Here is a 71,040-nt window from a genome sequence, read left to right as displayed (position 1 = left end):
CTGATTATGAATTGCCGAAAGAAGGTACAACAAAGCCCTCTACTTGACCATGAAATGCGAAGACTCGGTGGTCACCCGGGTATTGATTGATAATGGGTCAAGCGCCAACATCTGTACTTTGAGTACTCTGAACAAGCTGAAGGTTGATCATGACCGGATTCACAAGAACAACGTCTGCGTCCGAGGTTTTGATGGGGGTGGTACTGACACTGTGGGTGATATCATACTGGAATTAACCATTGGTCCAGTCGAATTCACCATGGAATTCCAAGTGGTAGATGTGGCAGTATCATACAATCTTCTATTGGGGTGACCCTGGATCCATGCCGCCAAAGCAGTGCCTTCTACATTGCACCAGATGGTGAAATTTGAGTGGGACAGGCAGGAGATAGTGGTGCACATGGATGACGGTACAGGCATTGTGAGTGATGTCGTTATGCCATTCATAGAAACTGATGACGACAAAGGTCTATGGGTGTTCCAATTGTTCGACGCGGTTTCAGTGGATAAAATTTCTGAAGGCGAGGACCTTCCACTTCCCAGGATCGCAGCTACGGCCTTCATGGTAGCCTCGGAAATGCTAAACAGCGAGTTTGTACCAGGAAAAGGTTTGGGGGTTGATCTGCAAGGTATGGTCCAGCCAATTTCTTTGCCCAAGAACCTGGACACTTTCGGGCTAGGATTCAAGCCTACGGCAACAGATGTAAGGCGGGCCTAGAAGTTGAAGAAGAAAGTTTGGGTTCTTCCCAAGCGAGTTCCACGTCTTTCCAGATCCTTTGCCAAAGCAGGTAGCGGAAGGTTGTCAATCCCCAAAATTCTTGGACCTCTGATTGGGCCAGACGGAGATTTGAATGAGGGTTTTGAAAGGTTGTTCGCTGATGTCAACATGATAGAAGCTGGAGAAGGGTCCAGTAAGGCAGATATACAATTTGTGGGACCTAGGGCCAATATCAACAATTGGGCAGTTACTCCTCTTCCTACCCGGAGGAGTCGTGGTAGTGGGCTCTGATTTTTCTTTTTTGTTTTTGGATTATTCTAGGGTTGTAATTCAGTTTTGTTTTGTATTCGGCAAAGTGTGAAACTCTGTTATCCCGTATTTTAATAAAGTGAAAGCTTTTCTTTTATTACTTTGTTCTAATTTTGTTTTCTCCTTTTTTCTTTCTGAACAATTCTCTTTATATTGGTTCTAATGACATGGCATGCACAACGGATCTTCAACCCAGTCTAAAAGATCAATCTAATTCCGAACTAATGGTGCAAGAGGTCGATTATGATAATGAATCGGAATACGATGAGGATGAAGCCTTCGAAGAGATAAACAGAGAGTTAAGCCAGTTTGAAGAGAAATCTAAGCCCAACTTAAATGACACGGAAGCCATCAATTTGGGGGATGCAGATGATATCCAGGAAACTAAAATAAGCATCCACATTGCACTGAATATCAGGGAAGAACTAATCAAAGCACTTATTGAGTTCAAAGATGTTTTTGCATGGTCGTATGATGACATGCCGGGCTTAAGCACCGATCTAGTGGTTCACAAATTGCCCACTGACCCGGCGTGCCCTCCCGTTAAGCAGAAATTGAGGAAGTTCAAGACAGATATGAGTGTGAAGATTAAAGAAGAAGTAACCAAGCAGCTGCAGGCAAAGGTTATTTGGGTTACTCGATATCCTGATTGGTTGGCTAATGTGGTGCTAGTGCTGAAGAAAGATGGGAAGATCAGAGTGTGTGTCGATTATCGCAATTTGAACAAGGAAAGCCCCAAGGACAACTTTCCATTACCCAACATCCATATCTTGATCGATAATTGTTCCGGGCGTGAGATCGGGTCTTTTGTAGATTGTTATGCTGGGTATCATCAGATTTTGATGGATGAAGCAGATGCAGAAAAGACGGCATTCATTACGCCATGAGGGACTTATTGCTACCGGGTAATGCCATTTGGTTTGAAGAACGCTGGGGCAATGTACATGAGAGCAATGACTATGGTGTTTCATGACATGATACACAAAGAGATTGAGGTATACGTGGACGATGTGATCATAAAATCCAAGCATCAGGAAGACCACGTAGCTGACTTAAGGAAGTTTTTCCAAAGACTTCGAAGGTACGATATTAAGCTCAACCCGGCCAAATGTGCATTTGGTGTTCCATCTGGAAAGCTATTGGGATTCATTGTCAGCCGACGAGGCATTGAGTTGAACCCGTCGAAGATCAAATCCATCCAAGATTTGCCACCGCCAAAGAAAACAGAAGTAATGAGTCTGTTAGGAAGGTTGAATTATATCAGCAGGTTTATTGCTCAACTCACAGCAACTTGTGAACCCATTTTTTGGCTACTGAAGAAAGATGTTGCGGTAGAATGGACGGCATAATGTCAGGAGGCATTTGACCAAATCAAAGGATATTTATCAAATCCACCTGTGTTGGTTCCACCTGAGCCGGGGAGACCGTTAATTCTTTATCTAACGGTCCTGGAGAATTCGTTTGGCTGCGTACTGGGGCAACACGACATTATAGGAAGGAAGGAGCAAGCCATCTATTATCTCAGCAAGAAGTTTACAGGCTATGAGGTTAAGTACACTCAACTCGAGAAGACATGTTGTGCCCTAACTTGGGTGGCCCAGAAATTGAAGCATTATCTGTCATTATATACTACTTATCTCATTTCACGCTTGGATCTACTGAAGTATATTTTCTAGAAGCCTATGCCCACACGGAGGTTAGCGAAATGGCAATTATTACTCATGGAGTTCGACATCGTCTATGTGACGAGGACGGCCATGAAAGCCCAAGCATTGGCCAATCGCTTGGCTGAGAATCCTGTTGATGAAGAGTACGAGCCATTGAGGACGTATTTTCCTGATGAAGAAGTGATGCATATAGATGAGTTGAAATTATCTGAGGAACCAGGTTGGAATCTCTTCTTTGATGGAGCCGCAAATGCGAAAGGAGTTGGAATAGGAGCGGTACTTATTTCTGAAACAGGACATCATTATCCTGTTACGGCTCAGCTACATTTCTATTATACCAACAACATGGCTGAGTATGAGACATGCATTCTGGGCTTACGATTAGCTGTAGACATAGATGTCCAGGACATCTTGGTCTTAGGAGACTCGGACCTCCTGGTGCATCAGATTCAGGGTGAATAGGAAACAAGGGATTTGAAGCTCATACCATATCGACAATATTTGCATGATCTGAGCAAGCGATTTTATTCAGTGGAGTTCAGACACAACCCAAGAGTTCATAATGAGGTTGCTGATGCTTTGGCCACTTTGGCATCGATGTTGCATCACCCAAACAAAATTCATGTTGACCCATTACATATTCAGGTTCGTGATCAGCATGCTTATTGCAACATGATAGAGGAAGAAATGGATGGTGAACCATGGTTTTATGATGTCAAGGAATACCTCAGGATGGGGATATACCCGGAATAGGCCACCGGAGATCAAAAGAGAGCCATTCGGCGATTGGCAAATGGATTCTTCCTCAGTAGAGGAGTGTTGTACAAAAAAACCCAGATTTGGGATTACTGAGATGTATAGATGCTAGTCAAGCCACGATAGTTATGACAGAGGTACATGCTGGAGTTTGTGGGCCACATATGAGCGGATATGTGTCGACGAAGAAGATTCTTCGAGCAGGGTACTATTGGCTTACTATGGAGTGTGATTGTATCAATTACGTACGAAAATGCCATCAGTGTCAGATACACGGAGATTTGATTCATTCTCCACCGACAGAATTGCATACAATGTCAGCACCATGGCCATTTGTTGCTTGGGGCATGGATGTCATTAGACCTATTGAGCCGGCAGCTACCAACGATCATAGGTTCATTCTGGTGACCATCGATTATTTCACTAAGTGGGTTGAAGCTAAAGCTTTCAAGTCTGTAACCAAGAAGGCAGTGGTAGATTTTGTTCATTCCCATATCATCTGTAGATTTGGGATCCCAAAAATGATCATCACGGACAATGATGCTAATCTTAACAGCGGTTTGATGAAAGAGGTATGTCAACAGTTTAAGATTACACACCGCAATTCCACATCTTATCGCCCCAAGGCGAATGGAGCGGTCGAGGAGGCCAACAAGAACGTAAAGAAGATACTGAGGAGGATGATAGAAGGATCCAGACAATGGCATGAGAAATTACCATTTTCATTGTTAGGTTATCGCACTACTGTTCGTACTTCAGTAGGGGCAACTCCTTATTTGTTGGTATATGGAACGGAAGCAGTAATACCGACGGAAGTTGAAATTCCATCCCTTCGGATTGTCGCTGAAGATGAGATTGATGATGATGAGTGGGTCAAAACCCGTTTGGAGCAGTTGAACTTGACTGTTGAAAAGAGATTGGCAGTTGTGTGTCATGGCCAATTATACCAAAAGAGAATGGCAAAAGCATACAACAAAAAGGTGCATCCCCGGAAGTTTGAAGTGGTCCAGCAAGTGCTGAAACGCATTCTCCCAAATCAGGCTGAGGCAAAGGGCAAGTTCGCCCCGAATTGGCAAGGGCCATTCATTGTAACCAGAGTGTTGTCCAATGGCGCTTTATGTTTAACAGATATCGAAGGGAAATGCGTCGACATGGCTATCAATTCTGACGCAGTTAAGAGATATTATGTATGATTTCTTTTAAATTGTTGTTTGTTTGTACTTGGCATTTATCGGAGAATGAAATGACGGAGGCAATTCTTTCTTCTATCCAAACACTTTAACCTTTGCTTCCCCTTTTGAGCCTTATTTATTCTTTCATACCCCTCTTTTGGAATCAGTAATGAAAATGAAAGAAAAAGAGAAGAAAAAAATAATGAAAATAAAGACAAAGAAAGTCACAAGAAACATAAAGGAATTGGGAACTACGTTTGACCTGATTCCTCAAAGAAGGATACGTAGGCGCCTCACGGCTCGGTCATAGTGTAACAAAAAAATAAAAATCCCCAAGCAAGAAAAACTGGGGCAGAAGTTGTGTTTGTAATTTTGGAAAGAAAGTTTGATTCCAAGAGTTGTACTGTTTTACCCATCAAAATTATTTTGAACTTTTGATACCCCTTTTCCTTTTGGCCATACACAAACACCCATATTGATGTCCAAAAAAAGACCTCCCGATCAGTATCCGAGAAGTGCCAAGTCATGCATAACAGTCTGATCCCCAGCATAGAAGAGGATCATAAACTGGAAATGAATCCCCAACAGAGAGAGTCATATCGGCAACAATCCAATCCCCAGCTGAAAAATAAAATAAAATGAGAGAGTCTTATCGGTGAAAACCTCCATAGGCACCATAAGGCGACAGAAGTTGAGAAAAATAAAATGAGAGAGTATTATCGGTAAAAACCTTCACAGGCACCATAAGGCGACGGAAGTTGAGAGAAATAAAATGAGAGAGTCTTATCGGTGAAAACCTTCACAGGCACCATAAGGCAACGGAAGATGAGAGAAATAGAACGAGAGAGTCTTATTGGTGAAAACCTTCATAGGCACCATAAGACGACGGGAGTTGAGAGAAACGAGAGAGTCTTATTAGTGAAAACCCCTCGAAGGGCACTATGAGGCGACAAGACAAGATTGGTGGAAAAGATCCGCATTTGGCAAAGAGTTGAGTGCTTGTTTATCCCCGGCAAGTTGAGGCCGTCCGAAAGATTGATTGATACAAATAGACTGGGTTGATTAATCCGGAATGCACGACATGATCGTTGGGATCAGTTATATCATTCAGATAAGTTCTTTTCTTTCCTTTTCCCCAGCATTTGTTCAGAAATATTTCTTCTTTTTTATCTTTTGAAATCATCACTTTTTCATTTCTTGGTTTAAAAACTTTACCCCCCCAGCAGTTTGTTTTTGAAAAAGGATTTTCAGAGCTTACTACCAGTCGCAAAAATGGTGCAAAGCAAAATGCGAATAGGACAAGCCAAAAAATAAGGCGACAAAGCGAAAAGAAGTTTGTCGCAAGACCAAATGATGAATGGGTCTAGATTCCAAGAGGACCAAATTTCCAGGGAATGTTGGAGAAAAACAGAAAAAAACACAACAGTTGAGAAGCTAGGGATCAAATTCCAAGAGGATCCCCAGCAGGTTTGCAAGATGCAGGAATAACTCCGACAGATTATCAACCAAGTTCCGCGATGGTCGGACAACACAGAGCGGGAAAGGAAGAGAAGAAAAACCATCCCTAACAGGAATATCATCCCCAGTAAATAATGTCATCCCCAACAAGTTTTGTAATAAAACGCAAAGCAGGGAAAGGAAAAAGGGAAAAACCATCCCCAACAGAAGTGGCACGACCACTCACCACGTTTTAAACTAACAAATTTTTATTTGATTTGAAGCAGGGAAAGGAAATATTATTGACAGCAGAAAGACATGGCCACAAAGAAGATTATCAAACTGGGGCAGAAAATTTTCTCTCATTGCGAAAATTTTCTCGGAAATCGGATAGCCACTTGGGGAAGAGGGAAGATAACACAAGTTTTGGAGGAAGTGAAATCCCCAGCAGTATACGAGAGAAGGCGATACAAGTTTTAAAGAAAGCAATCTTGGAAGAAGCAAGATAACCCGAGTTTTAAGGGTAGTGGTCCGTGAATCAGTGCCATCCCCACCATTGTTAAAAGGAGGAAAGTAACTAGTCTTAAAGAAGGAAGATAATTCCCCAGTAGTGTTATTTCCGGCAGGTTTCAGAGAAGTGAAAACACCAGTCGGAGGGAAGTAATTCTAGTGGAAGGAAAGCGCCAGCTTTAAAGGAAGTAGTCTTTGAAGTAGGAAAATGACATATTTTTGAATAAAACACTGGTGTTATCCCCAGCAGTTTTTGGAGGAATAAGACACCAGTTTTGAGGGAAACAATTGAAAGAAGATGATTCAAGTTAGAAGGAAAATGGTTCGGGAGGCAGGAAGGAGCAACATCAATAAAATACATTTTTAAGAAATAGTCGAAGTCAGGAGCCCGCCTGGAGAATGAAGGTGTTATATTTTTAAGAAGTTGTCAAAGTCAGGAGCTCGCCTGGAGAATGGAAATGTTATATTTTTAAGAAGTTGTTGAAGTCAGGAGCCCGCTTGGAGAATGGATGTGTTATATTTTTAAGAAGTAGTTGAAGTCAGGAGCCCGCCTGGAGAATGGGGGTGTTATATTTCAAGGTTTGTTGAAGTCAGGAGCCCACCTGGAGAATGGAGATATTGTATTTTTAAGAAGTTGTCGAAGTCAGGAGCCCGCCTGGAGAATGGAGGTATTATATTTTTAAGAAGTTGTTGAAGTCAGGAGCCCGCCTGGAGAATGGAGGTGTTATATTTTTAAGAAGTAGTTGAAGTCAGGATCCCTCCTGGAGAATGGAGGTGTTATATTTTAAGGTTTGTTGAAGTCAGGAGCCCGCCTGGAGAATGGAGGTGTTGTATTTTTAAGAAGTAGTTGAAGTCAGGAGCCCTCCTGGAGAATGGAGGTGTTATATTTTTAAGAAGTAGTTGAAATCAGGAGCCCTCCTGGAGAATGGAGGTGTTATATTTTTAAGAAGTTGTTGAAGTCAGGAGCCCGCCTGGAGAATGGAGGTGTTGTATTTTTTAGAAGTAGTTGAAGTCAGGAGCCCGCCTGGAGAATGGAGGTGTTATATTTTTAAGAAGTAGTTGAAGTTAGGAGCCCGCCTGGAGAATAGAGATGTTATATTTTTAAGAAGTAGTTGAAGTTAGGAGCCCGCCTGGAGAATGGAGGTGTTATGTTTTAAGAAATAGTTGAAGTCAGGAGCCCGCCTGGAGAATGGAGGTGTTATGTTTTAAGAAATTGTTGAAGTTAGGAGCCCGCCCAGAGAGCGAAGGGTTACGACAAAGATCCCCAGCATAAGTTAAAGTTCAAAAGTCGGAAGGAAGGCAACACTAGTTAGAAGAACACTAGTTGTGTTGTTTGTAATTTATTTGTATTTTGTCTGCGCGTGTTTATTTCTACTGTAATTAAGAAAAATACTAAAAATATGTGTTGCATGTGCATTTAGGATTTAATTTTACAATTTAGGAATTAATTAAACAAACAAGTTTGTTTTAAAAAATGAAAAATCACAAAAAAAATAATTTACTTTGCATTTTAGCATTTAATGTCAAATTGTGTGATTTTATTTTTAATTGATATTCAATTGTGTGTGATAATTATTATTAAGGGTTGACTAGTATTTTGTAGGATAATTTTGGTTTTACAATTTATTTTAGAATTTTGGTTTTGGGAATTAAAAAGAAAATAGAAGAAAAAGAAGAAAACAAGAGAAAAATCGGACTGGGCCAATTTTAAAAGAGAGTTCAGGCCCAGTCCAAATACCCTCTTGCCCGGTCCAACCCAGCCAACCTTGAGGGCGGATGGAACGACGCCGTTTGGGCATAAAAAATCTGGGCCTATGATCTCACTCGATCAAACGGTCCAGTCAATCCCCAGATATATCCAAACGACGTCGTATATAGCCGATAGATCCAGGCCACCCATTTCATCTGATCCAATGCCTCAGAACAATCCCCACAACCCAACCCACTTGCCCCCGGATTGACCCCGCCCTAGTACTACCCCAAAATGACATCGTCTCCTTTAAATGAACTAATCCAGGCCATTGATCGTGCCTGATCCAACGGCCAGGATTAGACCACCCCCTCCATATATAAACCCAACCTCTCACCTCACACCCCCCTAAGACATACCCCCGGGCATCGTCTCCTTCAGAGACCAAACCAAACAACCCTCCAAACCCTAGCCTCCTTGAAACCCCTTCGCCTGAAAGCCGGCGGCAACAACGCCGATGGCCATGAAACCAGCACCCCTAGATCACCTAACCACCCTCTTCACGAATCCCTTACCCGTTTTGCTCGAATCAACCTACAGCTTCTCGAATCTTCAATTGAAGATTCGAGCAAAACTTGAAACCCACCCCAACCAGTCCCAAACTCACACCAAGGCACCCCCTGACCACCCTCGTTACGGATCTGTTAACCGCTTGCCTCGAATCAACCTCCAGCTTCTCGAATCTTCAATCGAAGATTCGAGCAGGACGTAGATCTACCCCAACCAGTCCCAAACTCATACCGGACATGTCCCTGACCTCCCTCGTCACCAAACCACCGTTGGTTTGGTTCGAATCAGACCAGAACCACTCGAGCCCCAAATCAAACCCCCAAGAACCCTAGGAAGCCAGAGGTTGAAATATGTCCCAACTGAAGGATGGTTTGGGGTCAAACCGACTTTAGTCGAAGTGTTCTCAGTTGAGAACACTCGATTAAGGTTCGTTCGACCTCAAACAGTTCGAGTTTGAGTTTGAATCAGGGTCGTCCAGGTCCCGAGTTCTTGAGGTATTTTCCCTTTCATGTTTGTTCCAGTTTGTGTTTGTTTATTCTGTTTATTTGTTTAGTTTAGTTTTATTGGTTTTTCAATTTCTTTTGTCGATTGATTCTGCCCATCTTCAATGACCATTTATTTGGTCAAACTTTTTTTGGTCATGGTTAATGAATGTGATAAAACTATATAATCGATTTGAATGAGTATCGTCGATTAGTTAAGTTTTATTATGAATCCCTGTTTCCATCAATACGATTCGAATCACCTGTGTGCATGTTCGATTCTTATTTTCTATTTATTGTATGTGTTGTAATTCGTGTAGTCGATTGAATAAGTGTCGTCGATTAGTTTTACATGCTTTAATTCTGATTAAATAACCTGATAATAATGTGATTCGTATTGCTTCAATTCTGACTGAATCAGGGTTCTTCTGTTGCTGCCATTTGATCTGATTTAAATGCTAGTTTGAATGGTCATTTGAATTTGAATTGAATTGGTTATAGCTGAAAGATGCAGTATAGATTAAAGGGTTTTAAGGTAGAACATTAAGTCACAGGAGTTTTCAGGGGTATTTTGGGGTTTTAAAAGGGTTGAAAGGGTTAGTGTTAGTGGTCTGACCATGAAGGTACTTAATTGACCATTAAACTAATATTTTGTCGAGTAGTAGTGGCTTGGGAAACATAATAGCATGGAGATTAATGGAATATTATAAGCTGCCCATGCCTTTAGACACAAGACACATGATAATGGGCTGTAAGAGAATATCATGGGCAAAAGATGGTGGTGGTATTAGTTTAAGTGCTTTTGAAAGGGGGAAGGGTCTGTTTTTGGGCAGATAAATAGAGCAAGGTTTGGACATAATAAGGGGACTTTTTGTTGAGAATGGGCAGTAAGGGTTGAGAGTCAAAAACAAATAGAAAATTCCAAAGATTGTCACACACTGCCTGACTTTGAAAAAGATTGAGAAAACCTACTGTTGCATTAGTTTCCTGAAGTCAAATTAGAATTCCAGTCGATGAGTTGCATGTTTCTAGCTTGATTTCTGATTGTGAGAGTCTTAGAGGTTTCCTGGTTGGTTTTCTAGTGATTTTGGGTTTATTCAGGCTGGTTTTGAGTCAGTTCTGGTAATTCTGTTGGGTTTTAAACACTTCTGGATTTCTGGTTTATCGCTTGGGTCTGCTGCATATGTCACTAGCTATTGGTACCTGCTGTTTGGTACGCGTAGTGTTTGTTCGCTGTTCTGCTATGTTGTATTGCTACTACTGCTGATCCTCTTCTTCTTCTTGTATTGTCAATCCCAGGTACATATTTCGAGCCCATGTCGAATGTAGCTCCATCTGTTGGAAACATGAAATGAAACTGAAGTTGAATATCTGTCGTAGTTCTATTTTGATAATTTTGTTATGTTAGGTAGTTCTCTATATAGTGATTGAATGCCTATTGTAATAAAAGTAGGGATATTTTGAATGGTGAATCTAGGATTGTTAGCTTAAGGATTGTTAAACTAGTTAGAAAAGTGTGTTGAATCTGGAGTTAGCAGTTTATTTTTGTCTAGCTATTGTTATCAATGTAGTGCAATTTGGATCTGTATGAGGAGAAGTTTTGCAATTGGACATTGAGTTAATAATCAACAGATGCCAGGGCGATAAACGGTTCTAATAGTTTTCAGTAGTCCATTTCTAAATTCATGATTCCTTCAAGCATTGAGTGTTGGTTTAATATTGTTAGTTTGAGTTAGTAATTACTGTTGCTCAAATCCAATCATGCTTCCGGTCGGATTTCCCTTTGTAGTAACAATTAGGAACTCATTAATAGATAAGCAAGTGAGGTAATCTTCATGATCATCGAGTGCATGTTGAATGACTTGTAGCATCTCAGTATACGTGTATTTAACTCGAGTGAAAATTGGGTCTGATTTAACAATTAAAGGCATAACAGTCCTCTAAGCGGACAATTTGGGCTTCAGTGTCCTTCTCAGACAGCCCAAGATTTCATACCCGCAACAATTTGTCAAGGTAGGTTGGCCATTTCATTTCTGGGCAGACCCTGAGGCCCCAAAACCGTTGAGAGTTTGACTTAGTTGGAAGTCATAGGTTCAAAGTAATAGCTCCTAAATGATGCTAATTGATTAGGATTTTTCTTTGTTCTTAGAGACCAATAAATAGAAAATCATAGTCGCTTTAGGATATCCTTGAATAAAAAGGAGATGAGCCTCACCGAATAAAAAATATAAAGTTGCGGGGCCCTCATAAATATTTGTTTTAAAATACTTAGACTTAGGGACGGGCCGTTTGGCGAATTTCACGGCCTTCCCCAAAAGATAATAACACACTAGTTGCTTTAGGCGCATATTTAATAAATGTTACCTTCTTAAACTCGGGTGCACATTTATGTGGCCCAAATCCAAATCTCAACGAAGTCGAAATAGGCCGATAATCACGGGTACATTGATTGTGACGTGGTTCGAGACGCATTTCCATGATGTTGCAATTCTTTTTTTAAATAATGAAGGAGACGAGCCTTGACAAATGAAATACATAAGTTGCGGGGCCCTCTATAAGTGTTTGTAAAATTCCTTAGACTTTGGGAGGGGCCGTTTAACAAAAGTTCACGGCCTTTCCCAAAATGATGATACGCTAGTCGCTTTAGGCGCGCCTTTAATAATTTACTTTCTTAAACTCGGGTGCATATTTATGTGACCCAAATCCAAATCTCAACAGAGTCGAAATATGTCGATAACCACGGATACATTGATGTGACGTGGTTCGAGGTACGTTTTCACAATATTGCAATTCTCTGTTAAAATAATAATGATAATAATAAAAGTGATTAAAAGTTAAAATTGGCACATAGTTTCATAATTGTATAAAAATCAGATAATTCAGCCGAATATGACAGTTGAGTGACCGTGCTAGAACCACGGAACTCGGGAATGCCTAACACCTTCTCCTGGGTTAACTGAATTCCTTACTCGAATTTCTGGTTCGCAGACTGTAATATAGAGTCAATCTTTTCCTTGATTCAGGATTCAACCGGTGACTTGGGACACCATAAATCTCCCGAGTGGCGACTCTGAATCTTTAAATAAAATCCCGTTTTCGATTGTCCTTTAATTGGAAAAACTCCCTTTTACGCCCTTTTGCGGGGTGTAGCTGAAAAAGGAGGTGTGGCACCTAAAATGCCAAATTCCATGTTGTTGAAGGAGATATGAGGTACAACGCCTTGCTCGGAAGGCCATGAATACACTGCATGAGATCAGTACCATCCACCCTCCATCAAATGATGAAATTCTTGACAAAGGATGGGATTAAAATCGTCTACGGGGAACAACATGCGGCAAGAAAAATGTTTGTGGTGCACGATGTGGCACCGACACCGGTACCTTCACCTTCGAAGGAGCTGAAGGATAAGCAAACAATAAAATAGAGATAACAAGCTACATTCTCGGCTACCCCCGACTAAATAAAGCAGAGGACCGTACCGTGTCCTCATTACAAACGACTGAAACATAGCAGGGCCCGAAACACCATCAGCACATTCTACACGAAGGTATGGCCGTCTCTTTTTTCTTTCAATCACATTCTACACTAACCTGAATGCAGGTATCCGATCGAAATGGCCAAAACACTTCCTAATTCGAAGGCCTTAGGTTTCAAAAGCATGTGTTGCACTCTTTTCCTTCGACCAGGTTTTTATCCCAAGAAGGGTTTTACCGACAAGGTTTTTAACGAAGCAACATCCATATGCTACCTAAGGAAGACTCAACAAGTATTCAAGGCTTCTTTTGCAATCAACCTCGAATACTGGGGGCATCCCCCCAGAAGGTCACCTACTCAGAGAAGCCAAGATAAGCCAAATGGGGTCTCGATAGGAAAATAATGTACCGAGCTAAACGGCCGAACAAACCGTGTCCGTATAGAACAACTGAGCCCTTAATAACAAAGGCATGTATACTTGTACCAAGTAATCAAAGAATACTTCCCAAAAGCATTTTGCGTTTCAAGAAAGCTCAATATTTTTTGCAAAAAATGGCCCCGGAGCCAAAAAATGTCCCGAATACTCGGGGACTGGCATCGACAACTCGAAACAATGCGACCCTCGGGTCGGAGATCCTAACTCGTAAGCCCTCTATGAGGCAACATTAAGATCACAAAATGGCCCCAGAGCCAAAAACGTCCCGAACACTCAAGGATTGGCGTAAAAAACTCAAGGCCGCATGATCTTCGGGTCAGGAACTCTAAAATCGTAAGCTCTCAATGAGGCAATACCAAGTTTACAAGTAATGGCTCCCGAGTCGAGAAATCCTTGACGACTCGGGGACTGCCACCAATCGCCATCTCCATCAACTTATCAAAACCGAGGTTGTAAGACCACATGCGGGATACCTCGGTCTCGTAAGACCTATATAAGGCAACAACAATATCTGTAAGACCTTAAGCAATGCATGAACCACACTTGTACCAAGTGACAATATCTGTAAGACCTCAAGCAAGGAAAGAACCACACTTGTACCAAGTAACAATATCTGTAAGTCCTCAGACAAGGCATGAACCATACTTGTACCAAGTATCCAAAACTGTAAGACTCCAAGGGCATGTAAAACTTGTAAGACATTACTAAAGGCATAAACCCGATCTCAAAGTTAAGGCTATAAATCGAACTTGTAAGACCCCTAAAAAGGCATACCCTCGATATAGGCACAGAAACTACTTCACTCATACTGAAAGGCTCCGGCCAAACACAAATGATTACGGCTACAAGGCTGTACCAGCCAAACTAACACAACTCATGGATGCCGACCGTCGCTATAAAATCACAGGCCTTTAATTACTTCGAATACACTTCGAAAAGAATCGGTTAAACAGGCTACCCTCGACATTGGCAAAAGAGCTTCGACTATGTCAGCTCCTAAACACTATCTTCAAGATACTCAGCCTCTGAGCCAAACCTCCCGAGGTGCTCGATCATCGCCATATAACGACTCACAATCGAGGTTTTTTTAAACCGTCGAAGAGTCAGGCAAACACTATTTCAAAAAATCCTTATCAAGGGAAAAATAAAGCCTACATAAAAGGTCGCATCGACCCAAGGCGTAAGAGCCACTGTTGCTAGCCCATATAAAAGGTCGCATCGACCCAAGGCGTAAGAACCATAGTCGCCAGCCCACATAAAAGGTCGCATCGACCCAAATCGTAAGAGCCACTATCGCCAGCCCGCACAAAAGGTCGTACCAACCCAATGCTTAAGAGCCTAAAGGCCAGCTTGAAGTTCAAAAACTTGAGGGTCGAATGAGCTCGAGTCGATACCCGACTCGGAGACTGAACCCAAAACAGTTGACCAAATATGCCTAAGAGCACAAGCATAAGAGCTCGAACGCCGACTTATACTGAAAGGTCGCATCAACCAAGCGCGTAAGAGCCTACGAGCCAGCCTAATGAGCCCCATGTTCATACCACGAATGTAAGGATTCCTTTTAACTCAAAGACCAGTTCATCTGGCTAAAATCCAGACAAAAAGAAATGTAGGAGAAACAAAACCACGAGGTTTCCTCTTTATATATACATGCAAAAAAATACAAGCTCCATTTACAACGTACTCTGAAAGTACTATACACGGAAACAGAAAAGAAAATGTACGTCCCCATTGGGGACTATGGCCCGTCGGCCCCATCCTTGCTACCCTCGGCATCGAATATGAGGAATTTAGCATCGAATTCTTCCGCCTTCGCCTGATTCTTCCGAGAGGTCGAAGCATCTGGCATGAATTTCCTCGAGGGTTTCCCTCCGAGATTTACACATCACGTACTCTTTTATACTGATTGCACAGTCAAGATCCTTTCTCAGCTCGGCTCTAGCATCAACAACACCCTTCAAATAGACCACCACCTTCTGGTCAGCCTTTGCGCGGCTCATTACAGCCTCAGTCCGGGCATCCACAACCTCGCCCTTTGACTTCAAAAGCTCAGACTCAAGCTATATTCACTCGAACAGAATCATTTGCATGAGCGTTCCGGATTTGCACCTCAAGGGCAAAAGTTTTAGCCAAAGCACCCTCCTTGGTCGCAACTTGGGCATCTACTTGAGCCTTCAACATGTTAAACTCACGTTTGAACCGGACAACTTCGCCCCGGAGTCGTTCCAGCTCCTCCGTTTTGCTCTCCAAATGAAATATCAAAATATTAATCTCCGAAAGTGGAAGGGGGAGCATACATCGACATAAAATGTAGGTTACCTATTTTTTGAGACGGCTTTCATAGCTCCGACTTCGATCCGCTTCGCGCCGCAGGTATACCAGCTCGCCTTCCCTTTTTGTACAAAGGATCCTAAGGGATTTCTCCCTAGCCAAAGCTTTCCGTAGCCTAGCCTCACGGTGAAGCAGCTCAGACTTAAGTTTATCAAAGGCCTGCAAAAGAAAACTCAATAAGAAAGGAGGGCTCGAAACCGAAAGAAGCCTATAATGACTTCCAAAGCTTACCATAAAGCTAAGCCGTTGAGCCTCGCCAAAGGTCGAGCCTACGCCCGATGGCCTAGCTTCCCTCGAAGTGCCTTCGATAGGAGAAGAGGAAGATGTTGCATAAACCTTGTCCCTTGAAGTACCTTCGATAGGAAAGGGAAATGTTCTTTCAAAAACAGAGGCCTCCGAAGCCAGAAGATCAGCCGACTCATCTCTTTTGAACCTCAGATAAGGACTCACCCCGCCGCGAGCATACTCACACCTTGGAGGCTCTTTCCGTTTATTGTCGATCCTCGATCCTGAGGTCGGCGATCTCTCCTCCTCCCCCAGGGGGCACGACCTCATCTCGGAAAAACCTCCAACACCTGCGGCGGCAGAGTTAGTGCGCTAAAAAGAAAGTACCTTTATGAGGAAACAAGCCACTAAACACCTACCATGATGTTTTGCCTCCCATCTCCCCTTGGACAGGTCTCGCCATTTACGCTTATCATAGGTTGATCAAGCTGCCAGTTTACGAGACCATTCAGCCAGATTAGGGACCTCGTCCGGCAACTAGGGAATCGCTAAAAAAGAAAAAAGATGCATTTACGGAGCCCGCCTCCACTATGGACAAAGCAATAAAAATACAAGTATACCACTTACGTGTGAAATTCCATTTCTCAAGAAATAGCAGAAACTCTCCAGGGATAATATTGACTGTCTGTGCTCGAACAAACCGGCTCATCCACCTTTGGTCCTTGTCCTCTTTGTGGTTAACGGCAGGGGACCGGGTGGATCAATGCCGTAGAGTAATCAAGCCCCGGTAGTGTAGAGGCTGATATAACATAATGAGATGGCTAAAGGTGAATTCGAGCCTGGCCTTATCTGCAAAGTACCTTATCATCTCCACTATCTTCCAAAGGGATGGGTAATACTGCACCAGGGTAACCTAGTATCTCCTACAGAATTCAAGCATGACCCTGTCGGGGGGACCCAACGTAAAAATATACGTATACCGCTCAAAAATCCCTCGACATGGGTCATGATGCTCTCCCCCGGGGAAGGTACCTGCAGTACCACTCCTTCTCCCCATTCGTAGTCTTTCCTAATCATCTCGAGGTGTTCCTCCCTAATTGAGGGAATGAACCTCGATGCATGCTCCCGATGCCCTTGAACGTTGGGGGGTCTCTCCAATGTAAAGTCTCTCCTCAAGACAAAGCACCTCAAAGCCCGCTCACCGGATACCGATGGTGTACCACCGACCGAACATGGAACAGATGTAGAACTCCCCTCTCCTTGATAGGAAGATGTCGATGTAGCAGTCATGACTGCGGTAAAATAGGAAGAGGAGGATGAAGATTTGGGCGAAGGCTTTGAGTTGAAACGCTGAGATAACTAGCGCAAAGAACGAAAGTTTTATAAGAGGGATGATTACGCAGAATAGCAGAATATCCAGTTGAGAAATGAGCGAATTCATATATAGAGGCAAGCGGCGACTGTTCTCCTATCCAGACGACCAATTTAGTCTAGCCATGACAGCACCATTTTTGGGAAATGTACTGGCAGGACCACCTCGGGGGCCCCACTATCAGGTCGTATAAATGATACTATCGCGCGATGTTTGAGAGGTTTTGAGGCCTCGAGGTTTTTCTGCTATCACAAACATCAACCCCAAAGGAGATATCGACCTAATTTCGAGATAGTACCTGATCTCGAGGGCCCCGATTACTCCAAGTGTGGGCTCCAAAGAGCCAACATCAAAATTCGAAGGCTAACTCCGCATGAACACTGGAATATAAAGAATGGAAAGACTTGAAGCAGAAAAAATTCTCTTGCATTGCCAAAAAATATATTTACAAGGGGCATATTTACAAGACCTGTCTCATCGGAAATACGTACACAGAAAGAAAAATGAGTAGCAAAGGCGACACATGCGTACTCTTCATCGCCACTACCCTCCGAACCATCTACGAGACCTTCGTCCAAAGCGACTAAGAGCGCCAATTCTTTCTCCGACTCTCGGGCCTCCTCGATCTTAGCTGAGGGATCGACACATTTGGCACTGGCTTCCTCTAAGGCTTGCCTCCTTGCCTTTGGACTAGCGTGAGCGATAGTACGAATCCGTTTTTGCTCGGCCTCCACCGATATATTTCTGGCTATTTGATTCACAATGGCGGCGTCCTTCAGATAAGTAGCGACTTTTTCCTCGACCTCGGATTTGGCCGCAGATAGCACAACAATCTCTTTTCGAGCATTTTGGAGAAGACCCTGGGTTGATGCCAATTCCGAGGTCACTACCTCATATCGCTTCTTCAGCTCGAGGATCTCCACATTCTTCTGCCCGATCTGCAGAGGAAAAGATAAGTCAGTAAATATTGAATTATGAGAACGATGAACGAGTTTACGAATAACAAGTTATTGCTCAGCAAGATCAGCCTTTTCTTGGAGCACTCCCTCTAAAGTCGCCCGAAGCTCGTTTAACTCCCTTTCCTTTCAGGCAGAAGAGGCCTCCGACTCCTGCAGACCCGAGGTGAGCTTCTCGAACTCCTTTCCACGGCCTAAAAGCTCATCTTGAAGCCTAGAGAAGGCGTAATCATAGATCTCCTTAGACTGCAACGAAACAGTAGAGTCAGAAAAACAAGGAAAAATGCTTGGGACTAAAAAAGTATACATGAACAACTATCACCTGCCGCTAGAACTTATCCGCTGCCTCGATAGCGATGGGAGCATCAAGATCGATGTCCTCGCTGGCATCGCCAACGTCATCAAGGAAGTTTCCAGGCGCACCTCCCCCCTTGAGAGGACCCCCACATTGGCAACTTTTGGGTCCTGAGCATCCCTTAATTCCCTGGACGAGAACTGAGGGCCCAAATTAAGGCCACCAGGGCATCGATGTCACTAAGGGGCAAATCCTGCCCCCGAAAGGATCCGGGCCCGGACCCTTTGGAACCAGCAGAACCGGTCTCCCCGGTAGGAACTGTGCCATATCCGATCAGCGACTCAGGGACCGCATTCGCACCCTTCTCGAGGGTCTCCATCACACGAGATCGATCTGAATCGACCGTTCCCGATTTAGCGGCCTCTAGTCGGAACATATGTCGGACATCCGCACCCGACCTCATTTTTTGTACCAAACGGTACTCGTCCTCATCATCGTCTTTATCCCTTGTACTAGGACTTGCTCTAGGAGTTTAAGCTGAGGTCCTGGCAGCAGCCCGAGGCCTGCGTGATTTAGCTTTCTTTGTCGTAGGAGAATCAACAACCGCCTTATTCTCTTGCCCTTAACAGGCTCTGAAGCCTCCACCTCGCCGTCGGGAGGCGGTCTCATTTACACTCCATTGCCAAGGCCTGTGCAAACATAGTGGCCAAAACTTATCAGCACAAAGGATACGGGGGAGAAGCGTAAAAATAAGACATAGGGGGCAAGAAGGACTTTACCATGATTCTTGGCCACCCACCGCGTTTTATCCAGATTGGGCCAAGACCACACGAGATACGGGAACGACGTATCCAATCTCCTAACCCATCCTGGCAGATCCTGAACCGCTTCAGGATACCAAACTGTGACTGCATAAACCAAGATGAGATCATATTTTGGGAGAAAAGTAAGAAGGCCATAAAGCATATTCGAAGGAGAGGTACTTACGCTGCGTGTTCCACTCCTCCGGGAAGGGCATCTTTTCGGCAGGGATGATGTCCGAGGTCCTCACTCGGACAAACCTGTTCATCCATCCTCGATCTTTGTCCTCATCGATGCTCAAGAAAAATGAGTTTTTGGACTGGCGGTGAAGCTTAATCAAACTCGATAAAATCGAGGGCTATACAATTTAATCAAATGGTCAAGGGTAAAGGTCTCACCCTCGACCTCGTTGGAGAAATGGCAGAGCATGTAGACTATCCTCCAGAAAGATGGATAGATTTGGCCGAACGTCACTCGGTACTTGTCGTAGAAGTCGAGAATGACAGGATCTATCGTCGGTGAAGAAGGGTTCGAAGAATCAACCCGACCCAAAGTGAATGGGTATGTATATACATAAAGGAAGCTAGCCTTGTGGTCCGTTATGCTCTCGTTAGAATGGGGGATCTCAACCAGCGATGCCTCCCTCCATCGGCAGTCTTCCTTCACTTTCCCTATGTTGGTCACAACGCTAATATACCGGGACACGTGTTCGCATCAGCCCGGTGTAGACGAGGGTCTGTCGACGGAAAAATCCTTCGTCATGTTGAATTTGATGGGGGTACACTGTTCAACGGTGGGTATCACTTTGGAATTTCCTCTGAATGTTCGAGATGAAGAGGTAGCCTCGTCTTTCCGAGGAACTGTCTTGGAAGTTCTAGCCATGATGGTGAAAGGGCCTTTCAGAGAAAGTAGGTAGAGAATCAAGCACAGAAGAAGAAAGAATGTGAAAGGGGATAGATTTGGCTTTGGAAACTTGAAGATGTTGTAAAAGTGTAAATTATCAAATGACTGATGCATTTATAGAAGCCCTATGGGCAGCGGAAAGGATGAACCAATAGCGGTTTGTGGGCTTCTCGATAGTCGTGTTTGACGGCGACCCTTGTGCGGCTTTTGAGTTATGACATTTAATGCTATGATGGGATGACGTCATGATGATGATGCTTGAAGAGTAGGAGTTCAAAATCGTTTCCTATCACTTTGCTCTAGGAAATGCGGGGACTATTTGTATATGGTAAAAATCGACCGTTCGATTTTACGATCATCGAGGCATCTCGAGGATTTTTAGTATTCGACTCCGAGGGTTCTCGGTGGTCGACTTCGAGGTAGCGTAAATAACGACCGACCTCGAGGCAGTGCAAATTAGTTGTCTCGGCGGATCAAGGTGAAGTTCCCAAGGCGCGTACATATAACTGGCCAAGTCTAGTGGACTAGCCAAAAAAGCGAATCAAGGCATTAAATGGATGTACCAGCCTCATATCTTTGTAATTAGTGCTTTTTGTACTATGTTGGAAATACCCCTTATATATAAAGGGGATCCTTGTCATTTTGTAGACACCTGTTGCTCAATACTAAATACACAAGAACATTTTCTTGGTCTCATCACTTTATTTATTACTTATATTTATTGTTCTTCATTTATTGCTTATTATTGGCTATAAAGAGCCATCATTGATTTTATTATAAATGTTTGTCTCCATCGACCGCCCTTGGCGAACATCAGACTCAACCCCGAGGCCCTGAATAAGCAAGCTCAAGGCCTCGATTGACAACGATTCGGTTTGGTTAACATCTTGTCTTAAGCTCATATCTTGATCCCAAATACTTCACTTAGCATCTATTGCCTTAACAACCAGCATAAAAATAGATCACGTATTTTTAGAATCACAAAATCAAATTTAATTGTTATTACCATTTTCACGGTAAACATGTATTTATTGTCAGAATTTGCTATAGTTAATTACTACTCCTATATTTTTTGAAAATGTTGTAAGTCAACGAAAACAGGAATTTGACTTTCGAAATAATCACTAATGGAGTATTAAATATGACAAACTAAATATTTACCAACTATTACAGCATATAGTTTGAATTAGAGGGAGATAATTGGGATTACATAGTAACTTTTTAAAATACTTTTTTGGGTGATCGAAGTAACTATATTTCTTATACAAAGTTCAGATTTGCAGAAAAAAAAAATAAAAAAAATATGTAAGATAAAATCGAGAGAGAAAATTCGGAAGAGGTTTGAAAATGATAGAAGGCTTAACGTAATCGTTGATGCAAACCACACCCTGCTTACCTAATCGCTCTCCTCTGGTGTGGCCTTGCTCAAATCATTTAATAATCAACGTCACATAGATTACTCGACATTCGACGTCGCCCGAATTACAATAAAATATCACACAAGGCTGGGTAGCCCAGCCCCCCCCCCCCCCCCCCAAAAAAAAGAAGAAAACAGTAAAAACAGAGTTTTTTTCTTCTTCAATTAAGCAATGGCGGACGAGGTTGAGATGCCAACAGTAAAACTGGGAAGCCAAGGACTTGAGGTAAAACTTCAGGCCATATGATTCTTTCTTTGGACAATTTATCACATTTGTCAATTCAAGTCTTTGGATGTTTTTCTATTGGAACTTAGATTACTTTGATTTCGGTTGGTTTTCACATTAGTGGTGAGATTTAACTTGTTATATCGTGGAATTCAGAAGGAGATGTCATAGTACTTTATTTCTGTAATGTGAACATTTTTGTTTTGTCATTGTATTGAACCATAGTATGTATATAATTTTTAGGAAGAATGACGCTCTTTTACCTATAATTTGCTTTCTACCTGTTATTTTCCCTTGTGCAAAATTGTTTCTTTCTTCAGGTATTGATTATATGATTCTGGAGTCATGGTCATTGACAGCATGTTAAACCTTTGTTTTCTAGGTCTCCAAATTAGGTTTCGGTTGTATGGGGCTTACTGGAGTCTATAATGCTCCTCTTCCCGAGGAGGAAGGGATTGCAATAATCAAGGAGGCTTTTAGTAAAGGAGTCACATTTTTTGACACGTCCGACATTTATGGCATGGATCATGCGAATGAATTCTTGGTCGGGAAGGTAAATACAGACAATTGGCTACTCATGAATCATGATCATCACAAGATGCATTTTTCTTTAGCAGTTCAATTTCAACTGGATTTTTTGTCCATAGAAGCAATCACTTGTTGAGGCTACTAGTATTACTCTATCTGATGAACACATTAAAGATGTAGTACAATATTACAGATTTCTTTTTTTCTTGAACAGTTCCATATAGTTTGTCTAAGTGGTGATTCTGGTGAACATGTCTCCTCCGTTATTACAGTCTCTACGAGATACATATAATGCTCTCTTTAGTGTAACCTGAAAAAGACTGGTCCAGCTATATGACTCTCGAAAATGATAGGATTACCATTTTTCTCATGCTTCACTCAGATAACTATCCTGTCAGACTACTGATTTTGTTTTCCAGTATGGAAAAGAGAAGTTGCTACCAACTTTTGTCTAGAATCGTTAACTAAGTCATACTATCCCCAGTAGAATATATAGATTTGAAGAGTTCAATTTTCCCTTATACCATATCTTAAGTTGGCGAAAAAAGAAAAATGGAAGGGAAATGTTAATGCAGAATTTATGAATATATTACCGACAATGTTGGACTGAAGAAAATTGAATTATGTTCTTCATGTTTGGATTGTCTTCTATACGAGGTAATAGAATTCAGAAGACCCATTTTTATTCAGTAAAATAGCTGTTTGGTTTTCCTTAAGTAGTCTGTAATCCGTCTAAGAACTTCACTGTTTCAGGCATTAAAGCAATTGCCTCGAGAAAAAATACAGCTTGCCACAAAGTTTGGTATTTATAAGGTTGAACCAACTAAGATTACAGTGAAAGGAACTCCTGAATATGTTCGTGCCTGCTGTGAAGCTAGCTTAAAGCGCCTACAAGTGGATTGCATTGATCTCTACTATGTGCACCGTATAGACGTAACAGTGCCCATTGAAGAAACAGTAAGTGCTTTGCCAATTTATGGTTCAACTTTAGTTACTTAGCCCACACAAAATTCATCTGCTATGAGTAGGGGGTCTCCAACAATGCCGGCATTCTTAATGAAGAATCTTGCTTTTATTTTTTCTATGAAGCATTTCTATGTCTTATTTTGTCTATTTTCCATTATACATGTCACAGTTTACTGATAAGCTAATTTTCTGATTCTGCTTTTCACTTATCTTTAGTTTTCCTTATCGTGGTGAGATTTGTTACAGATGGAAGAACTTAAGAAGTTAGTTGAAGAAGGTAAAATAAAGTATATTGGCCTCTCTGAAGCTCACCCGGAGACAATAAGGAGAGCACATGCAGTTCATCCCGTCACTGCTGTACAACAGGAGTATTCCTTATGGACACGTGACATTGAGGATGACATAGTTCCAGTTTGCAGGTTTCTCTATACTACATTATACATTTTCAAAAAGAAAAGAACCTTGAAATCAAAGACACACGTGCACTGGGAATTTCTACTAGTTATTAGAGTTGGGAGTACTATTTAACTGAAAAGAGGCATGTCCAGGGGAGATATTTATTAGTCATTTTTTCTTTTTTTCTTTTGTATGAAAATATATTATTTCCTCCCTCCCAATCAGAATGATGAAGGAGTAAATAGGAAGCTAATGGAGCGATGCTGAGAAATATTGACTCTACTTTTCTTTCTATCTTGAATCTACTAGGGAGCTTGGAATTGGGATTGTTCCATATGGCCCTGTTGGACGTGGGCTTTTTGCTGGAAAAGCGGTTATTGAAAGCTTGCCAGCTAACAGCTTTTTGGTAAGAAAACAAACAATTTTTTTTTGTTTTACTTTTAAATTCTTTTTTCCATTGTTATTATGATATTTTTGCACGGATCCATTTTTGATGTACGCTTGTGAATTTGGAACACGTTTACCCTCTATCAGGTTACACATCCTAGGTTTACTGGAGAGAACTTTGAAAAGAACAAATCTATATATTTTCGTCTGGAAGGAATAGCGAAGAAGCATGGTTGCTCTCCGGCTCAACTTGCTATTGCATGGGTCCTTCATCAAGGGGATGATATTGCACCTATTCCTGGTAAGCAATTCTTTTCATAGTTGCACTAATGCAAGATGATCACAGAGTACTTGCAAAGAAAGAAGTAAGTATAAGAAAAGCAATGTTCTCTACGAACTGAATTTGTCATCAAAGGCTGAGTTAGTGAGCATTGTTTTCAGGATTTTGGCTAGTGGAAAGACCTTAACATACTGAGAAGAAAGGGATGATGTGATTTACCTCAAAGTAGAAAATTTCCACTCTTACGTCTCTAATATTATACCAATTACCAATGTATATATTCCTTCAGCTTAGTTAAAAACATTACTCAACATGGACTTCATGCAGTGTTTTTAACTATTACACGACTGCACTCTAGGCTGTTTGGAAGAACAAGGAAAGCACCTCTTTCTCATAGAGCAAACGATTTGGATTTTACATTTTAGAGCTTTCACGAAGATGCATTGTAAACACCAGCCATATTGACCATACTAAAATCAAGGGAGATAGACATGACACCAGAACCATCTGGTAATGATGACTTTAGGCACAATAATGAAATTAGACTTTGTATAACATTGGAGAGGGTTTTGGGGGGGGGGGGGAGATGTTTTTCATTGATGCGGACATGATTGTTAATTAGCTGCTATTAAGTTTTGTAATGCAAAGCCCGCTTTATCACATGACAGCTTTGTGCATATGCACTCACTTGACACTTGGTTAACCAGAAGATTTGGAGGCTGTATGCCAGTATAAAAAGGGAAAAAAAGGACGAGAAAGCGGTGCAATATTTCCTGTTTAAAATTTTCTGCCTCAAAGAAACGGAAAGCATCAAGAAATCAGATGCTGACACAAATTGTGCTTTGATGTCTTAAAGACATGGTGTTGTGATTACTGAGTTAGCCTCCTCTCTCTTATTATAGGTACGACGAAGATTAAAAATCTTCATGATAACATAGGTTCTGTGAGGGTGAAGCTCACAGAAGAAGACGTAAAAGAACTTTCTGACGCAGTGCCCATTGGTGAAGTGGCAGGGGAGAGAATTGGTGAGGCTCTTTATAAGACTTCATATAAGTATGGAATTACACCACCCCCAAGAAAATGATTGATGCTATGCCTGTTGCAAAGTGGCTTGAGCATGTTGTTTCCCTGTTTCCTTGTTGAATTCATTGCCATCTGATTACTCTCTTTTTGTACTGCGACAGTTGAATAATTAAAGATCAATCTTTTTGTATTGCTACAGTTGAATAAAGATCTGTCTACTTGTGTTTTATCTCAGGCAATGTGGAAATGATAGCTATTTTTTTTTTCTATTGAAGTTACTTGTGGAGTAATCAAACACTGGCCACTATTGTTAGGCCTAAGCCTTGATTTTTTCCATGAAGTATTTCATTTGTGCCAAGTGTATCATTATTATGGGACATTGGGTCTTAAGACACATGCTCTTTATAACCATATTCTCATGTTCACACAAATTAAAAGGATTAACAACAACATACATTTAAAGCATTCACACAAAGTAACAGAATTAACAATATATTTTACATTTCTTTAACACCTCAAAAGGGCATTTATCTTGATTGTGGTTTATTTGGAAAATATGATCCTATCTACTTCTTATTGCTGATGCTGCAATACGTGGTCACCGCAACTTCTTGAAACTGCATTTTAAGGGATTCATAGAGGACTGATTAAACTATTGTTCCTCGCCTAAGAAGAAAATGGTAGGTTTCTTTGGCTCAATGATCTCCACTGTTCCTTCCAACATCTTGGCCACTTTCCCCATTGATGGCCGGGCATCTGGCTGATCTTGGATGCACCACATTGCTGTCTTCACCATCCGATTCACCATGTCAAAGTGTGCCCTTGAATCATATGATTGTTTGATTCGAGGGTCCAAAATATCATCAATGTTCATTTCCTTAAACACCTTATCAAATGCCCAAGCAGGGAAATAATACTGATCACTATCCACCTTTGAGTCATAATGCTCAAAATTCCGTGAACCAGAAACTATTTCCAACAGCACCAATCCAAAGCTGTACACATCTGCTTTCGGAGTGATTGGATCAGCCTTGGTCCATTCTGGTGCTACGTATCCTGGTGTGCCTCGAAATCTTGATATGGTCATCACCTCCTCTTTTTTCTTTAGCTTCGCTAGCCCAAAATCAGACACCTTAGGGCAGAAATCGTCACCTAAGAGAATATTTTCAGGTTTGATATCACAATGCAATACCCATTCCAAACACTCTTCATGTAGATAGGCAATTGCTCGTGCCACGCCAAGTGCTATCCTATACCTGATATTCCAATCAAGTATCGGTTTTTGAGGTCTATCTGGCGATCCAATCCGAGCAGCCTTTTGGAACAGGAATTCATCCAATGAACCATTAGGTACATACTCATACACAAGTATCCTTTTACCCTTTTCAGCACAGAAACCCCACAACCTTGCCAAATTCAAATGATGCATTCGGGCAATGATCGTGACCTCAGCCCAGAACTCAGCATCACCGCCCGTGACATTCTTCAAGCACTTCACAGCCACAACCCGACCATCGTTCAACTTCCCTTTATAAACATCTCCAAACCCACCTTTCCCAATCTTATCAATGAAATTGTTGGTTGCAGTCTTGATCTCAGAAAAACTAAACCTTTTTGGTCCAATTGCAGGCATGACTTCAAGACCAAAAGTCCTAGCCATATCCCTATACTTAATATACTTTTTGAGGAATGCCCAAAAGAAGAATACCCCACTAATCAACTCAGCTGCAAAAATAGTTGCGATGATCACAATATTTCTAGTGGTTGCCTTAGACTCCTCTGGTGGAAATGGAAGGTTAATGCTCACTGGACATGAAGTCTCCATCAAACTAGTCATACCAGTGAAATTTGAAACATCTTTTTCTTCATTATCAACCCTCAAATACATAACAACTTCATTCCCTGGTGACCAAAATCCATACAACAGCTTATCCAATTGAAGCACACAATAGCCAGTCCCATCATACTTGAACATAAAACCTAAGCAATTTTCCTTGTCAAGACACTGTTTTTGGCAACTAGAGAAGTTCAAAACCTTAAGGTCAACCCCACCAGTAAAATTGACATAATCTAAAGGCAAAAACTTGGTCTTGCTCAAAAGTGGGATTTTCCTTTCACAAGATTCTCCAGAGATCTTCTTAAAACCCGGAGGACAGACACAAGAAGTTTTAGTAGTAGAAGCATCATACATGCATATAGAGTTTGTACCACACGTACCATGGATTGTACATAACTGATAAATTGCTTGCCAAACAACAGTCCATTGTTTTAAAACAGGATCAAAGCTGTAGACTTGGAGATTCCCATCATCTTCAAGCTTCAACCTTCTCAGTTTCGGGTCACCGAAATCCGATGAGTAGAAGGGATTTCCACTAGATTGAGTCACTAATCCTGTAACCTCTAAGCGCTGAAGAGAATTTTGAAAAGCGAAGTAGCTGTCATTTCCATTGTAAAACAGCGTAGCGGATCCAAGAAACTGGAATTTTCCATTACTGGAAGTTGCATTTGTGCCATTAATGTTCTGGTTTGGCAGATATGTATCAGTTGGATTCAAGAAACTACCCCAGTTACCATAAACCAAATTTCCACTTTCTTGTAAAAAAAGCAGAGCCGAGGTATTTCTAACAAGCAAATTACTCTTAGGCCAGAGATTTGGAGCTGAGGAGACTCTAGTTTGGGGGCTTAGCTTGAGCTCACCAGAGGTGGAAATAGAAAGGGAAGCAGAAGAATTAACAGGGGAATTTGGGTTAGCGGACCACACTATAGTTTTGTTAGGTATTTCGTAATACCAAATGGAGAAAACATAGGAGTTGGTGGAATTTGATGGAAGAAAGCCAGCAGCAAAAGTGGAGTTGGGAGAAAGGAGGATTTGGTTTTGGGTTGGTGTCCAAGGGGAAAGTGTGGAATTGAATACCGTTAGGATTTTGGTTGATTGTTGGGCGGACAAGAAGAGTGGATGATTCAATAGAAAAAAGAGGAGGAACAGATCAAGGGAAAAGGGAGGAGATGGACAAGACATGGTTGGTTGGTTTTGGCATAGAAGCAAAGATGGAGTTTTGGACTAATCATATATATATGGCGGCTTTTTGAATACTTGTGACTGAGTTGTCATTTGAGTTGACTCTTGACCGTTGACTCTTCTGGCGGCTTTCTCTTTGGAACCAACCCATGGAATACGTCGTATTTTTAGATGGAATGATTTAGCCAGCGTTTGGACATAACAATTGTAAAATTCCAAAATAGGAGGAAAAAGATTTTCAAGTGAAAATAGTATTTGAAATTTAGAGTTTTGTTTGGACATGAATATAATTTTGGGTTGTTTTTGATGTTTTGTGAGTGATTTGAGTGAAAATTTAAAAAAATAGTTTTTTTGGAGTTTTTCAAATTTTTGAAAATTTCTAAAATGCGTATTCAAGTGAAAATTAAAAATTTTATGAACAAACGCTAATTTCGAAAAAAAGGAAAAAAATTTCTTAGGTCCAAACGGGCTCTTATATAAACATGTCCTAAATTTGTGAGACTATAAAAATCTTTTGAAACTTTTTTGAAGACTTGTAATTTGAGTTGACTCATGACCCTTGACTTTGCTGGAAGCTTTCTTTGCAGGGATATTATTACTTTTAATCCGCAAAAAAACTATTTATATTTAGTAGCCAAAAAATATATAATTTTTGTATATAACGTACAGAATGTATATATGTACAAAAAATATATATTTTTTCAGTTATTATTTTAGAGCGGCTATATAGTGTCAGTTTTCCTTTTTTTTTTTTTAACTTATGCAATACGCCAATCTTTTTAATTGAACAATTTTCACTTTTAGTCCCTCAAATATTGGTAAATTATGTTTTTTGGTTCTTATCATAATTGATCAGGCACATTTAACTTTCGACTAATTGAAAGTGCATTTCTGATCCCTTCTATTTGTGATTTTTTCTCAAATTTAACGAGTAATATATCATCACATCATTTGACTATCCATGTGTTAGGATAAGTTTGCATTGTTACCTCATGTTTGAGTATAATATAATTTTAAAAAGAGTAAATACCTTAAAACCCATTTAAACTATTTTTTTTTGTCAATTTCCTATCTAAATTATTATCTGTTCCCGAAAACCCCTTGACCTATGTACCCAAAAGTTAAATGTATTTCGCCATTTACTTCAAAGACAAAAATAAAATTTATCAATAATTAAGGGATTAAAAGTACTATTATCCCTTATTTATATACGGAACCTTGTATGCTCCATAAGTACAGGGAACATGTAAACATGAAAAAACTGACCTAAGGGGTTGACCACTTACTGGGTCATTACAAGGGGGAGAGGGGAGGGATAACTAAAGCTACTACTAGCGGTTTCCGTGTCACGGGAGATAAAAAAAAAAGGATCCAAAAGAATGTTGCAAACTGAGTGACTGTTAGCAAATAAATATTCGAAAAAGAGTTTCAGATTGAATAAGGTTTGCTAATAACAACGTAGTACATTCTAACTCACGTGACCCAGAAAAAAAAAAAAAAAAACTCGAGCACTCAAAACTTGAACATAAATTTAATTTTCAAATTCCTTGCAAAATTATGGAGTTCTTAAACCAAATGGTTGTTTTAAGTTTGGGAAGTGCTCAATTTTTGTTCTTCTTAGTGGAGTAACAATAACACCTATAACCCTTTGCTTCAACGAAACACTCTAAGGAAGCAGAAACATGTAACTTTATGAAGCAGAAATTAAAAAGTTTATACTATATTTACCAAAATAACCATTTTAATTTCTCTATATATATATATATTTCGTAATTTGGCGCTGCATAATGTTTTTGTAATTTTTTTTACTAAACACATTTTTTATTTATTTATAGTTTCTTAATATAATGTCAAAATAATAGATTTTGTTAACTTGGTTAAATATGTCCTTAAGGGGAGTTTTAGGTTCAAAGCTCTAAAATTACCGGTAAAATCCAAATGGCGACTTGGTGCGGGTTAAGTCCATGACAAAGTTACACGTTAGTAGCCTGATTGATTCTGCTTTTCTCTATTTTTGGTTGCGGGAGAAAATGGGGATTTCTGCAAATTTCCGCCGACAATAGTCCATTGTTTTATCTCAATCAAAGTAGTCTCCGTACAAATTATAAGAATCCATGGGACAGCATTTCGAATTTTCTATTCCTTTGTCCCCACAATGTTGAAGCGAGCAGCTCAAATGGGGTCATATATTATTGTCGCTTCTCGGTACTCAAGGTGAAAATCTTCCCAACCCCTCAATTATCTGATTTTAGGGTTTTGGTGCACTGTTATAGACTTGCTTATGCAGCTCAAGCATCTAGTAACCTTAATCAATAAAATAAAATAAAAATAAAATTTCATGGCCTGCTTTTGTTGAGCTTTTCCCCCTTTTTCCAGTTTCAATGGCATAACTAATGAAGAGCTTCGCTGCAAGTCCTCACTCACTACCTTCAGTTTGGATAAAGCAAAAAATAGTCTAAAATTATCTTTTTATACTAAGTTTGCACTTGTTACCATCAGAAAAAAGTAATAATGTAAGTATTGGTAATCCTCACACACTAATTTAAAATTATGGATCCGTCTATGAGTATGGACCTTCATCTATGTGGTGTCGCCCTGAATTATCTGTTATCGACTGCTTAAATGAGAGGGGAGAGGCCGGCGTGCAAGCTGATGCTTGTTTTCTTTTGTTCCCCTTGACAATGGTTAAGAAATATCCATATTGACATACCAGAAGGTGTTTGGTCACTGGAAATGGTTGTACCATGAGTTAGCTGTAGTTTACCTAGGTGATAACATGATATGTTGATAGCAATAAGTAAATAGCCAAAAGAATTTAGCAAGACACTGTAGAGTTGGGATGCAAGTCATTGTTGGAGAAACCAAAGACGAATTCAGGATTTAAAAACTTGATTGGTTCAGTCTTTAAGGTTTTTAAGACTCATAGTACTTCTAGGATTATGGGTTCAGTCTTATATTTGTTGAATTTCTTAGTGTGCTTTCACATATATATTTACACCCCGTGTCAACAATATTGGATTCGGATGTATCCGTTGCCAGAAGAGCTGCATCTTCCACTGGGAGGAACATAAATCTGGAATGATCAAGATTTCACTAGACTGATCCAAGTCAAACACACAAAGTTTTATGAAAAATTACTGTTTTATGATCACAATTCTCTTGAAATTCTAATAACCTCCTCTATGTATGTGTTACTTATGTCTTCATATAAAAAATGTATGTGTAATATCCCCAACAATTTTATCTCTTTTTTGAAATTCGGAAATAGTAAGAGTAAGTTATTTATCTTATTATTTTTTTTGATAAGGTAATAACTTTTATTAAGAAAGGGCAGAAGAGCCCGTATACAAGAGGTATACCCAAAAAGTAGAAAACCTTACAATAAGACATGGTTTTCTACGAATGACACCCAATCTTCCGTTCAAATAGGAACATCATGGGTGCACCAAAAATAAATAAGGGAAAAGAGGCTACTCCTCAAGAGGACAAGATCTTTTTCGACAGCGTCAAAAGCTCTCTTATTATGTTATTATATTAATCAAGGATTTCTTATATAGCTAGAATGACCCTCACAAATTGCGAATACTAATTTGTTAAGAATTAATCGGATTGAGGATATGGCATCATCATTCGCTGGAATTGAAATATCTGCGAGATCGGGGTCACAATTTGTATCGGTTAAACAAATTGTTGGAATTCCTAAAGTAATAGACTATACTTGTGCCTTCTTGTTAGATGTGATGATTTTTAATCTTGTTTAATTGTATGACTATACCATTTGAACATCAGTGGTATAACACTCATATGATGCATATCTGGGGCCTTAAAGGATTAAACTTTACTTCAATATAACATTATAATAAAAGTCAAACTGTAAAAAGCAGTGAGACATATTTAGGAGAAGCAATAAAAAAACAAAGTTCTAAATGGATGAGAAAGAAAAAAGGGAGAAGAGCTAAGTACTATTTGAATATTCTTGTGTCTTTAGCTGCAGCTTTAGTGATTGAAGTTTTCATTTTTCGATACAGGAATGCACTTCATAATCCAACCAATAGGCCATGAAAGTGAAGAAATACCCATGCATACGGCCCATTGCCTCCAATTCAGCCTTTCAGTATCAGCAAACTTCCGCAGGAATTCAACCATAATTACCTGGAGAAGTATTGTCATTCCCACTATCACAATAAACAGTCTGTTCTTCAGTATTCCATGGAATATGTTTTTCTTCTCCAACTTCCTGGCATTGAACTCATTGAAGATTTGACAGAAGACGAAAGTGTTGAAGATCAAGGTGTCTTTTACATTCTTATTCACATGAAAGATGGAACTTCCTTTGAACTGCAGGATCAATAGCACTGTTACCTGGTATAAGGCCTGAGCAATGATATTCCTCCACATCACAGCAGTTATCAAAGGTTCAGTTCGTCCAACTGGTTTTTTGTTCATTAGTTCACTACTGGGTCGCTCAGTTGCCAAAGCTAAGGCCCCAAGAGTATCCATTATGAGATTAACCCATAGAAGTTGCACTGCTGTCAGAGGGACTTCTCCAGATGATGCAGCAGCAACAAAGTTGATAACAAGAGCAGCAACATTTACTGTGAGCTGAAATTGAATAAACTTTTGAATGTTATTATATACGCACCTACCCCACTTCAAGACTGTGACCACTGTATTGAAGTTGTCATCCAAGATAACTATATCGGAACTCTCCTTTGCAACTTCTGTGCCTTGGATTCCCATGGAAAGTCCAACATCTGCGGCTTTTAATGCAGGAGCATCATTTGTTCCATCGCCTGTTACTGCTACAACATGGCCTTTCTGCTTCAAACATTCAACCATCAAAAGCTTATCAAATGGTGAAGATCTTGCCATAACGCGTATTCTTTCAACAATCTTCATTCTCTCTTCTTGTGAGTAATTCCTGAATGTCGGCCCTTCAATTACTGCAATATTCAAGTCTTCAGCTGGTTGGAGAATTCCACATTCAAGAGCTATTGATTTGGCTGTGAACACATTGTCCCCAGTAATCATTTTTATGCTAACACCAGCAGCCCTGCAGGATTCTACTGCCTCTTTTACACCAGGCCTACATGGGTCCTTTAGACCCACTAGACCCAATAAGGTTAGTTCGGTTTCTTCAAGAATTTGACTTTCTGGATTGCTTTCTTTGCAAGCAAATGCAATACATCGCAAGCTCTTGCTTGCCATATATTTGATCTTCAACTCAAGTTCTTTTCTTTCTTCATGATCTATAGGTGAAATTATTCCACCTTTGACATAATAAGTGGAGCACATAGCTAGAATCATCTCTGCAGCACCCTTCCAATGTGTATGAACTTTCCCTGTATTATTTTTTATTAACAATACCCCACTTCTTTTCTTTTGTGAATTGAAAACTTCAACATGGAGGATTCGATGCTCTCGATTTAATTCATTAAAGTTCACTAGTAAACTGGTCATGGCCCATGATAAAATCGCTTTCTCAGTTGGGCCACCAGAGATTTCTGGAGGACCAGAAGGTGACGTGTAAACTTCACCTGTAGTGTTCAAACCAGCAGCCTCTTGTAGCAGTTCAAGAACTTCAGGTGCTATCTGTGATGTCGTCATAATCATATCTGTTCCTAACCAAAATTCAGTTACCTGCAGAGGTAAAAGCAGAATTTAGATTTGATTAGTTCAACCTTTAATAAGTTCTTACTATTGAATTCGTTGCACTTTCAAATTTATGGATTCAAAATTTAGTAAATTTTTAAGTATTTATGCGCCGTATGGAAGTTAGTGGGTTAAGTTGAACCCAGTAAACAAGGCTGCATCCATTACCTGCATCTTGTTTAAGGTGAGAGTTCCGGTTTTGTCTGTGCAGATGGTAGTTGCTGATCCCATTGTCTCACATGCAGATAGCTTACGGACCATTGCATGATCGAGCATCATTCTTCTCATAGAATATGCCAAAGTTAGTGTGACAGCCAATGGCAGACCTTCTGGAATTGCAACCACTATGATGGTTACTGCTGCAGCAATCATACGAACCAAAGAATTCATGATATCACCTGCTTTGGTTTTGCTTCCTATGAACTCCTGACGACCATTGTCATATTCACTATGTCCTGTGAAGTAACGGATCAATAGAGTGACTAGAACAAGAAAAGCCACTAATAGACCAACATTCCCGATATACTTGGTAAGCTTGTTTAGCCGTTGCTGCAGTGGGGTTTGCTCATTCTTGTCATCTGTTATATTGCTCATCATCTGACCCCATGCATTATTTGTACCCACTGATGTGACAAGCATGTGTCCATATCCGTCCATTACCTTTGTTCCGCAGATCAAAAAGGGATTCTGTGTCTTGTTTATTTCAACGTGATCACTTTCACCTGCATAAGTGGTTTCAGAATTTAATTTTATTGAGTTAAGAGTTCTGAGCTCTTTATAGTATAGGTTCAAAACTTAAATATTCATACTACGTTTTAGGGTTTTTCACATATATATTCATTGATTTATACTGAAACAACGTAGGTCTGTCTCTATTCACCTGTCATGCTGGACTCGTCTACTTGCAGCGAGTGGCCATCCAAGAAGAGTCCATCTGCTGCAATGTGATCGCCAATTTTAAGACAGACGACATCACCCACCACTATTTCAAAGATTGATACTTCCTGTCTGCGTCTGTCTCTCACTACTTCCACTTTTATATCTTTGCTTTCATCCGAGAGCTTCATAAACTGCCTGCTTTGTTTGAAGTTGCTGATGGAAGAGACTGCAAGGACAAGAACAACTGCAACGATGATACTTCCGCCATCATACCATCCTTCCTTGGGTCCGTGCTGTTTAATTCCGAATCCAAGGGAGAAAACAGCACATACCAGAAGGATGATAATGGTTGTGTCTTTGAAAGCTTCAAGTACAAAACTCAAGAAACTCTTGGCTGGTGGCTTCTCATATATGTTGGAGCCAAAAATTTCCTTTCTTTGTTTTAGGTCATTCTCATTCATTCTTAAGCCTGACTTCTGGTCTGCTCCAAGAATTTCTTCGATTTGTCGCACCCCTCCAAATTGGAGGAGGCCATTGAAATCTTTCTCTCTGACCAACTTGGCAAGTGCTTCCTTGTTGATGCCATGAAAAAGTTCGTCTTCCTTATGATCATTGATGCTTTCAATGTCAATTACGACAGATGGATTGCACAACAACTGAGAAAGGATTAATGTGTTTCTACCAATCTTTTTCTTGGTCAAGAAAGCCACAAAATATATGGCTCTAAAAACCAACTGCAACCTCTTCTGGGGTTTTAATTTCCCCAGGGAACTGTCATTGCTTAAAAATATTATGGCATCACTGTGTTTGGGTGAGTGGAGAGCCATAGAGGATTAGCACAAAAAAAAATATAGCTATGCTTTTCTTTTCTTTTGCAGGTAAATATTGAGTTTTTGCAAATTGTATGCATTGCATGAAGTAGTAGTACATATATAACCAAGGAAATAAGTAATTTCCCTTCAACTTCCGAATTCTCATTCCAGTATTCTTACTTAATTTACAGTAGTTTATTATGTGATGCTTGCGCGTTATTTCCTTAAAAATATGCAAGAGATAAGGAAGGAAAATGTGAAGAAATTACGGTTACATATTCCATGCAATAGTTTGTTAATTAATGTGTAACAGATGATGAGTCAATTTCTTTAATAAAGAACGTATTTACTTCACTTCGTGAAGGAGCAAGCATTTTTGTTTTACTGAAAATCTTCCTCTACAAGGCTGACGAGTTACAGCAAAAGACATTGGATACTGCAGTGCATCTGAAAATGGATGTTAGTTAAAGATATGCTCAGCCTTCGTTTTTTTCTTTCTTTCAAGGTAGCTTTTTAGTTATACTGGCGTTTTAAAAAAAAAAGTTTTTTCAACATTTCGACTACTAGAAACAAAGCTCGTTGGTTCAAAAAATTAGTACTGTACTAATATATATTGTTGAATCCTACTATTCGTTGTTTATCGGTGAGTTTATACACCGGTTTTATATGTTATGAATCTTCTTGGGTGCGACCCTTCTTAGGACCTCGCGTGAATGCGAGATGCTTCGTACATTATCGGTGAGCTTATACACCGGTTTTATATGTTATGAATCTTCTTGGGTGCGGCCCTTCTTAGGACCTCGCGTGAATGCGAGATGCTTCGTACATTATCGGTGAGCTTATACACCGGTTTTATATGTTATGAATCTTCTTGGGTGCGGCCCTTCTTAGGACCTCGCGTGAATGCGAGATGCTTCGTACATCATTTTATGGAATGTCGGAGAAATTTTTGCATTGTGTGTGGATTATAACTGTTAGACGCTATCTCAAGAATAGTATGTCCATTTCTTCCATTAGTAGTACTAAAACGTTACTTGAAATGATGTCATGACGTTATCGTCATTGCATGCATGGATCAAAGTCGGTCTTCTTTGAAGTATTATTTTGTTTTACTAAATATAGCTGGAACTTAAAAGAAGTAAACGTCTAAATGTCGTTGAACATCCACTATTTTATGTTTTCTCAATTGAAGAGGGCCTTCAATTTCCTGTCTAACATTTTCAACTATCAATTAATGAGGATCGAAAATTTAGAACATGACAAGCGGAAAGAAAAGAAAATCGTTCTCCTATATTTTGGTGTCAAGAAAAATATTTGCGAAATTAAACAATCATAACTTAGCCTAATATATACATAGTAACGAATTTAGGACTCGTGTGACAAGGTACGACATATACATATATGTATGTCTATAGAGCATATTAACTAAATAAATACTCCCTCCTATTTGTTTTAGATTACGCTAGGAGAAGCATCAAATTAAAAGTGAATCAGAATTATTGTAAGAAAAAAAAAAGGGGGGGGGGGGGGAGAGAGAGAGAGAGAGATTGGACGAGTCGATGGCATAAAGAGTAGACCATACAATATAACGAAGTAAAAAGACTTCGATTAGGTCTTTCTTTAATAAATTTGTTGTTTTCAACTTTTTTCCTTTATATTTTTTGTATTGACCAGTTATATATTTTACCTTTTAATTCTTCTTCTACAAGCTTTCTCTTATATTTCTTCTTAGTAGGGAACACACAAGTAGAGTAAAATTGGGAAAAAAAAATAGGTATTGTAATGGAATCTTAAACATACATGAGCTGAAGAATTTGCTGTTTATTCCTTTGTTATTTTTTTAAACATTTAATGTGAAATCAAGTTTGGTGAACTGCAGACGTCCGTTTATTTACACAGTTTTATACGAAATTTACTCTCTTTAGCTTGAAAAATGTAACAAGCCCTTAGTGACGTATGAGAGTCACATGTCTGCCTTATCCTTAGGAATAAGAATTAGGCTCAAAAGTGAAATATCTTGAATTATAAGTAGTTGGCATAAACGTTAAAAGGTACTGTGTTCACAAATCAGAATAATCAGGGGTGGAGCCAGTATACAGCATACGGGCTTGAACCAAGTAGCTTTGGATCAAACCCTGTATTTATTTTAAAAATTTATTAAATATGTAAAATTATTATTTTAGAACCGAGAAACTTAAAAAGATTAGAATTAAAATTTGGGGATAATTAAAATTAATTTGGATAAATTTTCGGAGAGCAAAATGCGTTAATTCTTCGGTCTCTTACGTACTAATAGGGGTGTTTATGGTTCAGTTTGAATTTGTTTTTCCCTAAAAAGAAACCAAATCAAGTAAGTCGGTTCTTCAAATAGTGAAACCAAACCAAACCAATTAAGTCGGTTTTTATCGATTTTTCGGTTTTTCAATTTTTTCGGTTATTTATCGTTTTTTTCTTCTTAAATATGAGACATACACTACCAAACACATATTTCGACGACTACGTTTTCAATATAACACTATCAAACCAATTGCTCTTTGAAAAATCTATCATTTACCAAGATATATTGATGATAATTGAATCAAATAGTGATGAATAATTTAAGTACTCAATTAAAAATTGATTATTTTTAACATGACATAAATTCTTGTACTTAGCAAAAGAAAACTACCAATCAAACTAAAATGTAAAGGCAAAGAATTAGATTATTATAATAGCAAAGAACTAAACTAAAAATACAAACGACTAATATTTACCATAAAATTTTAGAAACTTTATATAAATATATATATGTGTGTGTGTGTAATAATAAATTTAAATAGCTACTTCTGTAGTCGGCTTGGTTCGTTTTTTTCGGTTATTTTTTGATTAAAACCAAAATCAAATCAAATTTTATCGATTTTTAAATTCAAAACTAAAATCAAACCAAACCAAACCTAAAAAGTATCGATTTTTTAGTCGATTTAGTTTGATTTTCGGTTTGATTTCAGGTTTCGGATTTTTATAAACACCCCTACGCACTAACATCGCGTTGAAGAACAATAACAAATAAAGATTGACTCGTTAGTAGAAGGGAGAGATCAAGTCAAGGCCCAATATATATATGATCAAATACGAGGACGTAAGTTAGTTTACGTAATCAAGTTGACGCTATAGCTAAAAATCAAAATATCATCACAGGAAAAAAGGAAATAAATAAGTAATAAAAACAGAAGAGTTTTGCTGAAAGTACTTGTTTGAATCCTTAAATAAAACGTCTAAGTCACCAATAATACTTTTGTTCTTTCTTCGTTTTCCTTTTGCGTTTTTCCCACTCTCAGCTGGAAATGATGTTGCAATTGAAAGAGTTGTCATTCTTGTAGTTGTGTTGACTTGAAGCTTTGTGAAGTCTGCACCAACAATAACCTTTAAGACCTTTAGCCCGTATTTAATGGCAACATAACATACAACTCTTCACATGCCATTCTTGTATATAGAATTATTCTCGATCACTACAGGAAATAAAGCTTTCGGTGATATTATTTTGTGGTAACCTCTTTAGTTCCCACCAAAAGTAATGCTATATGTCGCCGTTTGTGGTAGTGAGGTGCCTAAAATTTATTTTGTGGCCTATTTATTTATTACTTATGGCGAACTGAAGTCGCCACAAAAGCTTCACTCACCTTAACTTTAGCACACAGGACATGCGTTCCTGTGACGATATTCTATGGCATCACTAGCCGCCACTAAAAGTAGTGCCATATGTCGCTAGTTAGAAAGACATCCTACCTAAAATCTATTTAAAGAAGCTTCAACGCACTTTAACACTTAGAGAATAGGGTTTTCAGTGATGATATTCTGTTGGCAACATCAAGGTCGCCACTAAAAGTAGTGCCATGGTTGGAATGACTACCTACGTAAAATCTATTTTATGGCATTTTATTTAGCTTTTGTGGCTACTTCTTATCGCCACAACAGCTTGAAGCCAAGTAAATTATTCTTTAAATATTACTAATTTTCTCGTAGAAAATATTGGCTAATCAAAATTATTTTTATTTTACATATATTTTGCTAAAACTTATACCAATGTGCATGCCATCCGCTTGTGGCAACTAATCTCGCTACAAAAAGGAAAACAACCGGGCCACAAATATATAGCAGTACTTTAATAGCGACTAAAAAAGTCACAAACCTAATTAACTGCATATATAATTGCATAGGTGGATACCTCTCTTAGAAGCCTATACTCACACCATATATTGACAATAACATGATTATTGCACCTTTCAGCAGCGAGTCAGTTCATACAAAACTCTAGAATTATGGGTGAAAAATAAAAAAAATACAAATGATATATTTTTAACAAACCTTTAAACAGGAAAATACATCATTTTCTTTCATTCTTTGAGTAAAACCTAAGAACTACATAGAAGAAAAGACGATAAAGAACTCCCCAAGCCAACAGGATCACAATATCCAGCCATATATTCTCCTTTGTAATGTCCATAGAAAACAGAACATCTTCTCCAATCAATGTGCAATTTTGTGGCAAATCACCTCTAGAAATTGCAGTATTATGCAATGGACTAATCTTCACATCACCTAAAGGACCAGGTGAAAGATCTGCAAGGTCACCATTGTAACAATGTTTTGTGCCTTTGAATTCATTAATAAGCAATGCTTCAAATGGATATTTGATTGCAGAAATGTAATGCAGCCATCTCCAAACCAAAGGAATCTGAGTTCTCTTCAAGAAGAATCCACATGTTAGGAAAAAAAGAGCTGTGGTAGCTATAACGATCGCGTACCCTGTGATGTAACTTGGAACAAGTGCACTAACTAACATCACATATGCATTGCTAGTTATGAGTGAGGAGTAAAGTATAAGCCAAAAGCTAAGAATGCTGCTATTTAGGCGAAGAATGTATTGCGTTATGCCAACAAATGTGAAGCCTTGGATCGCGAAGAAGGGGAGGTATACGATAAGGGAAGAAATGACATAGGAAGATGCCCTATAAGCGTTATGAGATGTCTCGCGAATGAAGATGAATCTTTCTTGGATGAAAGTAGGAACAGCATCATTCGACGAGAAAAAGACTAGACAAATGGTGAAGATGTAGAAGTTGAGGAGGTGATTGATTGTTTTGAAGTTGAAATGACTTAGTCTTTGGAAGAAGGAAGACAGGACAAGTCCCATGACTGTTAAAACAATTTCACGGGAGAGGAACAGTTCAGGAGTGCGAATCACGTTCAATGTAGTACGCCACGAGAGTACTAAAACTTCTCTAATCCATGGATTTGCAAATTTGTGCCTATGAATTGGCTCATCAAGTACTTCTTCAATTTCAAACACTTCTTCATAAGATGGATTATATGATGAGTGATCCATTCCTTCTCGTCCCAGAGTAAAGATTGCTGAAGGTACTGGAGTTATCACATGACGTGAAGGTGTTTGTTGAATCATTGAGAATTGGCCTGAGGACATGCTTGATTTAAAACCAGAAAAAGGTGTTTGTGCTCCGTTATTTTTCCATGTTGGTGGACGGCGAGGAGTTCCTTTAACACCATTGTATAGCCAAACTGAGAAATCTTTGTAGAAATGTGAAGCTAAACGTGGATGAATCCCACTCTGCATACTCATAGGTGTTTGTGGAACCTTCCGCTCCAATGAGTTATCAAAATCGTCCTCATCATCATAACCATAATTATTAACATCAGATTCAGACTGATCTTTAGGATCTCTTTGGGAATTCATGTTTCCATTGGCCGAAAAATGAGAGCTGCGGAGGCTGATATGTTTGGTCCAGGGTGACTTTGCATAAGGAGTACGATGAGTTTTTAGAGTTTTGGGTGGTTTTCGGAGAGGGGTTTTTGCAGCTTGATCAGGTTTGATGCCATCCCTTTGATACAAGACAAGGGGATCAAGCCCCACAGTTGATTCGTCGTACTCTTTGATCACGTCTAAGAGGTACTCTAAGCTGTTTTCACCATCTGGAACTGGTCTTGCAAAACCAGCTAGAAAAGCTGCTACTCCTGTTGGACTTCCCAAATATACAAGTCTGCCCCTGCATATTCACATTGCAACTCTATTTTGCATGAAAGTTCTCAAATATACAATTCATGGAAAACCAGCTAGAACTTTGAACACCAACTCATCTCAAATACCCTCCATATCATTTTATACAATAAGGCTAAACTGATTACAAAGTTTAAGAAAGATTTTTAGCACATACCAAAAACTCTTAAAGCTTGTGGTCTTAAACGATGATTTGTCTTTTCTATGGCTATACGAGTATGTCATTAAAGGTAAAATGGGAAGGCTAAAGTTTAATAGTTTTCAAATATAAAAATTCTTTGCTTGATCAGATTTGGGGGTTGTGAGTGGGGGGACAGTGTAGAGAACCAAGTAGCAGATTCTAGCAAAAACCAAACTAGAGTTTGAACCAGAAGGACAATATTCAAGTAGCCTATTTTAATTCTCCACCTTCAAGTAGCCTATTTTAATGAGGGACAGAAATATATAGTACCTTGCAAGGACTGTGATTCGATCAAGGAGCATTTGGATTCTGTAAGAAGGTTGGTGGATGGTCATGAGGACTATGCTACCACTTTTAGCGATGTCTTTCACTTTCTCAACCACACTAAAAGCACTCGTAGAATCAAGACCTGATGTAGGTTCATCGAGAAACAACAGAGATGGCTTATGGATTATGTCAATCCCAATTGAGACTCTCCGACGTTCTCCCCCTGACACTCCTCTTCTTCCTTCATCTCCTATGTACGTGTGTGTTGCACTCTACACAGACACATAATAAGTTTACCTTCTATACACCGACAGTGTAAAATAATTTCTATATTATAAGGCTAGATCATCTAAAGTGTAAAGCAGGTAACTTGCAGGATGCGAGGGTGAAAAATGAGGAAATTAGTGAGTCTTGACATACCGTTAAGCCTAATTGTTCAAGAAGTTCATGGACTCTTTTCTTCTTCTCGGCTCTAGATATTGAAGGTGGAAGCCTGACTTCAGCTGCAAACATGAATGTTTCGAAAACTGTCAACATAGGAAAGAGCTGATCATCTTGCATTACATAGGAGGAGATCATCTTCATGTAACTTGTTGTCACCTGCACATCATAATTAGCCCTTAGTACTAGAAATAGTCTAAACAGAAAAGAATTGGAGAACGAATTAAGAGGAAGAAAAAAAAGAAGGGCAGCCCGGCACAGGGTACGGGCGACATAAGAAGGACCGGACGACAGGGTTCTATTGTATGCGGTCTTACCTTGTATTTCTACAAGAGACAGGTTCTACGGCTTGAATCTGTGACCTACTGGTCACACTGCAGCAACTTTAACGGTTATTGAATTAAGAGAAAGTTACTGAATTAAAGACTTAACTGGTTTGCCATCAATTCTGACGGTTCCTTCAAGACTTCCACGAGCAATTCGACCAGCCAAAGCATCAAGAAAAGTAGATTTTCCAGCACCACTAGGTCCCATAATAGCCATGATTTCACCTCTCAATGCTTGTCCAGATATATCATTAAGAAGATAAGCTTCCTTATTTATCCAAACACCATCTTTCTTTACTTTTTTGGTGACACTATAAGACAGATTATTGAACTCAAGACCATGTCCTGGAATTAGCTTGCGAGTTGGCTGCTTCGCCAAATTATTACCATTGATCTTATTCAATTGTGCAGATTTGTCCAAGTCCAGCAAACTCTCTAAGCTCCTGTTCTTATCTGTCCGCTTAAACTTTGCCATTTGATTTTCTGAAGCTGCACTTATTTTACTCCTCCTCTTTCTGAACTTAGTTCATGAGTCGCTAAGCTTTCGTCAAGTTTTATAAATGCAGGGGATAGAGAAATTGAGATTTGGACAAGAAATGGGACGGCTAAAACAAAAAGAAATTGGAATTTAGCTGGCTGTGATTGTAAAGAAGGTGCAAGGGAGATTGAAGGCGATAAGTTTTGTACAAAGTTGTATTGTTCTTTTTTCTCTTTTGGCCTATGTCCTTTTTTTCACTTTGGTTTTGTCGTTGGTTTGCTTTGATCATGTCGGAATGTCATATTTTGTCTAATAGTTTGTGGAGACAAATGTTCTTGTTTTTTTACTGGAGAGTTTTCTTGTTTATGCAGAAGAGACATATGGTTACTCCATCATAGATGTGTTTGTAGCCATGGATATTTACAGTTTTAGTCACGGTCATATACAGAAAAAAAAACATTAAGTGGCTCAGCTTTTGGACAACGGTAATCTTTGTCCTAAAGGTTGTGTGAGACAACTAAAATTCGGTTGCAAGACATTTCAAGTCAGCTGAGCTTGGTCAGTGATAAATGTTGAAAAGTGAATATGATAGGTTATATGTGTATACCTGTTATATTTTGATGATCTAATAAACTTACTGTTAAAAATTAGATAAAGAACCTGTTACACATTTTTAAGAATTTAAGATCAACAAATCTCCAGTTGGGAACACGATTCAACTTTTCAGAGTCAAAAGAACAACAGAGGGAACACATAGCTACCAGTTCCCACGGTAACTGTACAAGTCAACCGTCCCAGCTGTAAAGTTGCTACCTGCACACACAACAATGCAAAAACAGTGCAGCAGTCAACTTTATGGGGAATGCCCTTTACCTAACTTGCTTACATCATTCAAGTGATGTTACAAATGAATTATTAACATCAAGCAAAGGTAAAACAAAACACTTGCACATTCAAGATCTGATTAAGCATTCTCTCAAGTCATCTATCAATCTTGCAAGTGACTCTCAAGGGTATCAAGAACAAAGAACAACATAACAACAGACCAGTTCCCTGTATCGAGTTATTACATGTACTTCGTTGTGTTGTACCTTTGTTAAAGCACTCTATTTGTAATTCCTACTTAGCTTAGTTAGAAGCATTGTGCAGGGAATCTTTGTAAATCATAAACCCTTGTGTTTGTGTCTTCGCTAGAGTTAGTCGAGTTGTAAGTCTTTGTAATAGAGTTATTACAAAGTGGCTTGTAATAGAGTTGTTACAAGTTAGTGAGGGATTAAGAGGTTAATTCCTATGTTACAATAGGTTGTAATTTAAAGTTTGCTCAGCAGTGAAGTTGGAATCCGACAAGGGTGATCCCGTGAGCTAGGAGTTTTTCACGTAAAATTTCATTATGTCATTTACTTACTGCAGTGTGTGTGTTCTATGGGAACTAATAAAGAACCTGATTCTCTATATAGTTTGGTGGACCCTTAGTTTCTATCAATTGGTATCAGAACAAGTTCTTTCTATCATGCTGACACCTAGAAAGGATCCTCATGGCTGCTGCGTCAAACTTCGAAGAAGGTAAGTTACCTACAAACTACCAAGATTTAACGGCCAATACTACGAATGGTGGAATACAAGGATGCACGACTTTATCATGGCTGAAGACTCGGAGCTTTAGAATACCATTTGTGATAGACCCTTCGTCTCCAAAAAGACCATTGGAGACCCTGTAGTGACATTGCTAAAACTAGAAAGGAATATAATGATGCTGACCGGAAGGATATTGAAAAGAACTTTCGAGCTAAGAAAATCCTCGTCTGTGGTATTGGACCAAATGAGTACAATAGGATTTCCGCATGTCAATCTGTTAAGGAGATCTGGGAAGCTCTCCAAACAGCTCATGAAGGGACAACACAGGTAAAGCAGTCCAAGATTGATATGCTAACCACAAGTATGAGCTTTTCTGGATGAAGGACGATGAGTTCATTCAGGATATGCACACTCGCTTCACATCTATCATCAATGAGCTCCACTCTCTGGGAGAGATTATTCCCAGGAACAAACTCGTCAGGAAGATACTTAGTGTATTACCTGGTTCCTGGGAAAGTAAAGTAAATGCTATCACGGAGGCAAAGGATCTGCAGGAGCTGACCATTGATGAACTTGTCGGTATATGAAGACTTATGAGATGAAGAAGAAGAAGGAAAATGAGAGAAGAGAACCCAAAAGGGAGAAGAACCTAGTCTTCAAGACGAACAACAATGACTCAGGTGGCGAGGATGTTGATATGACCTACCTGACAAAAAGTTTTCAGAAAATGATTCGTAGAAATGGGGGCAGCTTCAGCAAGACAAAAGGCTATGATCTATGTCATAAGTGCGGTAAGCCAGGGCACTTCATCAAGGACTGCCCTTTCCTCAAGTAAGATCAGTACAAACACAACACTGACAGAGCAGCTAAGAGGAACCCGATTCCTGACAAGCGATTCAAGAAAAAAAATGTCGCTGATGTTGTGAAACAAGCTCTTGCTGCATGGGAAGACTCTTCCAACGAATCAGAAGAAGATGATAATTAAAGTGATATCTCCATGATGGCAATAGAAAGTGAAGCAGCTAAGTATGACTCAATATTTGCCCTGATGGCAAAATCTAAAGATGATGAAGATGATGATGATAATGATGAAGTAAACTTTCTAGATGTTCAAAGAAATCTAAAGTCTTATTCTCCAAAAAAACTTATGTCTTTGGCAAATGTTTTAATTGATGCTTATCATAGTCTTATAAATGATAAAGATGCATTAACTATGGGACTAGGAGAAGCAGAACAGTCGAGAGATGATCTAGTAGTCGTTGTGGTAGACTTAAAGGAAACCATTGAGAGTCTGAAGAAAGAAAAAGATGTCTTAACTGAAAAAATTGCAAAGAGAGAACATGACAGAGATGATCTAGAGGTTGTTGTGGTTGATCTAAAAGAGACCATTGAGTGTGTTAAAATGGAGAAAGGAGTTTTGACTAAGAGAGTTGCTAACATTGAGCATGAGAGAGATGACCTAGTAGTAGCAGTTGTAGATATAAAGGAAACAATTGAGGAACTAAAAAAGGAGAGTAGGTCTGGGACACTCAAAAAGGAAAGGAATTTGCAAGTGAGGCATATCTTAAGCTTGAAAATGAGTTAAAGTTAGTAAATCTAGTATGTGTACCGAGCTTGAGAAAAACAGACAACTTCAGGAAGATTTAGGTAAATTGAAGAGTGACCTAGAAAAATCTCTTAAGTGGACCTGGTCATCTGATGCAATCACTACTATGTATACAAACAGTGGGGGAAGCAGGCAAGGAATCAGGTTCCAAAGGAAAAAAGATTCCCTACAACCCACATAGCAAGTACGTTACTATACTTGATAACTGCTTTGCGCTTACTATGGTAACACTGGGAACTTTAAGGAAAACTGTAAGGCCAGATTTCAGTCTCAACATAAAAACAAAGTTTTTGCTGAAAAATAACTACTACCAGAGAAACTGGTCCTTCATATAAAAAGCGTGTGATGCCTGCTTGGACCAAAAGAGCCCTCACTCACCCTTTTACTCATTACAAGGGACCCAAACTTATTTAGGTTCCTAAGTCTAACTCTTGATTTTCTTGTGTTGGGAACAATGAAAGGGAGTAGCCAACAATGGTACATGGATAACGGCTGCTCAAAATATATAACTGGAAGCACAAATGATTTTCTTTCAATAAAGGCCCTGCAGGGAGGGAGTGTATCCTTTGAAAATGGCAAGAAGGGATACATTCTAGAGTTAGAAGGATTAGGAAGTCTCTCTCTCACTCAATTGAAAATGTGTAATACGTGAATGTGTTGAAGTACAACTTGCTGAGTGTTTTCCAAATCTGTGACAAAGGAAACAAAGTGAAATTTGTATCCAAGATATGCACAGTCACTAATCTTCTGACTGGTGAAGTGGTGTTAGTGGCCAAAAGATACAGGAATATCTATGTTGTTGACTTTAAGTCCTTGTAAAATGGGGATCTCAACTGTCTAAGTGATGTTGATGATGATGCTGAACTATGGCACAAAAAGCTGGGTCATGCAAGTTTTACATTGTTGAACAAATTGGTCAAGAAAGACCTGGTTCGTGGTCTGCCCAAGTCAAGTTTTAAGGATCACAAGGTGTGTAATGTGTGTGTAAAGGGAAATTAAGTCATATCCTCTTTCAAGCCCAAAAAGGAAGTTAGAACCTCAAGGCCACTTGATCTCCTCCATATGGATCTTTGTGGAACTATGAGGGTGCCTAGTAGAGGAGGAAAGAAGTACATCTTCGTTATAGTGGACGTCTACTCCAGATTCACCTGAACTTTGTTCCTCAGAACCAAGGATGAAAACTTTCAAGTGTTTGTGGCATTTGTGAAGAAGATACAGGTGAAGATGAGCCATAATGTAGTATGTATCAGGTCTGACCATGGGACAAAATTTGACAATGCCAAATTCGATGAATTCTATACTGAAAATAGCATCAATCATAATTTGTCAGCTCTAAGAACACCTCAACGAAATGGTGTTGTGGAGAGGAAGAATAGGACTCTAGAAGACATGACAAGAACAATATTGATTGATAGTGGCATTGCAAAAAGCTTCTAGGCAGAAGCCGTTAACACTGCATGCTATCAGGTGAACAGGTGCATGATCAGGCCCCTTCTGAACAAAACTCCATATGAACTTTTGAATGGAAGAAAGCCCAAGCTGACACACTTAAAGACTTTTGGATGTAAATATTTCGTTCTCAATAATGGCAAGGAAGCACTTGGAAAATTCAATGTCAAAAGTGATAAAGGAATCTTTCTAGGGTATTCATCGCAAAGCGAAGCTACAAAGTGTACAACAAAAGAACTCAATGTGGTGAGGAAAGCATACATGTGATCTTTGATGAATCTCACCACTTATGTGGAGAGGATTTACATGATAAGAGTGATCAAGATGGAGAACAGTCAACTGTCCCTAGTGAAGTTATTGACATGGCAAATGGAAAGGTTGATATGATGAGCCATGTCAAAGATTCAAATGAGAATGGTGCAACCATATCTCCAACTGATGGAAAGGAACCTGGTCCCTAAATCACACTAACTAAAGCTGAGAATAGAGTTGTCGATGTTGTCCAAGGCATACCACATGCTGAGATGAGAAGCAATCAAGGTTTCACAATCAGAAATACCTGGACCTTCTCACAATGAGGTTCATGTGTCTAACTGGAAGCACAAAAGTTCACACCCCCTTGAAAACGTAATCACTCCTCTTAATTCAGGCATTCAAACCAGATCAAAGACAAGAAGCTCACTTGCCTTCTCAGCCTTTATCTCTCAAATAGAGCCCAAAAATATCAAGGAAGCATTGAAAGATGCAGATTGTATTATAGCTCTGCAAGAAGAGCTTCATCAATTTGAGAGAAACAGTGTGTGGCACCTAGTTCCACGACCTGCTGACCGAACTGTTATGGGAACCAAGTGGGTATTCAAAAACAAACTTGATGAGTTTGGAAATACAACAAGGAACAAGCCAAGGCTAGTAGTTCAAAGCTCCAATCAAGAAGAAGGAATTGACTATGATGAAACTTTTGTTCCAGTTGCTCGAATGGAGGCTGTCAGGCTTCTCATTGCCTTTGCATCCCATATGGAATTCAAATTGTTCCAAATAGATGTCAAAAGTGCATTTCTAAATGGTTTTCTAAAGGAAGAGGTCTTCGTCAAGTAACCACCTGGATTTGAGAATCATGAGCATTCGGAGCATGTCTTTAAACTAGACAAGGCTTTGTATGGGCTAAAGCAAGTTCCTCGTGCTTGGTATGAAAGATGTCAAAATTTCTTCTAAAAATGGTTTTACAAGAGGAAAAATTGACAACACCTTTTGCTTGAAGAAACGGGGAAGGAACCTGCTCATTGTGCAAGTCTATGTTGATGACATCATTATTGGAGCAACAAACGATTCTCTGTGTAAGGAATTTGCAAAACTTATGGGAAGTGAGTTTGAAATGAGCATGATAGGGGAACCAAATTTTTTCTTGGGTTTACAAGTGAAGCAAACTCCCTAGGGGACAATGATATGTCAGCAAAAGTACATCAAGGGGCTGCTGAAGAGATTTGACATGGAAGGATCAAAAATCATTGATACTCTCATTGCCACAGTCACTCGTCTAGACATGGATAAACCTGGTTCTCCTGTAAACAAGACCATGTATAGAGGCATTATTGGGTCACTTCTACATCTCACAGCAAGTAGACCAGACATTGTCTTCAGTGTGGGACTTTGTGCCAGGTTTTAGTCCAATCCAAAGGAGTCTCATCTGAAGGCTGCAAAGAGAATTCTGAGATATCTCAAGGGAACACAGGACATGGTTCTCTACTATCCCCCAGGAGATAACTTTGACTTAATGGGGTATGTTGATGCTGACTATGCTGGATATCTGGTGGACAGGAGAAGCACTTCTAGCATGGCACACTTTCTGCGATCGTGCCTAATCTCACGGGGCACAAGAAAACAAAATTCAGTGGCTTTTTCAACTGCTGAAGCTGAGTATGTGGCAACTACCTCTTGCTGTGCTCAACTACTGTGGATCAAGCAACAGCTAGAAGAATTTGGTTTGTTCTTTGATTGTGTGCCCTTACTGTGTGATAACACTAGTGCTCTCAACATGGCAAAAAATCCAGTTCAACATAAAAGAACAAAGCATATTGATGTGCGACATCACTTCCTCAGAGACAATGTTGAGAAAGGGCACATATGCATAAAGTTTTGCAGCACAGAAGATCAAATTACAGATATCTTCACCAAAGCACTGAGTAGAGAGTATTTTGAAAAGAATCGCCTGGCACTAGGGTTGATGAAATCAAGATGAGGACCTGGTCCCTCTATGATTGGCTACGAAAGAAATGTATAGGTAAAATAGATAAAAAGTATTTTCTGGCAAAGTCTAACTCATCTTTATACCATTACAGGTGGACACGCATGACGATTACAGAGTAAAGAATCAGCTAATACATTGCACGTTGGTCAAATGATGAAGTTTTCATTTGCAAAAACTATCAGGAAACCTGGTTCCCTCGACACAGGTTAGTAGTTCCTCTGTACTCTCATGAACAAAAATTTTTAAACGGATGAAACGGTGCCACGTCATCAAATTGTCAGTTTCTTTTCTTTCCCATTTTTTGAACTCAATCATCTCAACCCTTTATAAAATGACTCGACTACCCAAATTGCCACATATTCCTAACCGATCCCTTACCCCTATTAAAAAAGGCCTCTCACAGTAACTCTCACAAATATCCACATCAAAAATCCAAAATCCCTCATTTTCCTTCTTCAAACCAAATACCTTCTTCTTCAACTCACTAAACTCCATCATGACTGAAAATCAGGAAGCCCAAAGTGCTAAAGTCATCGTCCCTATTGTGTATTCACTCGTTAAAGCACTAGTGTTAGAGCCAACACTCCCTACCCCGTCCAGTCCAACCCCTAAATCAGAGTCACAACCATCCTACTCTTCGACCCAGTCGAGTACTGGTTCTCATCGGAGTCGCAAAACTTCAACTCCCAAAAAGTTTGTGGCTATGACCTCTCAGGCTGCCTCGCCTAAAGCAATGGTCGAACAAGATACTGTAGAGAAAGAAAAAAATCCAGAAGTTTCTAGTCTACTTAGGGAAGAAAGTTCTGCCAAGGAACAAGATGTGGTTGTTATCCATGCTGAATCGACAGTGACAACCCCTGATTTTGATTCTATAGGTAATACTCCTCCTACTTTTGAGTTTACCATGGGGTTACAAGAACAAGAGGCCATAGAAAATATATTGTCAATAGCTGCTGAGGGAAGTGTTATTGGGGGTGGAGAAGGTACGTCTGAGTCTCAGAGGGAAGAAATGCACTAGTGGAGAGTAGGGAACTGGTGCCTATTGAATCATCAACACCGAAAAATACTACTGGGGGACCAACTGAGGGGCCTGATCCCTCCACCCAAGAGGAGCCAACTCCTGGTTTCTCTCAGTCACCCCCAGGTCAGTATTGATCCTGCTCCCTGATCGGGTCCAACCCTACACCACTACAGAGTGGCAAGAGCGGTCAATGCAGCTTTTACCCGAGAAGGTCGGGATCGAATCCACAGGGAGCTAGATGTATTTGGAGTTGGATTCCTATCTAATCTAGCAATGTGTAGTGCTTTTAATTGCAGTTTCAATCATTTTTGTTTGTTTGTTTTTTCTAATTTTATACTAATGGTGCATAAGATTTAAACTAAAAAGAAGTTTTTGTAGAGTTTTTTAAATGGGTAAAGAGGAACTAGAGAAGTTAATTTCTCCTAGGTGAGTATCTAACGGGATCTCAAACTTAGGGAAATAATGTTATGGTTGGGATCGTGATATAGCCAATGCACCCAGCTACTCACTCTACACCTCTCGATAGTAAGAGTGACTTTTCCTTAATTGGCTTTCTCAAGCCCAATTGGGTGTTCAATTTGTGCAAGCAATGTTGGCTCAAGTCAGGTATTACTATCTCTAGGTTTAACCCTTTAATTGGGGCTATCAATCTCTTGAATACACCCTGATTCCTTATTGGCCTGAAATTCCTAGTCTTAGTCTCTCTTTCTCAAGAAGAACCTAAGTCAAAAAGGCACAAATTAGTGTTTGCAAATGCTAATTCAACATAGAAAGCATAAATCAGGCCAAATATCCATAACCCATAAACATCCAAGCCCTAAAACAAGAGACCCATTAAATACTCACACTAGGGTTGAGCCACAACCCTAGTTAATGGGTTTAGCTACTCATAATTGAAGAAGAAATCATAGATTGAGATGAAGAAAAATCCATAAATTGTAATTACAAGATAAGAGACTAAGATTAATTGCTAAGTAAGCTACAAAATTACTCAAAATGGACAAAAGTTGACGTTCACGTGCTCAGCTAACATAAGATGACCTAAAATCTGAAAAGAAAGTATTTATACACAGCTAAATTTTTCAGACAAAAATGCCCCTGAAAGAGGTACCGCGAACCGCGGAAAATGGACCGCTACAACGGTGAGGCTACCGCGGACCGCGGTTTTCATCTTTTGCTCAAACTCAAGGCTCTTTGAATCTCTCCTCTGCGGATCGGAGTAAAAGGTTTGCTGTCGCGGTAGGGGTACCGTGGTCGCATAAAATCATTGCGGACTGCAGTAACTTGAAATGCCTCAACCGGTATCTCTCTGAACCTTGCCACCGGGACCGCAATAAAAGGACCGCGATCACGGTGAGTCTTTTGCGGCTGTAGTGGATTTTCCGTTGTAGCATTGCTTTGACTGAATTTTGAACTTATGCATGTTTCACTCCTTTTTGAGCTGGTTATGACATCCTTGTCTCCTTTTGACCAAACACATCCTTGTCTCCTTTGGACCAAACACTGTAAACAAGCACAATAAGCTAGCTTTTGGGGAATACTTGTACACATTTTAGTCCAAAACTCAAGCAAAAAGGAGCATAAACTAGACTAGAATCCCTAGTTATCAACTCTCCCAAACTTAAACTTTCGCTTGTCCTCAAGCAAACAAAGTAATTCCCACCTCCACAAGATAATAGAAAGGAAAATTCAGTTGTTCTAAAGTAACCTCCTCAAGAATCAATTGGGACTAACAATTACCCTCAACTCAAATGCATTTTCAACACTATACAACCTTTTATCACCATGGCTATAGTGCGACACAAGAGTATCAAGAGTTGACTCAACTCATCAAGGAAACTCTTTCTGTTACATTGGTCGTTGTGGAACCCAAACTCAACTCCTCAACTCTCCATAAGCAAACCTCACTTTTAGATTGTAGCACTCAGAACGAGGATTGTAGAAAACACACTCATCTCTCTCAAAGGAAGGTCACAAATCCGGCTCTACGTACCATAGGCTTGCCCCTTATGTGATTCACCACTAATATAAGCTCACCCAACTCAAGATCATATAGGGCTTTTGTGGGAATGTAGTGAAGGCTTTTAGTTCAGGGTAGGATATATTGGTCTAAGAAGGTTTCATCTTTCCTTAAGCACTTCATTTGCTTCATTTTGGCACACATTTTCTCGACTCTTTGAGTCATTTACTTCTCCTTTTAGGGGCTAAAGAGACATACTGTCACTCTTTCTTGTTCATTTCAATTCTTTTTCTCCTTTCTAATCTTTCCATGCCTTTCATCTTTTGCTTTCATTGAATCCTTTCATTTCTTCTACATTGTTCATTTTTTTCTTTTTGAATCTTTGGCTTTTCTTTCTTTTTCTTTTTCTTTACCTTTCCTTTTCTTCATTTTGTACCTTTTATCACTTTTGCATTCTTCGTCTCTCCCCCCGAACTTATGCTTTTGCCTTGTGCTAAGGAAAGATAGGGTGCCAAAAGAGGGTCATTTTAGAACGGATAAAGGTTTGTATTATGGTTATTGAACGAAAAAGGACTAAGGCTCAACGGGGTTGACTAGGGATATCATTATTGGTAGGCTATAGATATTTTCAAGTTTCAATTGGGATCAATGGGAGCCTATAATCACTTCTCAAGCCAAGCAACACTTAGGATTTCGCCTAGACAAACATTCAGGGCAAGTTCTAGACTCATTGGCACGAGACTTGAACTTGCAAATCAATACCTCACCACACAAGCTATAGGATTGCTAAAGAAATAGAGTCGGGGGCCCACAACAACCTTAGCTTAAGATTTAAGCAACACAAATAATTCTGAGAAACCACTCGATGATTGTTTAGCCAACACAGTGCATATGCAGAGGATAGAGAATTTTTTATTTTGTTTTATGTACTTTTAAATTTGTTAGTCAATGGTCATAACTATCACCATCCTATACACAACAATATGTTTTTAACTATAAGGTCAAAGGTAAATGTGTTAGGCCCAAGTGAAGCTTTGCCTAAGTCACCATTGCTTACTAACTACTATTTACACAAAAACAAAAATAAAAACAGACTAAACCCTTAAGAAGGTTGTCATTACATCTGTCATCAGGAAGAGCCACCCGGTTCACACAAACTCCACCTTTGGAAAGAACCGTGGCATTGAGAATTCCAAAGGCTTATTAATCATTGAAACTAGGAAAAATAAGAAGCTAAGAACCGAAAAAGAAGCTATTAAATGAAATAAGAAATTATACTATTAAGAAAATTGCAAAAGAAGCTATGAAGTAAAATACAGAAAGTAAATTGAATATGTATAAAAGGGGGGGGGGGGTTAGATGAATATACATAATAAGATATGAATATATACATGAGAGTAACTTTATATACAGACAAAACTTAGAACAATAAAGGAAAGTAAAATAAAAGATAAAGTTATATACATACCAAAAGTGAAAAATAAGCATAAAAAGAAAATATTGTCATAATTACAGTCCAACTATTAAATCAAACTACCAAATCAAAAATCAAAGTAGGGCCATCCCCTCAAATGAAAGTTAACATTGTCTTCAATGCTAACTAACCAAAAATAAGCTCAAAAAGAAAGATAGAGAGTGAAGAAAACTCCCTATGGATCCTCCGGCTGCATGGGGTTCTGTGGTAGCATGGGCTCCTATGACTGAGTGGGGTCATGTGGTAGCACGGGATCCTGTGGCTGGGCACCTGAATCATCTATCCCGGGGGCCTGTGGCTGGCTAGAAGCGGCACCCTCCATCTCCTCCAACTCAACCTCAACATCATCCACCTGGGGGAGCATCCTCCTCCTCTTCGAAGCTCTCTCAATCTCCTGCTCTGGAACATGCTCTGTCTGAGGTGCTGGAGGCTGATCATGCAATAGTAGCTCTAAAGGTAAATGGTTAGTTGCCTTCATCTTCTCCACTTCTCCCCTCAATTCCTTAATCGACTCATTCGATGCCCGTGTATGCTTCATCTTCTTTGTGTATTTGCCCAGCTCCTTAAGTGTTTTTCCTTGATCAACAAGAGCATCCATTATCAGTTTTTGGTTATCATGGAGCTTCTTCTGGTTTTCCAGAAGCTCCTTGAGAGTCTCCTCTACCGAAGCTGGCACCTGTGGTTGTGAGGGCACTAACTGAGCTACTACTGAACTGAAGAGTACAGACAGCTTAGAAGTTGTTGCCTGCATCTAGTTGTTGATACTAGAGAGTGTTTGGCTCAATCTGTGGACTATCAATGGGTATGTTGATAAGGATGGAATATCTGAAGGAGTAAAAGTAGATGGTCTGTGGGCAGGCTCTGGTATGGAAGTGGGAGGCAGAGAAGAAGTGACTACTACTTTTGGCTCTTCAGACTAGCCAGTAGAAGTAGTGGCTTTGCCTTTATGATCTTTGCCTTTGGGGTTGTCATCAGCCTTGAGGTTGTACCATAAAAAGGGCATCTTGGGTTTTACCTTCACGTCAAATTTTCTTTTCTCCACCTCCTGGTCTTCCAAATATATTGTAAGGAAGTGCAGAAAGGGGTATGATTTGTCACCCTCATTGACCTCTCTAGTGATTACTCTAGACATGACATTCCCGACATTAATCGGGAATCCCGCCATAATAGCCGCCACCAATACAGCCCGGGAGACCGGCATGGAGTTTTCATGGGTAGCGGGGTCCAGTCTGTTGCATACAAAAGTCTCCCACCCCTTCGCCTCAAAGTTCTCCTCAAGATTGCAACTCCTGATATTAACCATGCTGGGGTGGTGCCTGGGAGTGCCAAATATGATGCCAACCATGGACGGGCTGCCTCATCAAGTGCCAACTTCTCCAAGTATAATGATTCATCTTCCTCATTAAAGCTCATGTATTCATTTATTGGCTTCCCATCAAACTTCACCTTCAAGTTCCGCACTTTAGTCATTTTGGTATCCTTTTTGATGTGGGAAGCATTAGCGTAAAACTCTTTGACTAGGTGCTCGTTTGCCTCTGACACCCTGCTGGTGAAGTAATCTTACCCCACTCGTTCATTGAATTGTTGTTTCACATTGGGATTGTGCGGTAGGAGATCCCTCTCTATGAACTAGCGCTCAAGAATAAACGACCTTAGAGGCCACCACTCCCGAAACTTGTGATAAGCCAACTCACTAACGAATCACTTTTGCCAGACCTTGGGGTTTCTAGTTCTCTCCACACCCCTAGTTTGAGGCACACCCCCTCCATCTCCATCCGGTACCCCGCCATCTACATCCTGTCCAGGTGACGAAGGTGTAGGTAAGGTTGAAGCTGAACTATCACCGCTCTCTACTGAGCCTTCATATGACTCAGAAGATACATGAACTGGAGCACGAGCAGTAAGGGAGTCTAGAGGTGTAGGTACATCTCTCAACCTGTGTCTCTCTGGGAAGTCAGGTACATATTCGGGCACTGAATCAGACTTTGATGTCTCCCGGGAAGGCAAGTACTCACTTCCCTCAGAATGGGAAGCAGCTCTATCTGCAGCTCTGATGATTTTTCTAGTTTCCCCAATTGCTTTCCGAACCGCTAGGGTCAATTTAATCATGCCTCATACCCTACCCCGGGAGGACTCTGCTCTACCCTTTTGTTTGTCACCAGCTCCTCTAGATTTAACCATTGTCTGCAAGTACAATCAGTATAAACTTGTTAGTGAAAATACTAGAAGAAGCAATGCAGAAAAATAGTTGATAGTGCAAACAAAATTGCAGACCGGGGACCGCAAAAAATACACTGCGACCGCGAAGGCTGCACCGCAGATCGCAAAAAATCAAATGTGGACCACGGAAAGGTGGGACTCAGACTACCCACTCTCTGATTAAATGCCACCGTGGATCGCAAAAAATGGAGTGTGACCGCAGTAAGTGCACCGCGGATCGCGAAAAATCAACCGCGGCCGCGGAGAGGTGGGTTTCATACTACCCACTCTCTGATTAAATGGCACTGCGGACCTTGGAAAATGGAGCCCGGCTGCGGTAATCAAGACTTAAACATCTCTCCAAAGATAGATGATAGCGGATCGCGAAAAAGCAATCGCGGACCGCGAAGGTCAAATTTGGGCTCAGCACCTGGGGTTTCAAATTTTTGTGCATTTTGGCATTAATCAACACATAATCAACCCACTAGGTAGTTAATCACCATTTCTGACTAATTAAAACCTATTCTAATTATACTATGGAGCCCTAAGTCAAAATTAAAAGAAAAAAAAAAGAAAAAGAAGAAGATATAATAACTATCAATTTATAAGAGAATAAGAACAAAATTAAAAATTAAGGGTTGCTTAGAATTACCAAATGTGAAATGTGAAACAAATTCAACTCAGTTCTTGTGTTTGTACAAGTTAGGGCGAGAGTGAACAGTAGTGTATGGTGTTTGAGAGAGCAAAGAGCGAAAAGTGTAAAAGGGGCCCCTGAGCGTCTATTTATAGGCAAGCCCTGGGACCCACTTATTCTAACCTACCGTGGCCGCGGTAAATGCACCGCAGACCGCGGTTGTGAAATTCAGAAGAATTGTTGCTTTGAGATCACCGTGGACCGCGAAAAATCCTTTACGACAGCGGTAAGCCACCACTGATCGCGAAAAATACACCGCGACAGCGGTTGAAATTTTATAGAGCCTCCATTTTTTACCATTTAGCACCGCTGACCGCGAACAATTTTTGCCCCCGCGAAAAGGCCACCGCGGACCGTGAAAAATGGAGCGCGGCCGCGGTCCAAACTTCAGAGAGTGACATATTTTTGCCAGCTTAGTCTTGCACTACATCAAACATCCCTATACATATCTCACAACCAGTTAGTCCAAAAATAAATCCTACACTAAGAGATAATCAAAGAAAAACAAGAAGAAAAACACATGGGTTGCTTCCCAAGAAGTGCCTGATTTAATGTCATGGCACGATGCAGGTTACCATCAATCACTTGAGATGGATCATTGCCACCACGTGGCTGTCATCAAATTTTCCAAGATAGTGCTTGACTCTGTGCCTATTAACTCTAAAGATCTCACCATTTTTGTTTTTCAAATCAAGAGCACCAAATGGAGTCACAAGCACCACCTCAAAAGGTCCACTCCATTTTAATTTTAGCTTTCCCGGAAACAGTCATAATCGGGAATTGAACAAAAGAACCAAATCCCCTACTTTGAACTCCTTGCCACGAGCATATTTTTCATGTAAGTACTTCATCGTGTCCTTATACAAGGACGAGATGGAATAGGCATGGAATCGGAACTCATCAAGCTCATTAAGTTGTTCCACCCGAAGATTTTCTGCAACATCCCATTCAAGATTTAACTTCCTCAAAGCCCACATAGCCTTATGCTCTACCTCGACCGGTATATGACAAGCTTTCCCAAACATCAACCGGTATAGAGACATACCAATCGGAGTTTTATAAGCAATCCTATAATCCCAAAGAGCATCATCCAATTTCTTTGACCAATCGGTTTTATTTGCATTGACCATCTTTGACAATATACTCTTGATCTCCCGATTGGAGACTTCAACTTGCCCACTAGCTTGAGGATGGTAAGGGGTAGAAACTTTGTAATTGACACCATACTTTGCAAGAAAAGTGTCAAATACCTTATTGGAAAAATGAGACCCTCCATCACTAATGATTACTCTAGGAGTGCTAAACCGAGTAAATATACTCTTCTTGAGAAAAGCCACAACACTCCGGGCCTCATTTTTGGGTAAAGCCACGGCCTCAACTCACTTTGAAACATAATCAAAGGTCACGAGAATGAACATGTTGCCACATGAACTTACAAAAGGTCCCATGAAGTCTATGCCCTACACATCAAATATGTCAACCTCAAGAATAGTGGTGAGAGGCATTTCATCCTTGCTTGAAATTCTGCCAGCTCTCTGGCACTCATCACATCTCTTCACAAGATCACCTGCATCCTTGTACAATGTAGGCCAATAGAATCCACAGCTAAGCACCTTTGAAGCTGTCATTGCCCCACCATGGTGATCACCGTAAGGAGAGGAATGACAAGCATAAAGAATACTCAGTTGCTCCTCTTCCAGAACATATCTTCGGATCACACCATCATTGAAAATTTTGAACAAATAAGGCTCATCCCAATAGTATTCCAAGCTATCCCATTTGAGATTCTTCCTTTGGTTAGAAGAGAGCTCACACGGAACAAAACCGGTCACAAGAAAGTTGGCAACATCTGCAAACCAAGGCATGCTATTCACAGATACGGAGAGAAGTTGCTCATCAAGGAATGAATCATTAATTTTAAGGCCATCACAAGGCCTCCCCTCCTCCTCCAAGCGGGACAAGTGGTACGCCACTTGGTTTTCACTCTCTTTACGATCAACAATCTCAATATCAAACTCTTGAAGCAATAGAACCCATCTCATCAATCTCGCCTTGGAATCCTTCTTTGTCATCAAATAGCGAAATGTTGCATGGTCAGTATGAACTATCATCTTGGCCCCTATAAGATACGGCCTAAATTTCTCCATTGCAAATACAATTGCTAGCAACTATTTTTCAGTCACCGTATAGTTCACTTGAGCATCATTTGTTGTCTTGCTTGCATATTACACCGGGTGAAACATCTTGTTGACTCTTTGACCCAAGACCTCTCCAACTGCAACGTCACTTGCATCACACATGAGCTCAAAAGGTAAGCTCCAATTGGGTGCGGTAATAATGGGAGTAGTTGTCAATTTGTAATTGAGAAGTTCAAAAGCCTTCATGCATTCATCATTAAACACGAACTTGACATCCTTTTCCAATAACTTGCACAAAGGGTTCACTACCTTAGAAAAGTCTTTGATGAATCTTCGGTAGAACCCCGCATGCCCAAGAAAACTTCTAACCCCCTTGACTGAAGTAGGAGGAGGAAGCTTTGAGATCACTTCAATTTTAGCTTTGTCCACCTCTATATCATGTTTTGAAATCTTATGGCCGAGGACAATGCCCTCCTCAACCATAAAGTGGAATTTTTCCCAGTTAAGCACAAGATTGGTCTCTTTACATTGGGTCAACACCTTGTCAAGATTGTTCAAACATTCATCAAACGAGTCACCCACAATACTGAAGTCGTCCATGAATACCTCCAAAATGTCTTCCACCATGTCAGTAAATATGGCCATCATACACCGCTGGAATATAGCCGGTGCATTGAACAAATCAAATGGAATCTTAGAAAAGGCAAAGGTGCCATACAGACAAGTAAAGATTGTTGTCTCCTGATCTTTCGAAGCAATAAAAATCTGGTTCTACCTGGAGTAACCATCCAAAAAATAGTAGAAGGCCCACCCAGCAAGTCTGTCTAGCATCTGATTAAGAAAATGAAATAGAAAGTGATCCTTGCGTGTCACTTTATTCAGCTTGCGGTAGTCCATGCACACTCTCCATCCGGTGACAGTCTTAGTGGGAATGAACTCATTTTTCGCATTGGTAACCACAGTCATACCACCCTTCTTCGGTACACATTGCACCGACGAAGTCCAAGAACTATCTGAGATGGGGTACACAACCCCTGCATCCAACCACTTAATCACCTCCTTTTTGACAACCTCTTGCATAGCTTCATTCAACCTCCTTTGATGTTCCACGAAGGGCTTGGCATCATCTTCAAGAATAATCTTGTGCATGCAAAAGCCGGGGCTTATTCCCCGGATATTAGCTAGAGTCCATCCAATTGCCTTCTTCCATTTTTGGAGAACCACCAATGTGTCATCTACCTACATGTTAGTAAGACAAGAGGAAAGAATAACTGGCAAAGTTAAAATAGGGCCTAAAAATTTATACCTGAGGTGTGGAGGCAACAACTTCAACTCCAACACGGGAGGTTCCTTGATTGAGGGCTTTGTTGGTGGAGTGTTTCTATTCTCAAGATACAAAGAGAGCTTTCGAGGCTCATAAGAGTAAGAGCCCATTCCATGCAAAGCATTGACACACTTCACCCGGCCTTTATCCTCATTGACATCAAGGTTCAACAATACCACTTCTAAAGGGTACTCCACATTTATCATTGCACTAGTATCATCAACTACCACTTCTGTGACAAGATCCACAAAAGAACACATTTCAGTACTATTGGGCTGCTTTATTGACTTGCACACATGAAAGACTACTTTTTCATCACCCACCTGGAAGGTGAATTCCCCTACTTCCACATCAACTAAGGCCTTCTCAGTTTCAAGGAAAGGTTTTTTCAATATGATTGGAACCTCATAATCAACCTCGCAGTCCAAAATCACAAAGTCAGCAGGCAAAATGAACTTGTCCACCTGAACAAGAACATCATCAATACCAAGCGACCTCTCCATTGTTCTATCCGCCATTTGTAACCTCATTGAAGTAGGTCGTGGTTGACCAATACCCAGAGTATTGAAGACGGAGTAAGGCATCAAATTTATGCTCGCTCCCAAGACACACAATGCTTTTGCGAAATCTGCACTCCCAATGGTGCATGGAATAGTGAAAGCGCCGGGATCTTCAAGCTTTGGAGTCATCGAGTACACAATTGCACTTACTTGGTGATGGTCTCACAATCCATGGATATATTTTTAGTCACCAAGTCCTTTATGAACTTGGGTTAACCAGCATTTGTTCAAGAGCTTTCACTAAAGGAACATTGATTGACAAGTTTTTCATCATCTCTATGAACTTCTTAAATTGGGTTCTTATTCTTTTTCTTTGCAAGCCTTTGAGGGTAAGGTGGAGTAGGCCTAGGCAAGGGAGCCTTAGCCTTGGTCACTACCATTTCCGGTATGTCTATTACGTGTTCCCTAGACGGGTTCACATCATCTTGGGTCTCCACCTCATCATCATGAACATCAATCCTCACTTCCAGATTTACATTGTCTTCTCTCACTTGCTCATCAACTAAAGGAACATCATCATCTTGCACTTAAATATCATCACTCACAATTTCCTTTTGCTTGGAGGTATTCACATCAGCACCTCGATCACTTCTAGTAATCACCGCTATTGCATGCCCGGTGTTGTTCCCACTCTTGGGGTTTACTACCGTATCACTAGGTAGAGCCCCCCTAGGGCTAGTATTCAAAGACTATGAAATCTGGTCAAGTTGAACCTCCAAATTCCATATTGAAGTATCGTGGAATGCCAATTGGGCATCAGAGTCAGCGTTCTTCTTCATCATTTGTTCAAACATCATCTCGATCCTTCCCATCTTATTATTTGATGGGCTAGGACCTTGAGATAGAAATGGAGGTGGGTTGTTTGGTTGTTGATACATTGGAGGCCTTTGAAAGTCTTGCCCCTGATTCCCTTGATTGACATTGTTCCAACCATCTTGGTTGTTGTTTCCTCCCCAGTTGTTGTTGTTGTCACTCCAGTTGCCCTGATTGTTCTAGTTGCCCTGATTGTTCTGGTTGTTGTTCCCCCAGTTACTATTGCCTTGTTGGTTTTGATTCCCCCAATTTCCTTGGGATTTCCATTGTTGTTGTTGGTTAGGAGCATTGCCCCTTTGTACTTGGTAATTATTTGCATACTGCACTTCTTCATTTTGCTTGTAAGCACGTGATTTTTGTCCTATGAAGGAATTACTCCCAAAAAATTCAAAATAAAATAATTTTCCTTGGTGTACAAGTTTTTGAATTTTTGTGGTATTTTTTGGATAATTATTCGCATTTGTCTGCGCATGTTTATTTGTTAAATTAATAAAAAAATACAAAAATATGTCGCATTTGCATTTAGAATTTAATCCTACAATTGTTAGTAATTAAGTTTGTTTTACAAAAATGAAAATCACAAAAATAGGCATCTTTTGCATTTTTAGCATTTAATGTCCAATTGTACAATTTCATGCTTAATTATTACTTAATTGTGTATTAATTGTTATTGGGAGTTAATTTGCGCTTTTATAAATTAATTTAGTTCTATATGATAATTTAAGGATTTTTAGAATTTAGTTTTAGAAAAATAAAAGAAGAAAAGAAAACAAAAATGTAAAGAAAATCGGAATTGGGCTCTTCTTCAAATTCAAGCCACAAGCCCAAAAAATACCCAACCTTCCCCATGACCCGGTCCATTTGAAATCAGGTCAACCCGGTCCATAACCCAAAGACCCAACTCCCCCTCTTCATTTTTCATTTTTTCAATTTTTTACCAAAAACAAAACAAAACAAAACCCTAAAAAAAACACTACCTACCCGCCCCCCTCTCTATCTTCTTCTCCAAAAAGCTCCAAACAAACCCATCAATGGCTGCCCTTCCCCCGCCTCTTCTCCTTCATATACACACACACACACACAACCACGGCAACGCAACACACACACACCCGCTGCCCGTGTTTCTTCTTCTTCTTCAAGATCGCGAGGGTTTCTTCTTCTTCAAGTTCACGTTGATCGTTGCTTCTTCTTCTCCGACGCTGTTGCTGCTGCGTTCTTCGTCCAACGTCGTCCATGGCTGCTGCCCGTCACTGCGCTCCATCTCACCTTTGCTGCTTCTGTTACATCCAGCTAGGAACGATGGCTGCGTCCACAAGCTCCAGTTCGCTACCATGGCTTCTTCCGTTCACTGTTTCTCCTCGCTACCATGGCTGCGTCCACAAGCTCCAGTTCGCTGCTTCTTCTCCGTCGTGTTGATGCTACCATGGCTGCGTCACTGTAGTTGTTGCCCGTCGCTGGTCTTTTCCGTTGTCCGTTGCCCGTCATGTTGGTTGCTTTCTCTTCTCCGGCTCGTTCCCGGATGCTGCGTCCTTCATGCCATCGAGCTGCTACTATTACGTCTCCTTGTTCGTCCTCTTCCAAACAACCAAACTACTTTCCCTTCGATGTTCGGCGTCGCTTCAATCCGGTTAGTGGGTTTGAGTTTCATTTTGTCCGTATTTTGTTTTGATATTCTCGGATCTTAAATAGTTAAATGTTTGATTCTTGTTTTGTTCGTGTTTATCGTTGAATTAATTTTCTAGTTTGTTCATGTGTTTTTGTTGATTTAATTTTCAGATTCAAATGGAACTTTAATTAATTAGTTTTTCAGTTTATTTCATGTGCTTTTATTTATTTTGTAAAAGAAATTGTTAGTTTAATTCTAATGTTGTTAGATGCAAATTGAACTTGTTAGTTTAATTTTAATGTGAACGAAATTGTTGGTTTAATTTTAGTTTAGTTTGTAAAAGAAATTGTTAGTTTAATTTTAATGTTGTTAGATTCGAATTGAAATTAAATTATTTATTTTTCAGTTTGTTTCATGTGTTTTTATTTATTTTTGTAAAAGAAATTGTTAGTTTAATTTTAATATGGTTAGATTCAAGTTGAAATTCAATCAATTATTTCTTCTTCGGTTTATTTTATTCGTTTAAAAGAATTAAGTTGTAATATAGAAATATGTTAGTTTAATCGCTTTGAATCCGTTCTTTGTTGTTTAATTTAGATTTAATTCGTGTTTATTGATTGTTTGAAGTTCGTTTTAATCTAGTGAATTAATGTGAGTTTATGTTTTGGTTTGTAATTTTTGATTTTGTTTGAATCATGAATCTTTGTTATAATATTGTTGGATTTAATTTGAAGATTAATTGATTAGTTGAGTTTTAGTGATTTGAATCTGTTCATTTATTTTGTTTAATTTGAATATATTTGTTTGTTAATATTGTTGAATATGCAAATATATGTGTTGTTAAAAAATATCGTTCAGTCAAAATAATTCTGATTGTTGATTCGTTGTTCATAGTTTAAGTTGGAATTCGTTGATTGAACTGGATTAAGGATTGGTTATAGCTGGTAATTTAATTTTAGGTTCTTAGATAATTTTGAAGTTAAACAGATTTTGAATCGGGGCGTAACAGTAGTTTTAGGGGTAAAACGGGAATTAACTAATTACGGATTATTTAATTATGGTGGGGACCATACATAATGATAAAAGCAAAAAGGAAAAGGCGCGTAATGATGTCTACTTTGCAAAAAGAGGGAACATGAGGGCCCACTATGACTACTTTTCAAAAAAAGGGAACATGGGGGCCCACTTTGACTACTTTTCAAAAAGAGGGAACACGGAGGGCCCACGTTGACTACTTTTACTAAAGTAAAAGTGTAAGTGATAATAAAAGTTAAAGGGTGCCCATAGTGGAAGAGATTTGGGGTCTTGCTTTGGGGTATATAAGAGACTCATTTGACACTTAAAAGAGGAAAAAAAATTAAAAAGGAGAGGAGATTTTGGAAGAATTTTGAGAGATAGAAATTGGAGAAATTCAAAACTAAAGGAGAGAACAAAAAACTAAAAAAAAAATTCTTCTTCTATTTTCCTTCATTGTTTGAAATCAGCATTAATTGTTGTTGTTTCATCGAAGCTTGAAGTTTTTTTTTGGGATTACTACTCCACCGGTTTGCAAACTCTGTTCCTGGGTTATTACTGTTGTTGGGCTGTTGTTGATATGTTGTATTGTTACTACTGCTGTTGATTCTCATCTTCATCTTCTTTTATTTCCAATACCAGGTACACGACTGTAATACTAGCTATTAGAAGATAATAATGTGGAAGCACGAATACATATGAAGAATGGAATTTTGAAGTTTTGATTTCGCTTTTTCTTTCTTCCTTTTATTGATTGTATTTAGGCTATTTCATGTATTACTGAATAATAATTGGAATAAGAGAAAATAACATAAGTTAGTCTTTAATGAATCGGCTAGGCAAAACGGGTTAATTCGCTAGTTATGAAGGTTTTAAGATTATCAACAGTAGGTTAATCGTAAACAAGTAGCTAAATTTAGCTAAGGCATGAATTTGAACTAAATTTCATGAATTAGGCATTAAGGCATGATTTGAGTTCAAACAAGATTAGAAGAATGTTTAAGTTTAATAAACTTTCTAATAAGCTTTAGTAATTATGGTTAAATCTAGTTTTAAAAAGTTATGAATAATTAATCTCAATAGTTTTTATAACAATGCGAGTTTTAATCTAGCTATATTTGATTCTTTTGAATATTAGTTGTCGAATTTTATTTTTATTTATAATTTCGATTTTTTTTTTGTAAAATTCCTTTTCATCAATATTTGTATTAATCTAGAAATTAGTATATCATGCTTTCTTAAATAAAAAAAGGCTCGTAATTAATTAGGATTTTCTTTATTTATTTTAGAGACTAATTTTAATAGAAAAAATGTAGTCACTTTAGGATTTGTCCATTTAAAATAAATGAGATGAGCCTCGCCTAGTAAAATGTATAGATTGTGGGGCCCTCACAAATGTATGCATTAATTACTTAGAACATCGGAGTTGGCCGTCTAGAGAAATTTTACGTCCTTTCCCAAAACAACAATACGCTAGTCGTTCTAGGCGCGTCTTTAACAAATCATTTTCTTAAATATGGGTGTGCATTTATGTAACCCAAATCCAAATCTCAACGGAGTCGAAATGTGTCGATAACCATGGGTGCATTGATTGCGACGTGGTCTGAAATACGTTTTCACAATGTTGCAATTCTCCGTAAAATAATAACAATAAATAAATAATAATAAAAGCGGCTAAAGGTTAAAATTTGCACATAAGTTCATAATTGTATAAAAATCAGATATTTAAGCCAAATATGACAGTTGAGCGACCGTGCTAGAACCACGGAACTTGGGAATGCCTAACACCTTCTCCCAGGTTAACAGAATTCCTTATTCGGATTCTGGTTCACGGACTATTAACAGAGTCATTTTTTTCCTCGATTCGGGATTAAACCGGTGACTTGGGACATCGTAAATCTCCTAAGTGGCGACTCTGAATTAAACAAATAAATCCCGTTTCGATTGTCCTTTAATTGGAAAAACTCCCTCTGCGCCTTGCGGGTGCGGCCAAAAGGAGGTGTGACAGCTCTGGCGACTCTGCTGGGGACTATTAACCCAGAACCACTGGTTCAGGGTTAGAAATTCGAGCTTAGATAAATTGTTATATTTGGCTTTATCTGATTTTTACATGTTTGAGCCTAATGTACTAAATGCTGCTTTTATCGCTTTGATATTATCTGAACTGTATATAAATTGTGCCGAAACCCTTCTCTCTTCACCTCCGGGGATGTGCTTACTGGTTGAGACTCCCTATTCTGTTAGTGTCATACCCTGAAATAAGAAAGAGTCCGGACAAGTTACGAAGCCGGATGACCTTTTGGTTCCCGGTAAGTTGCCCCCTCCTCGACTCGAGTTGTCCGCTCGGGTACACAGCCTAGAACACCGACCCAGGTTTTGAACATAGAATAACGTGACTTCATGCCGGATCACTAGTAGGAACGCTTATTTGCATCACGTTGCATTTGACCTAGGGGACTCAATACACGGGTTGGGTCCGTCTAGGACTAGCAACCTGAAATGAAAAGACCATCTTGACGCATCCTACTTGTGTTCTGTGCATTTATTTATTTCGGGCTTGCATGCTGATCGGCTTTTGAATATCGGGAATACTATGAAAGTGAGAAAAAGAGAAAAAGAGAGAAATAACAGTATGGAGAGTTAATTGCATATTTTCAGGAAAAAAACCAATGCCCAAATACTGTCGAAACTCTGCCAAAACTTTGAAAAAATGAAAAACGAAATTTTTTTTTAATAAGTTTGTGTTACTCAAAAGGGAAAAGAAAAGAAAAGAATCTTTTATTTTTAGGTTGTTTATTTGTTGGGGGAAAAAGAAAAGAATGAGTCTTTTATTTTTAGTTCGGAAAAATAGGTTGTTTTATTGTTTGTTGAAAAGGGAAAGAGTCTTTTATTTTTAGTTGGGAAAAATATGTTGTTCATTGAAAAAGAAAAGAAAAAAAAGAGTCTTATCTTTAAAAAGCAGTTTTTTTTCTTTTATTTTTTGCTTATGAAATGCCAAAAATGAAAATGAAAAAGAGTCTTGTTTTAAAATAGTTCGGTTAATTTACCCGAACTACGCGGGTTTGATTCTCACCGGATGTGAGATACGTAGGCAACCCTCATCGGGTCCAACCCCACCTTTTGCTAAAATAGCCAAAAACAAATAATTAAACAAAAAAAAACAAAAAAAAATGTCAAATTTTAATTTTGTCATGAATAAGTCGGGTGATGCTGTTTTGTCAAGACATAGCCGAATGTTCCCGAAAGGGACGCCGGAAGGCTGACTTTGCATAAACAACCACCTTTGGGTCATTTTTTAAGATTTGGTCCAGTTGACCCACACAGCCTTAAAAATCTTCGTCCCCGAGACGTTGAAAGGCCGTGTTTGCAATGTTGAGTTTTCTATTTTTGAAAAATGATAAAAAGAGTCATAAATAAGTCAGGGTGATGCTGTTTTTGTCAAAAATAGCCGAATGTTCCCGAAAGGGACGCCGGAAGGCTAACTTTGCATAAACAACCACCTTTTGGGTCATGTTTAGGATTTTTGGTCCAGTTGACCCACACAGCCTTAAAAATCTTCGTCCCCGAGGCGCTGAAGGGTCGTGTTTGCAACACCAGGTTTTTATTATAATTTGAAAAAAGAGAGTCAGTGGTCAGGTGAATACCGTTTGGATTTTTTGTCAAAAATAAGCCGAGCCAGCTTCGGCCGCGTCTTAAACCGTTCTTGCCGAAATAGCCTTAGAGTATCTTTCAGTTGTCGAAAGGCTATTTTCGTAAAAGAATGGACAAGTTTGTAAAGTGTCATAAAATAATCCTCCCCGGCCTCAAAATTCATGTGGAATTGGGAAGGGGTCACATTTGCAAAAATAGCCGTTTGGTTGCATTTGTCAAACGGGGAAAGGAAGCTGGCCTTTTTGTTTTGAGGTTATAAATCTTTTGACTAGAATATGTGGGTTGTTTGATTTTTGAGTTTGTTGGTCATCTTTCAACTTTTGAAACCCAGTTTGTTTTATTATGAAAATTGAGAAAGAAAAAAAATGTCTCACTGTTGTTACCTTTCATTTGGTCCGAACTACGCAAGGTCTGATTCATGCGGGGTCATGATACGTAGGCAATCTCCATAAGATTCGACCACGACAAAAAAAAGAAAAAAAAAGAAAAAAAAGAAAAAAAATGAAAAAAATGAAAAAATCGAAGAAAAAAAAAGAGAAAAAAAAAAGAAAAAAAGATGTTGTTAATAATGAGGACCGACTGAGTCCATTCTAACCTGTTTTGTTTTGAATCACAAAGAAAGAAGGTGGTTGGTTTGTGGTAAGCCGGAAATACAAGATCCAAAAGCACACTTTGCGGGAATCAGGCCTGATGACAGAAGCATTCGAGTCCTATTGGGAACTTGTTGACTAAGGTTGATGATATTGAAGTTGGCAATGGTCTGGGTGATACTGATGCAAAGCTCAGTGGCTAAGATGCCAGTTTTGATGAAGTGGGAGGACACTCCGTTCCTTGGTTAGCAAGAGAGAAGCTTTTGGTGGCTTATTTTGTTGTCATTTCTGCTGTTCGGATTATTAGGGTTGTAATTCGGATATTGTCTTGTGTCAAACTGTCTCATCTTTCTGTTGTCATAGCGGTTTGTTTAAGTTTTGTCCAGGTTGTTTTAGGATTTTATTCTGGTTTGTTTTCGTTTGTTTTGTTATTCAAACCATTTCACCGGTAATCTAATGCAAAATCCGGTCTTTTATTATTTCCATTCATCTTTTTGTTTGATCCTTTTATCATTTTGTTCAGCGCCGATTCTAGTGACATGACATGTGCGCACAGATGGGCCTAATCTTAAAAGTTAATCATAAAACTCTGGGAAAGTGATCAAAACATTTAAAGGAAATAAGGACGGTTTGAAATTATTCGGAGCTCGAGTCATGTGGAACTGGGGCAAGTAAAACACAAAGAAAACCGTTAAAAGGCAAGATTCGCCAAATTGACATGAGGGTCGTTCATGATAATGAGATTGAGAGTGTTGCCCAACAGTGCTTTAGAGATGACAAATGAAAAAGCAAATGTGTGAATATAATTGTCAAGTCCAGCACCATCAGAAGAGGCTACAAATCTTTGTTTAATTGTGTTGTTTGCACTAGACATGTTTTGAAGACTGGAATAACGAAAGTATTTTGTTCTGCTACCTAAATACTTTATCCTTCGTTACCCCTTTTTGAGCCTTATTTATTTGTCTTTCGTACCCCTCGTTCGGAATCAGTAGCAACGACTAGAAAACACAAGCGTGGCAGGTAAACAAAAGAAAAGAAAAAAAAGAAGAAAGAAAAAACGACAAAAAAGAAAGGAGAAATGAGAAAAAAAAAGAGAAAAGAAAAATGATAACGAAAACAAAAGAAAGTTAGAAGAAAACATAGGAATTGGGAACTACGTTCGACCTGATTCCTTAAAGAGGATACATAGGCGCCTCACGGCTCGGTCATGGTGAAATAAAAATTTTAAAAAAAATAATATAAATAAATAATTCTCAAGCAAGAAATTGGGGCAAGGGTTGCGCTTGTTGTAAACAAATATGGTTCCGAAGGTTGTAATTTTGAACCTCAAATTGATTTGTTTTTGAGCCTTTAAATACCCTTTCTTTCTAGCCTATCCAAAAACCCACATTACGGTCCAAAGAAAGACCTTCTGATCAGTCTTCCAAAAGATGTCAAGTCAGACAAATGAGAGTCTTACTGGTGAACATAACACTCTGTTCCACAACAGAAAGGACTTTAATCTCCAGCAGAGAGAGTCATACCGGCAACACTCCAAATCCCCAGCTGGAAAGTGATACAAATGAGAGATTCTTATCGGTGAAAATCTTCACGGACACCCTAAGGCGATGTAAGCTGGGAAAAAATGAATGAGAGAGGCTTGATAGTGAAAACCCTTCGGGCACTACAAGTCGAATAAAATTGAGAA

The 71,040-nt window shown here is 39.5% G+C and overlaps 6 protein-coding genes across 6 annotated transcripts; 2 read left to right on the top strand and 4 right to left on the bottom strand.

Annotated features, from left to right (window-relative positions):
• Nucleotides 1-21,615: 21,615 nt before the first annotated feature.
• LOC104239893 (perakine reductase-like) lies at nt 21,616-25,561 on the top strand. Its single transcript, XM_009794629.2, has 7 exons — nt 21,616-21,747; nt 22,130-22,300; nt 23,029-23,232; nt 23,488-23,660; nt 23,947-24,043; nt 24,172-24,325; nt 25,207-25,561. Exons 1-7 carry the CDS (start codon nt 21,694-21,696, stop codon nt 25,386-25,388), a joined length of 1,035 nt encoding a protein of 344 aa, XP_009792931.1. The 5' UTR covers nt 21,616-21,693; the 3' UTR covers nt 25,389-25,561.
• A 152-nt stretch (nt 25,562-25,713) lies between these two features.
• On the bottom strand, nt 25,714-28,377 carry LOC104239894 (G-type lectin S-receptor-like serine/threonine-protein kinase At1g34300). Its single transcript, XM_009794630.2, has one exon. The coding sequence runs from the start codon at nt 28,344-28,346 to the stop codon at nt 25,980-25,982; it is 2,367 nt and encodes a 788-aa protein (XP_009792932.1). The 5' UTR covers nt 28,347-28,377; the 3' UTR covers nt 25,714-25,979.
• Nucleotides 28,378-32,162: 3,785 nt separating this feature from the next.
• Nucleotides 32,163-35,704, bottom strand: LOC104239895 (calcium-transporting ATPase 12, plasma membrane-type-like). Its single transcript, XM_009794631.2, has 3 exons — nt 34,879-35,704; nt 34,167-34,720; nt 32,163-33,986 (listed from the first exon to the last, which is right to left on the bottom strand). The coding sequence occupies exons 1-3, from the start codon at nt 35,702-35,704 to the stop codon at nt 32,343-32,345; spliced, it is 3,024 nt and encodes a 1,007-aa protein (XP_009792933.1). The 3' UTR covers nt 32,163-32,342.
• A 4,218-nt stretch (nt 35,705-39,922) lies between these two features.
• LOC104239897 (ABC transporter G family member STR) lies at nt 39,923-43,722 on the bottom strand. The gene is made up of 4 exons (XM_009794632.2): nt 43,063-43,722; nt 42,610-42,789; nt 42,193-42,461; nt 39,923-41,730 (listed from the first exon to the last, which is right to left on the bottom strand). The coding sequence occupies exons 1-4, from the start codon at nt 43,429-43,431 to the stop codon at nt 40,053-40,055; spliced, it is 2,496 nt and encodes an 831-aa protein (XP_009792934.1). The 5' UTR covers nt 43,432-43,722; the 3' UTR covers nt 39,923-40,052.
• Nucleotides 43,723-44,969: 1,247 nt separating this feature from the next.
• LOC138875731 (uncharacterized) lies at nt 44,970-45,596 on the top strand. The gene is made up of 3 exons (XM_070154598.1): nt 44,970-44,997; nt 45,134-45,336; nt 45,393-45,596. Exons 1-3 carry the CDS (start codon nt 44,970-44,972, stop codon nt 45,594-45,596), a joined length of 435 nt encoding a protein of 144 aa, XP_070010699.1.
• An 11,280-nt stretch (nt 45,597-56,876) lies between these two features.
• Nucleotides 56,877-58,787, bottom strand: LOC138875721 (uncharacterized). Its single transcript, XM_070154586.1, has 2 exons — nt 58,452-58,787; nt 56,877-56,948 (listed from the first exon to the last, which is right to left on the bottom strand). The coding sequence occupies exons 1-2, from the start codon at nt 58,785-58,787 to the stop codon at nt 56,877-56,879; spliced, it is 408 nt and encodes a 135-aa protein (XP_070010687.1).
• Nucleotides 58,788-71,040: the final 12,253 nt, after the last annotated feature.

Source organism: Nicotiana sylvestris, chromosome 1, assembly GCF_000393655.2.
Source record: "Nicotiana sylvestris chromosome 1, ASM39365v2, whole genome shotgun sequence".
In the NCBI taxonomy this organism is placed as follows: Eukaryota; Viridiplantae; Streptophyta; class Magnoliopsida; order Solanales; family Solanaceae; genus Nicotiana; species Nicotiana sylvestris.
The sequence above is the reverse complement of the archived record's forward strand: the minus strand, read 5'-3'. Positions and strand labels throughout refer to the sequence as shown.

Bases quoted from the DNA above. Each gene is read 5' to 3' on its own strand.
- LOC104239893 (XM_009794629.2), top strand. From the start codon at position 21,694: ATGGCGGACGAGGTTGAGATGCCAACAGTAAAACTGGGAAGCCAAGGA. The intron at 22,301-23,028 runs GTAAATACAGAC...TCACTGTTTCAG, and splicing joins ATGAATTCTTGGTCGGGAAG to GCATTAAAGCAATTGCCTCG. The intron at 24,326-25,206 runs GTAAGCAATTCT...CTCTTATTATAG, and splicing joins TGATATTGCACCTATTCCTG to GTACGACGAAGATTAAAAAT.
- LOC104239894 (XM_009794630.2), bottom strand. From the start codon at position 28,346: ATGTCTTGTCCATCTCCTCCCTTTTCCCTTGATCTGTTCCTCCTCTTT.
- LOC104239895 (XM_009794631.2), bottom strand. From the start codon at position 35,704: ATGGCTCTCCACTCACCCAAACACAGTGATGCCATAATATTTTTAAGC. The intron at 34,721-34,878 runs GTGAATAGAGAC...CCACTTATGCAG, and splicing joins AGACGAGTCCAGCATGACAG to GTGAAAGTGATCACGTTGAA. The intron at 33,987-34,166 runs GTAATGGATGCA...TTACCTCTGCAG, and splicing joins TCACCTTAAACAAGATGCAG to GTAACTGAATTTTGGTTAGG.
- LOC104239897 (XM_009794632.2), bottom strand. From the start codon at position 43,431: ATGGCAAAGTTTAAGCGGACAGATAAGAACAGGAGCTTAGAGAGTTTG. The intron at 42,790-43,062 runs GTTAAGTCTTTA...TATGATGTGCAG, and splicing joins TCAGAATTGATGGCAAACCA to GTGACAACAAGTTACATGAA. The intron at 41,731-42,192 runs GTACTATATATT...GTGAATATGCAG, and splicing joins CGAATCACAGTCCTTGCAAG to GGGCAGACTTGTATATTTGG.
- LOC138875731 (XM_070154598.1), top strand. From the start codon at position 44,970: ATGGCTGCTGCGTCAAACTTCGAAGAAG. The intron at 44,998-45,133 runs GTAAGTTACCTA...GTCTCCAAAAAG, and splicing joins TGCGTCAAACTTCGAAGAAG to ACCATTGGAGACCCTGTAGT. The intron at 45,337-45,392 runs GTAAAGCAGTCC...TTCTGGATGAAG, and splicing joins CTCATGAAGGGACAACACAG to GACGATGAGTTCATTCAGGA.
- LOC138875721 (XM_070154586.1), bottom strand. From the start codon at position 58,787: ATGGTCAATGCAAATAAAACCGATTGGTCAAAGAAATTGGATGATGCT. The intron at 56,949-58,451 runs GTTCTTTTGTTC...TTGTACTTGCAG, and splicing joins AGTTCAAAGTAGGGGATTTG to ACAATGGTTAAATCTAGAGG.